The 68,549-nt window shown below is 30.4% G+C and overlaps 7 protein-coding genes, 1 long non-coding RNA gene and 1 other non-coding gene across 20 annotated transcripts; 3 read left to right on the forward strand and 6 right to left on the reverse strand.

The window, feature by feature from the left end:
- Positions 1-2,544: 2,544 nt before the first annotated feature.
- Positions 2,545-5,101, reverse strand: LOC107946753 (protein RGF1 INDUCIBLE TRANSCRIPTION FACTOR 1). Its single transcript, XM_016881203.2, has 4 exons — positions 4,760-5,101; positions 4,387-4,584; positions 3,473-3,688; positions 2,545-3,222 (listed from the first exon to the last, which is right to left on the reverse strand). The coding sequence occupies exons 1-4, from the start codon at positions 4,760-4,762 to the stop codon at positions 2,995-2,997; spliced, it is 645 nt and encodes a 214-aa protein (XP_016736692.1). The 5' UTR covers positions 4,763-5,101; the 3' UTR covers positions 2,545-2,994.
- Positions 5,102-11,854: 6,753 nt separating this feature from the next.
- LOC107946751 (probable ADP-ribosylation factor GTPase-activating protein AGD8) lies at positions 11,855-15,817 on the reverse strand. Of its 2 annotated transcripts, XM_041083366.1 has the most exons (8): positions 15,443-15,817; positions 15,210-15,328; positions 13,830-14,262; positions 13,580-13,686; positions 13,426-13,468; positions 12,838-12,963; positions 12,331-12,423; positions 11,855-12,237 (listed from the first exon to the last, which is right to left on the reverse strand). In XM_041083366.1, the coding sequence occupies exons 1-8, from the start codon at positions 15,512-15,514 to the stop codon at positions 12,211-12,213; spliced, it is 1,020 nt and encodes a 339-aa protein (XP_040939300.1). In that variant the 5' UTR covers positions 15,515-15,817; the 3' UTR covers positions 11,855-12,210. The 2 variants fall into 2 exon arrangements, with proteins under 2 accessions (XP_040939300.1, XP_016736691.1); XM_016881202.2 differs by having other exon boundaries at positions 13,426-13,686; positions 15,443-15,814.
- Positions 15,818-19,090: 3,273 nt separating this feature from the next.
- LOC107946752 (uncharacterized) lies at positions 19,091-19,885 on the forward strand. The gene is made up of 2 exons (XR_001696984.2): positions 19,091-19,299; positions 19,604-19,885. It is a non-coding gene; the product is annotated as an uncharacterized lncRNA (long non-coding RNA).
- Positions 19,886-27,644: 7,759 nt separating this feature from the next.
- On the forward strand, positions 27,645-30,361 carry LOC107946750 (transcription factor MYC2). Its single transcript, XM_016881201.2, has one exon. The coding sequence runs from the start codon at positions 27,923-27,925 to the stop codon at positions 29,861-29,863; it is 1,941 nt and encodes a 646-aa protein (XP_016736690.2). The 5' UTR covers positions 27,645-27,922; the 3' UTR covers positions 29,864-30,361.
- A 1,408-nt stretch (positions 30,362-31,769) lies between these two features.
- LOC107944217 (uncharacterized) lies at positions 31,770-32,111 on the reverse strand. The gene has a single exon (XM_016878043.1). The coding sequence runs from the start codon at positions 32,109-32,111 to the stop codon at positions 31,770-31,772; it is 342 nt and encodes a 113-aa protein (XP_016733532.1).
- Positions 32,112-32,572: 461 nt separating this feature from the next.
- TRNAM-CAU (transfer RNA methionine (anticodon CAU)) lies at positions 32,573-32,659 on the forward strand. Its single transcript is given in 2 exon segments — positions 32,573-32,610; positions 32,624-32,659. It is a non-coding gene; the product is annotated as a tRNA-Met (tRNA).
- A 7,907-nt stretch (positions 32,660-40,566) lies between these two features.
- Positions 40,567-41,549, reverse strand: LOC107946749 (abscisic acid receptor PYR1). Its single transcript, XM_016881200.2, has one exon. It carries the CDS (start codon positions 41,416-41,418, stop codon positions 40,786-40,788), a length of 633 nt encoding a protein of 210 aa, XP_016736689.1. The 5' UTR covers positions 41,419-41,549; the 3' UTR covers positions 40,567-40,785.
- Positions 41,550-44,537: 2,988 nt separating this feature from the next.
- LOC107946829 (mitochondrial carnitine/acylcarnitine carrier-like protein) lies at positions 44,538-47,577 on the reverse strand. 2 transcript variants are annotated; one of them, XM_041083368.1, is made up of 5 exons: positions 47,462-47,577; positions 47,281-47,375; positions 47,114-47,185; positions 45,479-45,870; positions 44,538-45,266 (listed from the first exon to the last, which is right to left on the reverse strand). In XM_041083368.1, exons 4-5 carry the CDS (start codon positions 45,868-45,870, stop codon positions 44,765-44,767), a joined length of 894 nt encoding a protein of 297 aa, XP_040939302.1. In that variant the 5' UTR covers positions 47,114-47,185; positions 47,281-47,375; positions 47,462-47,577; the 3' UTR covers positions 44,538-44,764. The 2 variants fall into 2 exon arrangements, with proteins under 2 accessions (XP_040939302.1, XP_040939301.1); XM_041083367.1 differs by having other exon boundaries at positions 47,281-47,577.
- Positions 47,578-50,057: 2,480 nt separating this feature from the next.
- Positions 50,058-56,988, reverse strand: LOC107946746 (uncharacterized). Of its 10 annotated transcripts, none has more exons than XM_041083373.1 (12): positions 56,840-56,980; positions 56,592-56,648; positions 55,891-55,968; positions 54,155-54,968; positions 53,793-54,047; positions 53,288-53,373; positions 52,706-53,130; positions 51,927-52,602; positions 51,582-51,812; positions 51,379-51,503; positions 51,004-51,284; positions 50,058-50,822 (listed from the first exon to the last, which is right to left on the reverse strand). In XM_041083373.1, the coding sequence occupies exons 4-12, from the start codon at positions 54,881-54,883 to the stop codon at positions 50,199-50,201; spliced, it is 3,432 nt and encodes a 1,143-aa protein (XP_040939307.1). In that variant the 5' UTR covers positions 54,884-54,968; positions 55,891-55,968; positions 56,592-56,648; positions 56,840-56,980; the 3' UTR covers positions 50,058-50,198. The 10 variants fall into 10 exon arrangements, with proteins under 10 accessions (XP_040939307.1, XP_016736682.2, XP_016736681.2 ...); XM_016881193.2 differs by having other exon boundaries at positions 50,058-50,834; XM_016881192.2 differs by lacking the exon at positions 56,592-56,648 and having other exon boundaries at positions 50,058-50,834; positions 56,840-56,988.
- Positions 56,989-68,549: the final 11,561 nt, after the last annotated feature.

Consider the following 68,549-nt stretch of genomic DNA (forward strand, 5'->3'; position numbering starts at 1 on the left):
ATTTTCTTTTTCCAATAAAAAAGTTTGGCAACTTATTAATTTATTATTTTTGAGGGATGGAGATGGGCATTTGATTTCATATCAAAAGCAGCAAATGAAACAACTCAAAAAAGAAGGTGGACTGACATCCCCGTTGCCCACTTTGTTATGATCTTTATTTCTCTTTTTCCTTAATGTGATATCCTACAAGTTCACCACACACATCCACTCAAATGCACACATAATATATAATTACTTTTTTACTAAAATACAGACATACCATATATAAATATTATTTACTATAATTTTAAAATTAAAATTTAAAGGTTGAAACCCTGACCTTAACCATCCTTAATTGCAATTTTCTTTAAAAAGTTTTAAAATTTTAAATTAAATCTTTTTTTTTTTTGAAATTCTTCGTAAGTCTTTAAAATTTTTAAAAATTTCGATTCAGCCAAAAACTTAACAACAGATTCCTACTAGTTATTTGAACTGTTTAAAGAGGCAAGGCAGAATTATTGAAGATCTGATTTGTTTCAAGGAATCACAGTGTTATTAAGACATGAATTATGAGGTTGGATTCTATGTAGAGAAGTCCCACTCCCACTGGAAACAGAACACATGTTTTGCAATGCATGTGATTTTAATCATGGGTTTATTATTTCACATGCTCTCAACCTACAGAATTCCTCATTGAAGTGGAGCAAACCGCAAATGAAGCAGCCATTCAACTGCTCACTATGCCCAATTGCCCCTCCAAATTGCACATTGCATCCTCTTTCCGTTATTATCTTGCCGGTGCTGCACCGTTGCAAAACTTTGGAAGCAGAGAGTTTACCAAATCAAATGCCTTTTTTTTTTAATTTACATTTCTTGAATATTCCACGTTATTCGCTTTGGAATGGATGATGTTTTATGTTTATAAAAGAATGGTGTTGCTAGGCTGGCAAGTAGTGAATTCACACGTGGAACATGATGTTTTGATACGTGGACAGTTCACCAACACTTGCTTAGCGCTTCTACCCCCAACGTGGCCACAAATATATTCTTTAATCATCCAACGTAAGCACGTTGAAAGAACAACTATTTTAACCTTATAAGACGACACATAAAAAACTCACGTGTTGCTTCAAATTAATTTGATTTTGTTGTATCCTATTTTAACCCAAATGCCAAATTTCTTTTATTTGACTCTTATCTTCAGTCTTGATTTTCCTTATTTATCCTTAACCCCATCTTACTTCTATTTGATAAAAACCAAGTAAAACAAAGGCCAATGCTAAGTAACATTTCTTTTTTTAATTTAACTTTGATTGTTAAATCTATAAAATTATCGTTTACTACACTTTTACCTTTTTTTTCTTTCAAAAAGATCCAAAACAAAGGGCGTTCTTTTTTTCTTTTTTTATATTTTACAATCATTTCTCTTATTTAATTACGATACTTTTGCGCCCAAAAAAAAAATGTAATTCAGAAACTTTTGGTTCCTTCGCAACAATTCCTAAAAAAGAAAAGAAAAAAGTATGTGAAAGGAAATGTTGTGAGAAACGTGGGTTAATTGATTTGGGGTTTTAGTTAACCGGTGGCATTATTTATTAAAAAGTGTTTTTAGATCAATTTTTAATTTAAAATAAATATTTTTCTCTCAAAAAATAATTTATTATTTTTATCTTAAAAATATTTTTTATCAAAAAAATATTTCTTAAAAATAACATCATGGAAAGTGAAAAATCAGTGAAGGGTGCATGTACCAAAGGCCAGGTGCATCGCATGCCAAAGTCACGTGTTAACGGGGTTTTTAGTTTTTATGTTTTAACCACGCAAATTTTATGACACATTTAAACCCTTTATTTAAAAAATTAAATAAATTTGAATCAAATGAAAACGTAAAATTATATATGTGTTAATATAATAATGCGAGAAACAAAAGTTAATCGTATAAAACATTTCTAAACTATATATCTCATTTTAAATTTAACTGTTTAAATATTTTATTTAAATAATTTAAAATAAAATTTTAAAAAATAAATATTATAAATCTCTTAGTTTGTACGAAAGTTTTATCTACCACTCTTTTGGTTTTTAGTTTTATTTTATTTTTATTTTTTACTTTTAAAAGGTAGATAACAATATCTTATTTATTTTAAATTTTATTATGTGTTATTTAATGATTAAATTAATAATTTAAATAAAATTAAAAACCCATTTAAAATAGACTAAAAAAAACATATCTCACGTTTTATTACAATGATTTAATACCTCCAGAGGCCATTATGAAAACAAGTCGTACTTAAGCAATTGCAAGATCCAAGGGCCAAAATGTAATCACAGTTTTAAGGGTCCCATGAGTGAAAAAGCTGTATTGGGGCAAAAGGGGCGGCTGACCTAAACCGCTGAACATTTGACGCGTGCGAAACACAAAATTTCAATCATACCCCCAAAGACACACGCACACCATAGAATTGGAGGGCCCTTCAAGTTTGGAAGCTGATCAGCGCCGTTGATTACCCAACCAACCAAAATCGAACAACCTTCTAAAAACGGAAAGCAATCAATCAAATCATATACAACAAAGCAACTAAAACCTTACTATGATTTCAATTCCATAACACCACCCCGAATATTAATATATGTAACATAAACATACCTCAGCACCACAGTAAGTGCCTTTCTTTTTGCACTACCCTTTCCCCGTATTTACACATCTGATTTCCCCATCAACCAACCTATTGTATAAGATCCCAAAACTCTAAACATTAAAATTAACGCTCTCAACCTAATTTTCAACTTGTAAAACACTAAAAGCAAAGCTCATTTGGGGCCCTTATTTTTGCCATCCTTCTCTGCTGCTACTGCTGATGTTTATATACACGATACTAGAGAGAGGTGGCGGCTCTAAACATTAGGGGGCATTGTGGCACCATGATTGTGTGTATCTGTGGGGCAAATACTATTAGGATAAATATATTTCAACTCCAGGACAAAAAGGATGAGCTCTATGGGTATGGTTATGTCTTAATATTGTATGATTAGTCCTCCCATTGGGGCTCTATGGGGAATCCCCTTTCTTCGTTTTGCAGTTCGATAATTAACCGAAGTTGGAGGGGGCGTTGAAGGACGAAAGCTCTGCAATTTGTTACTGAGCTTTCCATGGCCACTGCTGCTGTATGAATCTTCAGAGTCTGATGCCATGGCGGCCACATGTCTCTTCTTCTTCTGGAAATCCTTTGATGTACCCACAATCTGAATGTTAAAAAAGTAGAACAAATTAGAATTAACATTTCATATAGCTCAATGGGAATGGAGTTCGAGATTATAATGTATTTTAGAAAAGTCAACATGGTTTCACCAAACTAAATTAAAACAGATTTTGACCATTATGGTTTTGCTTGGAAAACTACAACCCTTACTTTATCATACAGTTTCTCAGCAACCAAACAATACCGTTGACCAAAAGAGGAAAACTTAATTAAAAAGGAAACAGCGGATTTACCTTGCAACCAAGAGAGCAGAAGCGGAAGGAGTCGACCAGGCTACGGTCACAGACCTCACAGGTGTTGGTGACACCTTTTCCAGGCCTTGGCTGAGGCCTCTCATTGATGAACACAACCTTAGCGCTGTTAATAACATAGGTTTGAACACCAGATATATCCAGGTATTTCTGTATCTCAGATACCCTTATCACATCATGGTATGAGGACCTCCTAATCTGTCATACAACCAAAAACAGAAAGCAGAGCAAATTAGATTAGCAAATCGAAATAACTGTACAACTTTTGCGGCGAATTACAAGTAACAGTCAAATCCAATGAGAATTTTGTGAGTTTAAGACTTTAAGTCCCATCAGCCAGATACTGCAAAATATGATCAGATTACACCCATTTTCACGAGAAAAGCATTTGGCTTTCTTGTTAGAAACTGAGGATCGGAAAACCACCATTGTTTTGAAGGACAAGTAGTGGTTTTTTTATTATGCAGAAAAAGGGCTTTTAAAAAACAGATAAGAGACCTTGAAAATTGAGTCATTGCCTGCTTGGATGGTGGGAAAATGTGAGGTGGCTAACTAGAGAAAGAAAAGTACGAACATCTGGACTAGACTGGGATGAAAGTTCAAATCTTTTTTAGTACATCACGAAAAACAGAGCAAGAACAAGTGAAACCTGGAGTAGAAATTCAAAGAAATGTGCTTAAGTCAAAATCGGAAACAAACTCGATTAAGAAAGGACAGAGAACAGAATCCCAGAATTGGAAATATGAATGCCGAAAAGGGGATTGAATAACGGGATTCCTCATATCCCCATAAGAGGAAATGAGACAAATTTCAAAAGAAAAAACCGATAAAAATAGAATTTTTTTTTTAAAGAAGAAGAGAAGGAAATGCGATTTTAAAGGGAAATAATATTGAACCTGAATATAACGATGATCCTTGTGATGAGCAAGGCAGAGAGAGCAGAGAGCGCCATTCATACAATCTAAGCAGTACATATTGCATTCACTCTTGTGAGAATCAGCATGAAGCTTGCATTGAACGAAGAAATGTTCTCCTAATAAAGGTTTCAACCATGGCGGCCACCTATTGTCTTCTTCATCAGGTCCACCAGCACCCTATCAAAACACCAAAAATAACATTAGAACCCATTTCATTAAAACACATTTCTAATCAATACCCAAAGTAAAGAAACCAAGAAAAAAAAAAGCTGAATTAAAAAAGTCCAAAAGTGAAAGAAACAGAAGAATGAGGAGCAAAAAAAAAGTAGTTTTTTTAGAGGACAGAAGATACCATGATTCTTCTGTTCTTAGGCTTAATTTCACGGACAGTGGATTCTTGATTTTCTATTGCCAGCTTGAAGTCTTGAACTCGAAAGGGTAATGCTCTGTTTTATGAGGCTGAGTGAGATTAGAGAGAGAGGGAGAGAGAGAAAGAAGTGAAGGCGGCGAGCAGAGACAGAAGAGGGAGAGAGAGAGATGAAAATAAAAATGAGAAATAAAGAAAAGAAGGGATAGTTCTTATTATGAATTATAGACAGAGCCGAAGCTAAACTCTCGAAGGTCGATGGGAGATGCGTTGGGTGCAAGGAACCCTTCTTTCCTTTTTATTTCCCTTTCATTTTCACATTCACATTTCTCTCTTTCTCTCTCTTTGGTCTTATCGTTATTTATTTTTCATAAATTATTCTTTCTTTTTATTTCTTTAAAGTATGTGATTATTTTAATGTGTCATTTTTATTGTGAGGTAATTAATTTGAATAATGCTGTGATGAACAAATTTGGTATAATTTTTTTATAGTAATTTAATATATAATAGGTTGAATTTTGCTTATTTTTATTTTCGGTGTTAGAAAGTTGCATAGGATTTTCAAACATGGATTTCGGGTCTTTACTACATTTCAAAAATATTATATAAATTAATAGAATTAAACTCTTAATTCCAACTTTTTGCTTATGTACAAAAATGATTATTTAAGTTGCTTTGTTTATATACTTTTTATTGATTATGTCACAAATTATTTGTGACGTTGGGTTTGTCTAATTTTCTTTTATTGATTATGTTAAGGCCATTTTTAAAAACAAAATTAAAGGGAAGAGTTACATAAAATAAATAGCAAAACGAAGACAAATTAATTTGGGGAAAAGCCTCAATGCATGAAGTTTAGGTAATATAGAATAGGGCCCTAATAATATGATGGAGTTTGGTTTTGGTCCGCCAAACCCTTGGTTACAAAACGTATATACATTTTCTAGAACTTGAGAATTATTATTGCATAATATTATCACCAAAAAGTTACACTTCACTCATGTTGTGCTGGGGAACAAAACCTAATTTCATTTTATAAATGAAATGATGCTTCAACTCATGCAAATAATGGGTTTTGGTGCATTATATTAGACATATTTATGAGTCGGGTTACATGTTTAAGACTAAAAGTCTAAAGATTTGTTCGAAATTTGAAAAAATTTGGACAAAAATATTAAACTCAAAAAATAAGTCAACTCTCTCGCTCGGCATCACACAAGGAATGACTTTTGTTAGTGCCGGTTATATTATCCAAATACAATTCCAATTGCAACTTAACTGCGTCTCGAAGGGAACGTAACTTCCCATATTTGATCAACATTTTTTTAACTAAGATACCTTGGACTACCAAAGCACATCTTTGAAGATTTTTAGCAATACTTTATTAAATTTAAAATATGGTGAAAACCGAAGGATAGAGAGAAGGTTGAGGAGGCAAGGTAACAAGGAGTAAGTGCTTAAAGGTTGCTTAAAGACTCCAAAAGATCCTCTTCGATATTTACAAGAGAGGTTCTCTTGCCTGCTAGTCTAACGTGGCAGGTCATTATATAGGAAGTTACCATCACAACATACTAGAGGGTGCGCATAGTGAGGCCCATGGCAACACGAGATTGTGATGCTTAGGTGGGGCCCAATGACCTATAAGGACATGTTCACACCTAAAAAGCGAGTGCCTGTTAAGGATGCTTATCAAGCAGGTGGCTATCCACAAAAGCAAGAAGTCCATGTTTTTTAGAAGGAAGCAGGTGGCATAGGTCTCTTGTCGAGAAATGGGTCGAATGGAGACAAAAGAATCGAGAGGATTAATTATCAAGACTTCATGGTGGAAGAGAATGGATAATTGGAATGTGATCGAGAGTGCTGATTGTGGGCATTTCTTATATAGCTTATTATGTTGACACGTGTCTAAATCCAAAAGAGGTATAATAAAAACTTTATCTAGTTAAATTTAAAGAGACTATTCATGTGAAGAACTTACTCTATCAACATAAGAACAAAACCTTTAATTATTAGGGTCCAAATCGACTACTCAAAAAAATAACACTTAGAATATTTTCTCGTAGAGAACCAATTCCACCTCATAATAAAATATATAAAAAAAAATCAACATGTTTGAGTTGAACCAACTTTTTATTGTGTTTTATGATTTTCAAAACCTACGTATGCAAGAAGAAGGTGTTCAATGTGATATATATAAATACTTTAAAATAATTGTTAATCATGTAAGGTTATATAGTACTTGGATAAATACCTAATTTTTTTTTTAAAGAAAATGGTTGCGGGGGTCCACAACAGAACACCCATGCTTATAGATAATCGAAAAGAGACAATGACCAGACAATTTCAACTTTGGTCTTAAATGCTACAAAGAAATTCATATATAAAATGTAAAATGGGGAAATTTGATTTGAAAAGATGATGCCACAAGTGAAAGATCAAGCCATCATTTCATATAGTAAAATAACACAAACGAGATTAAGATGGCACATATGCTTTAAGTTATCCAACAACAAATATTCTTAAAAAAAATTTACCCCACAAATCTATTTAATACACGAGTAAAACGATAAAATATTATATTAATTTTTTTTGTTAACATTAATTTCAAATTTGATATCGAAATATTCCTTATCCATTCCCCTTATTAAAGAAAATATGACTACAGTATAGTTATAAAAAAAAAGAAAAAGATTTTAGGCTTGAAAAGGTGGTGGTGCTATAAAGATGAAGTCACTAAGTAATAGCATGCAATAAGGAGACAGTAAAAGATGATTATTCAGAATCACCTAACTAAGCCTAGAAGAAGAAGATATTTGAGAATCAATGAGGATGATTATTACATATCCCTAATTCATATTCAGGTATACACACAAATCTTGTATGGGATTTTTCTGGGGAAAAGAGATTATTCTTTTTTTTTCTAAAGTCCCCCATATTTTTCTTTTATAAAATATTTTTTTACTTTGTTTTGTTTGCATTGCAGACTGTTGCAGTGAAATTTCTTTGAACACACCCATATATATACTATGATGCTTTTATTGTGAACCTGATGTGTCCATATCATGACATGAAATATAATTGAAGTAATTAAGTTTCTTTGCATTTCTTTAGGTTCAAGCTAGAAAGAAGCTTCTTTTTTCTTACTGGTGAAAAACTAGAGAAGAAAATTGTTTTTGTTTGTGTAGATAAGAAGTTTAACTCCTAAGCAAGTTCCTGTTTGAATTACATGGCAGAAACAAAAATCAACCTTTCTTTCCATATTAAACACATATATATATATATGTCATTATTTCAGACATCACATAATTATACAAAAAAATATATATTCTATGAAAGAAAAATAAATATTTTTGTCGTACATCCTCCACCTTACTTTTACTAAGAGACATCTCCGTTAGACCTCGTTAAGAGGCTATTTTGTTTAAACACAAAAGGTATATCCTTCAATCATTTTAACAACATAATTATTATTTATCGTTAACATATTTTGTATCACACAACCAACTTAACAAAGAACGGTTGAATGATAAGCTCACCAATCAAAAGAGGACAAGTGGCATGAAAAAGTCAACCTCATATACATCTCGTATCTCTTATCTAGGTTGCACTTCTAATTCCTCTCTAACTCGCTACAATTCTTCTACTAACTCCTCTTCCCTTCATGACCCTTTACTCTTCGAGTGAATCATTGTTTTCACATTCTTATAGATTTACCACTTAACTATATTTCTTTTTCGATAAATAAATTTTTTAGACAAAATTTAATTGTACATAATTTATTTTATTTTTGAGTAGTATTAATATCATGAAATTAAGTTTATAAAAAATGGAAAGGAGTATAATCCCTATACGAATTAGAATAATTGGGGATTGAACCTTCTTGCAAGCTTCATCTTGGCTCCAAAATCCCTGGACAAGTAATTGCATCTCCTAAGGAAACAACAAACTTAACACCATAAGAAAAAAAATGCTTAATAATTAATTAAGAGGCTGATCTACTCTTGATTGTTGAATCTTGAATTGCAACTTGTACATACCAAACTCAATTCTTTAGCATTCGCACCCACACAATAAAATGCCATAAATATTTTAAGTTTTTCTTTTAATAAATTTGTAACAGTTATACATCTTCTAGTTTCCAATTTTACCCAAAAATGATGACAAAGTAAACATCAATTATTGCTATATTATCTAAACAAAACAACTAGCTCTAAACACTTATCCTCTTTTTAAGTAGTACATCTTTGTGTTCAATGAAATAAGAAGGCAATAGGTGAATCAAACAAAATTAAGTAGCTTCTTCTCTTTTATCCATCAAACTTAAACATTTAAATTGTACTAAAATTTTAGTTTATTAAGTAGATATTTGGATGAGCAGTGCGATGTAGTGCGTTTAGCTTAATTTTTATCTCAAGTTATTATATCACTACAGTATTTAATTTCACCATCATTATTAATTTTACATTAACTACAAATAAATACTCTATATATATATGAAAAATAAAACGAATAGAAGATGTTTTATGGTAGAATTAATTGGGTTGATTTGATATAAAAGTCAATGGGCACACAAGGTTTGAACCCACCAAAAGATTGGTGCTGTTTGATGCTACGTCGTTTTTCACACCGTGTGGTTTGGGTGTGGGACGGCTTTCTATTATTGCAACTGCGACTGCCCCCTTTCCGTCTCATTTCTCAAGTCTTCCTAGGTTTAGCGTTCTGGCCGATGACTTCGTGCCATGTCATCAAGTCAAGATTTTGACTTTGACTATTCTTCCTCCTTTCTTTTTTTGCTGCGTACCTTTGCCGTCGTTTTATTTTGTTTGAGTTTTCTCAAATTTAAGGGCATTAATATCTTTTATTTTATTTTATTTTTTCTTTTGGCTCTATTTGTTTGGATATCTGATTTGCAATTTGTTGTTCTCTCCTAAGACATTCAATGTATATTATTCTTACAATATAATATTTCATAAATTTTTAAATTTTAATTTTTGTTTTATTATAAATTACAACTTCTTTTATCGTTAAATAAAAATTTAAAAAAATACATAGCATCATTTATATAAATGACTATACTTATTTAAGAGTTGAACTAATCGTTCAAGTTTAAAGTCTCTTTCAATATTTTAAAGGATTTAAAAAATAAACTTGAGCAAGGCTCATTTAAAATATGAGTCAAGTTTGTACTTCAACGTTCAAGGTCTTAGCCTAACCCGGCTTAATCCGTTTTTAATGTTATAATATTGTACTTTATTTTTATATATATTATGTAATTTATAGGACATAAATGTCAAATATATAATATTATAATATAAAATTAATATTAGTGGATTAAATAAGAAGATTTCTTAATTGAAATTATTGTTGAATTTCTAGAATGTTGACTTGGTAAATGATAAGAATTTTATAATAAAATTTGGTCAGTGAACAAAAATTCTAAAATTAATATGAAGGTAATTTTGTACGAACCATAAGTCTTAATAAAAACAAAGCTCCTTTATATAAATTTTATAATGTAAGGAAAAAAAATAAAGGATCTTTTAGGGTTGGAGGGGTGGGGCAAGTTGCAAAGAAGGTGGCATGATTTTCATTGCCACGAGGCAGCCCAACCAAGTTGTTTCCTTCTCTTTGTCATTTGCCATCTTTCATTATCACAACTACGTCAACTTCACTGTGTTTATACCAAAATTACATTAAATTCCATGCCCTTTGATAGCCCAAGCTTGGAAGTTTCTTAGCGGTTTCCCACTATATACATACACACCCACATATATATGTATATGTGAACTGAATATATGTGAAAGAGAGTGGAGCTTACTTGTGATGATCCAAGAAAATACTGAAAGCCTGAAAAAAAGTGATTGCTTTGCCTTTTACTTAATTATTGTACACTAAAGTTGATTCACTTTGAATTTTGATTAATATGAAATTCATCCACTCATTCACCCACCCACTCAACATTTATATATGATCCCTGAGACTAAATAATAATGTAGGGTAATGCATGCTTCTCCAATATCTCTCCCTTTTGGGTTGTCTTTATTCTTGATCCAGTCTCTTTACAAGTAATTTTAGAGATGTGTTTTTTTTTTTATACTGATATCATACATTTATGATCTTACTTCCGAAATACAGCTATATAATTGGACTGTGTCTATTAATGCAGGCAATTTCAGTTTCTTTTCGTAAAAGTTGCACTTAGCTTAGCTGATAAAGAATCCAAATGCTATTTCTCTTGCAAGTATTTGGATCTTGTCCTCAACAAGGAGTGGGAGAGTCAATAATTATAGAAATGGATAGATCATGATAAGAGAAAGAAAGAGACAAAAAAAAAAGAGTAAGAGTTGTTTATTTATATAATCACTAGTATAAAGAAATGAAGCTATTGGAAAGAATATGTGCCTAAAAGCAAACCTCATGGGGTTTTTTTTTTTCTTTTCAGAAAAAGGAGAAATAAACAACAAAAGAAATTGAAATTGAAATTAGAGGTGAAAGCTCATTGGACGGGAAGGAGAGGTAGAAGAACCTTACCAAACCCATTAAAAAGAGGATTATGGGAAAAAAAGTATTGGTCTGGTCTTCCAAGTTCCAACGAGTACGAAGGAAACTATTCCTTTAAAAAAAATTAGAGCTTTTTCGTGTACTTTTTAACTAGTATGTTGTTTTATTTATTTACTAATGAAAAAGCATAAGCATTATGTACAGCCAATGGAATGATGGTCGATCAATTGCTATGGCCTATATGCTTTGTTCCCATATCTTTTTTGGTGACTAGGGTTACCCTTACCCATCCTTTTTTGTTTACTTTAGATGGGTTTGCCGATATTTATTCTCATAGGAATCTGATAATGACAGCCAAAACCATATAGGAAAACCATCCATTTGATGTAGCTTTATATGCATTACTGAACTTTTAAAAGGTTTGATAGCTTTAGATCATTACTTTGAAAAAGAAGCTAGTACTTGGGGAGGGGCAGTGCAGTATCTGAAGAAACACGATGAGATAATCAAGAGATTTGTTTTGGAAACGTATGAAGTGGGTAGTGACTTGGTCATTAAGCAATTATTTGAATGAGAAAAGGAAAGAAAACTGCAAAATTTATTGACGTAAGGAATCTCAAGCTATTAACATAAAGAAAAGAACATGAATACACAGGTAATGAAATGCCATTTTGGCAAGCTTTGATTTTTGATTTTCATTGTTTCAGGTCCCCAGTACACACACACTATCCGCTCTGTGCTGTGGAGGTTTTTAACCATCTTATTTCTCACTGTCAACCAATTGTATGATAAACCCACTTTTGCTCTTCATTCACTACAAAAACTCGTATATATTCAGACCCAAAACACTACATTACAGCATTCTATCCTGCAGGTCCGACATAAAAGTGGATGCAAATGAGCTAAGTTTCTTTCCAGTCTCCCCTGCAATGTTCTTAAGGTTCGACATATCGTGTTGTGCCCTGCAAGTAAAATTTTATAAATTATAAATGAATAAATAATTCAACTTCATAAAATAAAGCAAAACAAAGGGAAAAGAACATTAGTCAGCAGACCTGGAAAGAGAATCGGTTGATGAGGTCACTAGCGGTGAGGTCATGATCTGCGTCTTTACCAAATAGATCAGCACTGGAGATGGCTGTTGATCCCTGCAAAAAAGAACAAGATGGCTGGTCATAATACAAACCACATTTCAAAGTAAATTTGTACTTGTTACAGCTCTCACAGCCACTGAACTGATAATTGGATTACCAACTACTTCCAGTCATGCCTATATATTTTAGTTGAAGATGATTAAACAAAGCATATTACAAGAATTAGTGTTTTCTTTTGCTTCCTTACCATAAATAAGTGATGCTACTACGGTTATATACTAAAATCGAAAACAAAAAATTATGATCACGGTTCTTCTAAGAATCTACTTTGTTTACAGCCGACTGTCAAACCATAAAACTAAGGGAAAGGATAAAATGCAATGGTACTAAATTTTGTGATAGAGTAATAGTGCCTTTTGAGCACTTAAAAAAGATATCTTTCGAGAAAGGAATAGCCGCTGCACATACTGAGAATTTCTGCAAAGTGACTTGAGCGTCATTGTCTGCTGCTCTTGTCTGATCACCAAAAAATTGGCCTGATGAAATAGATTTCGCATTCAAGAACTTTCTTCTAGCTTCATCTGTTTCCTGAACCTGGGATTAAAAAGAAGCAATAAGAAAAACAGCAAAAAAGCAGAAACAGTTTAGAAAAGAAAAAATAACTAAGATTGACCACTTCCAGGGGCAATTATAAAAGTAAAACATAATCACACAAAACTTCCTGCCCATCAAATTCTCCAACCTTGTATTTCATGGACATGTGCAATATAGGAGCATTTTCCTTTCAAATTCATGTTTTTTAATTTGATTTTCAAAGAAAATTTTAACTTCACTTTAGCTAAAACCATAACCAGAATAATATACTGAGTTCAATCCCTTGATGTCAAACATCCTCATTATGAAAGTGGCAAACGTCTCTAGCAGTACAAGTTTGTGATATGAAGAATCAAACAGAAGAGCCATATGTTCTAAAACCAAAAGGAGGCCTTCCATTAAACCATCAGCCACTTGTACAAAATATTAAGCTTTTGGTCATCCAGGAGATATATTACTTACTTGCACTTTTGGGGAATTTGAGATTGAATTCTTCTGAAACCCCCTGTCCATTCCAAAATCAGCAAAGAAGCTTGATGATTTTGGAGGAGCAATGTGGCTAACCACTTGTGGGCCACCAGAATTAAATTCAGAAGATTGACCATTTTCTACATACTCAAAACGCGATGGAAAAGATGAGGCAACGGGCACAGTGTTTTTAGTTGAGGAAGTAACAGGGGCAACTGGTTCTTCGGGCTTCTGGTCATAGAGGATTTCACTTGGCTGAAATTAAAATGGACTAGGTTATAAAGAGAAAAGGACCTTAAAGTAACTCCAAAATAAGTAACTGTTCTAATCAAGATATCCCTATGATCATTCTGCTCTAACTGAAATACTGAATAGCTCACAATAGTCTATGCGAATACCTTTGAAGTAAGCTTCCGGGCACCAAGCCCCCCAGTTTTCCCAGTCTTCTTTGCACCAAAAGGCTTCTTGACAGTGCTTGTAACAACCGTATGAGAAACCTTTTGTGTAGCAGAAACTTCCGGTTTTCCTAACCCTCTTAAAGAACTTTCTTTAGGAGCTTCATCAATCTTGCTATCAGAAAACCCATTGGATGCTTTCAATGACTGAGAAGCAACAGGGGACAATGGCATACCCACCTCTTCTTCCATGCTTTTAGTGACTTCTTTTGCTAGTAGTTGCCTGTATAATTCGGCAGCTCTTGAAGTATATTTGGCCTCAATTTTGCCACCATCAGTCCATCCATGCTGCTTAAAGAAAACTTGTGCACGGTTGTTTCCTCCATAGATCATCATTTTCAACTGTTCAGGAGACCATGAATCTAAATTTGTAGACCTGCAAAAATATAAGTACTTCTAAGAACACAGAGGCTCATAGCTGGGACATTGAATGATGGTATTAACACCATAAGATTCTCAAAGTCACAAGTCTTCGCTAATGAACATGTTTCACAGTAGACAAAATATCTGAAAGCTCTTGCTGTTTTGGCTAGTAAGTAGGACACTCTAGGAAAGGTGCTTTTTCAGCCAGTAAGGAGGAAATTATTGAGAAGGTTAAGTGATTATGTACCTCCAATTTTGGCTAAACATGAGCATCAACAACCTTAATACCCAGAAAATAGCTCAATAGGAAGTAATTTTCATGCTACATTGTTTACCCACAAAAACTTGCAGAGATGTTAAGTATGATAGCATATTAATCTCTACGAAAAGGGTTTCAACTATCAAACTATTAAAAGAAATTCAATCCTCTCTGAGTAGTTTCTGGAAATATATCAAAGAACAATTACTAACATAGTAGCAGCTTATCTCATATGCATGATAAATCAGACAATGAATTTATCAAATTCATTACAATAACACAAAAGATATTTCATATTACGATTCAGGTCCAATGCAAGCCACCTATAGAAATATGAACGGAAATTTCACAGAGACAAAAAATACAAAAAGGAACCAAATTTTCTCACAAGCATTCATTTCGAAATTCAATTTCCTGGAGAACCCCACCAGGCACCAATAGAACATAATCTGCTTAATCAAACCTTCCCCTATATTGAATTTATAAATGTCAACACCAGATAGTTCAGTTTCCTTACGAAAAGATTAATCAGAAGGGAAAATAAAGCCTTTTTCTACCCTCGTATAATTTAAGAAAATATATACAACTTCTTCACGCATGATTGGAATTTTGGATCACAAAATTAAAACACATCAATTAATTCAAAAAATATATATAAAAAAACAGAAGTCGTATTTATATATTCATATATATGCTAGTACCTGACAAAGCTGACATGGACACCGAGACTACGATGAACGGCAGAACAATCGATGCAAAGAAAGATCCCATACGTCACCGACGCCCACGTCGGGTTCTTTGCATTACAATCGAAACACATCTACAAAATTTAAAAAAGAAAAAGAAAAACCAGAGATCGAGTAACGGAATTTTCTAGAGCGGAATCAGATCTTTAAAAAAAAAGAGAAAGAAAGAAAGAAAAACAAAAACAAACCTTGTTGTCGGATTTTGTTTTCAGCTTTCTGAAAACAGCGTTCTTGTCACTCAAGTTATCAGAGGATGCCATTGGTGTGTTTATTTTCAATTATTATTTAGAATTTCAGAAAGAAATATTGGGGAGTTTTGGCTTGAAGAAGAGAAGATTTGTAGGGAAGAGGAGGATATGTAACACCTCTCCTCGCCTCTCTTCTCTTCTGCACAGGCAGGCTTACGAATTTGGCGACAAAAATGTATTAGCAAACAATATTTATTTATTTACAGAATGACGAATGTATCCCTTTTGGTACTTACAGAATGAAGAGATGGTGGCGGGAAAAGAGGTGGAGGAGCTTCCTCTTATTTCCTGCGTGGAGGTGGCCAAGTGGCGATTTTTTTACCAACCCCCCTAATTCGATGTTTATACCTCAACTAACTAACTACATATTTCGTCCACCTCATCTTTTTTTTTGTTATTCTTAGGACTTTCCTGAACCGTTTCATTTTTTAAGCTATTACTCAACCACTTTTTTTTTTTTTCTTATTAAGATTTTTAAGCATATTTATGTAAAATATTTATATAAAATAATGGATATATGGCTTATGAGAATCATGTATATGTATCTATATATTTTTCTAATTTTAAAAAATACATATATATAATTTGTTAAAATAATATTTGTTATCTTTAAAATAATCAAGGCTTACTCATTAGCCCATATTTAAAACTTAGTTGTAACCCCATATTTTGGATTGGGGTTCATTCAAACATTAAAGCTCGTATTAGTTAAATTCTTTTCCCGAATGGTAAAATATACTACTAGTCAATCACTTATTAGAAAGTTTTTTTTACTCACTCAATTAGAATCTGATTATTCAATTTTTCTTAGTTATTCATTGTTAAATAGCTAATAGAAAGATGATGTGGTAACTTTTAAAATTAGCATGACAATAAGTTTAGCCCTCAACATTTACACAATGTATCTTTAATTTTAATTTTTAAAATTTTAGCACTTAATGTTTACACATTACTTAATTTTATCTTTTTTTTACATGAAAATATATTTCAGTAAGCTATGTGTAATTTAGAAATAAAAATGAAAATATTTTTTTAAAAATTTGTTTATTATTAAACTAGACAATCCTCAATGATAATTAATTCCTTTTTTGACAAATAAGTTAGTCTTTCTCAATGATTATTAATTCTTTTTTTATTATCTTGAGCTAACCACCATTGATGAAGCAAATCAAAGTTTAAACCTTTTTAAGATATTAAACTTACATTTAGGTTAAATTAGTGAAGCAAGTTTTATTTTATTTTATTTTCAAGTAATTGAATTGGCTATTGTTGAGGGAGATTGACCTCTTAAGAGAAGTTTTTAAAGTGTCGTTTGTTAGGTAGTCAATACAACCCTCAACAATTGTAGGTATTGTCTCGAGACCCAGGTTTTGTCTCTCAACTTCGCAGAAAGCCCGACATTTCACGGAGTGGGAGTACCCCGATTGGTAGAGAGAGTATGTACCTGAAGGATGTCAAAACTATTTTTTTATTTTAGAAAAAATGGGGATCGACTTTTAAAACAAAATGTGGAGTCGCCACCAATCCTTTTGTTTAGGTGTGATTGGATCACCTAATAAAATATTTTATTCCATTTAAATCAATTTTGGCCCACGTAAATTTGAGAAAACGAGTTCTGGAGTCGGTTACGTATGAGGAAGGATTAGCACCCTCACTATGCTCAAAATTAGTACCAAATTGATTAAATATTGTCCTTATGTCTAAGATTTAAAAACATTTTGAAATATGATTCCTTTTAAAACATTTGAATGGCTCAAGTTGGTCGTCAAAATTCTCTTGTTTTAAAAGAATATAGCACTACATCCAGCACGATAGGATATGATCCTTTATACCTTCGAAACCACGATTAATTTTTTACTTCCAAAAGCTCATACGTCGAAAATTACAAAAGGATGCTCAATTATTTAGTCCAAAAAAAATCGAAACCCAGCACAGTAGGGCATGATTCCTCGAATTTCCAAACATTGAACATTGTCTTGTTTTGGAGTTTAAAAAACACGAGTGAAAATCTAAAGGAATATTTGATTATTTTGAACAAACGGGAAATTGAAACCCAGCACGATAGGGCACGATTTCCGAATTTCCAAACATCAAACATTGCCTTCGTTTTAAGGAATTTTCAAATAAATAATTGTAAAACTAGGTCAAAACGCATTAGGTTGCGTTGAAATAAAATGGAATAATTAACTTTAAAACAAAAAGTTGAAAATTACAAAGCAACACTTGTGAACAAAAGGCGAAATTATAAACACGAGACAATACACACGACTAATATATCCTTCTAAATGAATGAAAATATTATAGACATGAAAATAAAAGAGCAAATTTACAGACATAAAATAACAATAAGCTCACATCCAACATTAATAATCAAGATAGTGAAAACTAGGAAATACAGCTAATTAAAGAAACATATCAAAATAAAGCTATAGCAAGCTTTCAAACATATATAGATGAAATTAAGAAAGTAACATCAAGGACTAATTGACAAGATGAAATAATAACATATGAAACAATATGAAAAACCAAATAAAAATAAAAATCCCACATGGTGTATACAACAATATAAAAACTAGGAGTCAATACCAAATAATTAAAAAATTGTATGCAAAATTTACAAATAAATAACACATGTTAAAATTTAAAATAATTTGTATGGATAAAAATACTATATAAATAATTATTAAAATAAATGTTAAAAAAAATTGAATCAAATAATGTGCAAAATATTATAAAAGATAGTACATTTATTTGTGGTTGACACTATATATACAAATATGAAAGTAATTTAAATAATACATAAAATATGTAAGATTTTTTAAATAACAAAAATATATAATAAAATATGTGCTTAGGGAATGAAATACATACATATTAAATTAAAAAAAAACATATATATATATATGAATAAGTTTACGATAAATTATATGTATAAAATAACATAGAATTAATAATGTATGTAGAATAAAATTAACTTTATCATGAACTACATATATATAATAATATATAAGAACATCTATATGAAATATTACACAAAATGTAAAATAATATGATATAGAAACTTTATAATAGTGGTTTTAAAAAAACAAAATAATATCATCAAAGTAGCTCAAAATGTAAAAATAAGTAAATAAGAATTAAAAAATGAATGTTAAGTGGATCTTTAAAAACAATAACGAATTATACAAAATAAAAAAACTCAATTAAAATAAAATTAAAATGAAAGGGATAATTTATAAATAAAATAAACTTTTGAAATTAAAATAGGGACCAACGCGCAATGCGTGCGAATGCATAGGGACCAAAGTTGGAAATATTCTAGATCCCAAAACAATGCACTCAGGCGAGGACCAAATTGGATCTACGCACGGATTACAGAGATAAATTAAAAAATAAGAAGAAAATAAATAAAGCTCAATTGAACAACGACGCAGATGGGAAGGATTTATGGCACAAATATCCCCTTTAAACAAAAATGCGCAGATCCTCACGGGTAACCGGATCAAGTCGGGTCGGGTATAGTCAATACGACACTGTTTTGGAGCCACTGAAACAGGCTCAAAACGGCACCGTTTTTGGTCCTTTAAAATGACTAAAACTAGGCCACATTCGGCCAACCAACCCTAGCCCCTTTCTTCTCAACCAACAAACCCTAAATCCCTTCTCTCAAACACCGATCCACCACCACGAACGGCGACCAGAGTTTTCGGGCTTCGAAGAGATGGATTTTAGCCTTGTGATCCCCTTTCGGCTTTGATTTCAACGAAGCGAAAAGGAACCGATGGCCGATTCGCAAGGTAAGATCTCGCTTTTCCCTCTTTCTTTTGTTTTTAAATGCAATGATGAAAAAAAAATCGAATGAAGTAGATAAGAAAATTCAACAGAAAATTTAAGAAACTAAAAAATAGAAATCACCTTTTTCAGAATTGCTTTTGAAATCCTTTTTTGATATTTAGTATGCATAATCTTTTCAAGTACAAACGATGGCTTTTTATAGCTGGAAAAATAAGAATTAAAATTAAAAGAAATCTATTTTCTTTTCTTTTTTGCTATTTTTCCATTGTATTCTGTTATTGCTGCTTCTCGTGTATTCTGTTGCAGGAATAATCGTACGGAGGAAGTCGCCCTGGTGACGTGGAGGCCGTGCGTGGGAAACCACTCGTGGGAGTGGCTGGCTGCGGCGCTAGCTGGTTCCAGAAACCCTAGAGGTTTCTGGTGCTTTCAACCTATTGGGCTTGTTTGGGCCATTTGTAAATTGGGTTAGGGATGTAGGTTTATTAATGTTTGCATTTGGGCTGATATGATTTTGATATTTGAATTTATTGAAAGTTGTAAATGGACTATTTGGGCTATTTTAATCTTTGGACTTTATTTGCCTTTTTATTTTAATCTATTTGGTTTATTTATTTGGCTCATTTATTTTATTGTAAATAACTTAAATGGTCCCGGACAAATTGAGCTAATTACAAATGACATGTAGATAATTAATCGGCAAAGTCACGCGCGACGTGGATCGAACCACCAACCCATTAATTATCCCATTCGCATGCGACTTCATCAATTAATTATCTACGTGTCCTTTAGGTACGTACTCTCTCCACTAATCGAGGCTCTCCCACTCCGTGAACTCTCGTGCTCTCTACAGAGTTATGAGACAAAATTCGAGTTTTAGTACAATACCTATGATTGTCGGGAGCTACATCGACCACCCGACAAATGACACTTGAAAGACTTCTCCCGAAGGGATCAATCCTCCTCAATAGCTATTTTTCAAATTTTGAGTTGTTTCGTCTCTTCTTGTTCTTTTTTTAATTTGGGCTAATATATAAATATTAAGAGTAAAAATTGTTATTATGCAAAATTCAAAAGTTACCACGTCAACTTTCTTTTAGTTATTTAATAACTAGTGACAAAAAAAATCAAACAATTGAATGATCATTTTAGAATTTTATATAATTGATAAAAAAACTTCCTAAAAATTAAATAATTACCAATTTAATTTATTTTATATTTGATATTTTGACGACGTATAATTCATGCCTATTAAAATATTACCATTTAAAAAATATAATAATTACATTTAATTTAAATTTAAATTTATTAACGATGTATTTTGATATGATTCATCGAAGTTATACTTTTCAGCACATTAAACACATACCTTAAAATATATGTATTAAAACTAACCTTTGTTGAATAAAGTAGTAATAAGTTCGATAAACCTTAAATGGAGTAAACATAGTTAAGTTGAAGCCTTATAAGCATGGGCTAATTTTTATGAAAATTCTTAATTAACACATATTATAATTTGAGAGATAATGGTGATATCAAGTTTGAACATCGATTTTTAGGGTACAAATAAAAAGTTTAATCATTATTTTTTTATATAATTTAACACTATTTATATTTATTAAGTATTTAATTGAATTAGTATCACTCATCACTCGAATTTCAACTCAAATGAAAATTTATCAAATGTGAAATTTTTGTCTTTATACATTTTATATAAAATCTTAAAAATTATTCACATATAATAATAAAATTTAAATCTAAAACACTGTTATTTTTTAATAATTTAAGTTTACCATTACCATTTCAACTAAAAACTACTTTGTTTTCTATATTAAAGTAATAATTTTTGTTCACGATGTTTATAATCTAACCGATTTAATTCACCTAAAAGAATATTAGTCACTCAAATCCTCTGGAATAGGTAACCTCTAGGTCTGACTAACATGCATGTTCAATTAACTAAACGTCACAAATAGCCCAACAGTAAAGGTTGGGCCTGTAAATTAAACATGTTAATTGCTTACTAATTAAACACAAAATCTTGCTTTCTCAACCCTTTGATCTACTTAAAACTTTCATTAACGAATCAGTTATCATCAACCTTTTCCTTTTGATGCTCAACATGTGAACATAAGCAAAGAGAAAGGCATTAGAATTAATATGATTTTTCTTTAACTAAAAAGGTTCGCTACTGGCAAACGATTGCTATGGAAGTTCAAACCGTGTTTATAGTTGTTAAAATCGAATTAATCGATTGAATTAATCTAATTCGGTTAATCGATCGGTAGTCGTATTTAGTTTAATCGGAAGTCGGTTAATGATTTTTTGAAATTTTAATTATCAGTTAATTCGATTCAAAATCTGGTAATTAATCGAATTAACTGAAATAAATAATATATATTATATATAATATATTTTTATATTAGCAATGTTTTCTTAAACTATTATTTTTATATTAATCGAAATAAATAACATATTATATATAATATATTTTTTGAACTATTAAATAAAGAAAATAAACATTAGCAATGTATTTTTATATATTTAATATCTATTTTAACCAAAAGACAAAGCCATATAAATTTAAGTAAATTCAGTCGGTTAACCGATTGAATTAATCGAAATATTTCAATTTAATTAATGTATTTGAAAAAAAAATTAATTTGGTTAACAGTTAAAACTTTTTACATTTCAAAATAATTCAATTAATAATAATTTAATTTGGTTAATAATCAAACCCATCGTTTAAGTATATAAGAGAAAAGGGGAAGCTAAATTAAAGCTATGAAGATATTTTTTAAAATTAAAAAATATATTTGGTAAATATAAATGAAATTTTATTTTTAATTATAAAAGTATAAAAATATTTGATACTGCATTTTTTTTATAATAAAAGCATGAAATAAAAAGTTCTATATTTATTCAACTATGGTAAAAGATATTGATCTTAAAAATTATTGAGAAAAAGATATTTTTGCATTAATATGAATTTAAAACCTACGAATATATTAGTAAAATTCAAATTTTAAAATGTTATTTTTAGTTCTAAATTTTTTTTATGAAATTAAAATTTTTAACGTATTTTATTATTGTTATTTTTTTAAAAAAAGTTAACCACAATTTTCATTTTCTACAAAAATAAAAACGAAAGGCCTATAACGTAGCAGGCCTACGAGGCGACACGTTTTTCAAATGCAAGAAAATTATATTAAAAAATGACATGATGAGCGGGGCCCACTTGTCCAATCTGTCAATGTGCGTATGGTTGAAAGGTGCAGGGAAAATGAGCCAATGTTTGGTGATTTTCGATTGATGATTAAGCGAAAAGACGCTAACCCTTCAATCAATTGGTCCTATGAATATTTGTAATTAATTAATTAAGGGAAAATTTTTCATTTAGGTCCCTAAAATAAGAAAAAATTGATTTAATTTTTAAAAATTATAAAGATATAGATATTAAAATAGTAAAATTGTATTTTTATTATCCTAAAAATATATAATTTAATTTCGTTCCCTAAAAATATTTTCTGATTTGATCGACAAATGTTTTTTTTCCTATTATATTGGAATTTGGCAACAAACTATGCATTGACACCTTAGACCACCTTTAAAAATCCTCAAATATCATCGTAGATATTGTAATTTTTCATTTTGGTTCACTTCTAGAAACAGTAACGTAGCTTGTGATTGGGTAGCTAAACGATTTTTATATAAGATTTGTTCATCGAAATCCCTAACCAAATTACAAGCTCTCTTGTAAATTGCTCTTTCTTAATGAATGATAGCATGTTGAGAAAAAAGGGAAAAATTTTCATAAGGTCATACGTAGGTTTGTGTTTGGTCTTCATGCAATGAACTGGTAGTACTTTATAAAGCTAATGCCCGCTTAAGTTATCACTTTTTCCTATTATGGTTGGCGCGAGTTAGGTTATAAACTTTACCATATTGTCAATGGTTGAAAGCATACAGAATTGCTATTTATAGTAAATAGTAAACCCTAATCAACATTTTGTGATAAATAGATGGAGTCAGTTTGAAAATACAAGCCTTAGAACACTTTTTCTTATAATCATCTCTTTCGATCACCTTTTCATGTTGTAACTTTTCTTTTATTTCTCATATTTTGACATGAAATAATTTCCCCAAATTCTTAATTATTACCTATATCATTATGACTGATTCAATTTGAGGCAAATACGTAACGAATTCTATTGAGATGACCTTTTTTCACGTTATATTTGACTATCCATCACCTCATACATCAATCAAAATGAATTCTTAAGTAAATTCTTATATTTGCACCGAAAAAGGTCTTCATGTGATAATAGAATATTTCACATTGCAAATATGGCAACTCATTAAACTGTCAACAAGGAAAGAGATAAAATTGAAAAGGTGATGCTGTTGAGGAAAATCGCTTTACCTAAATAAGTGGAGAGTCGGAGAAATAAAGTAAGGTAAAAAAAGTTTAGAGGGCCAAGTATTAAGAGTGCTTAAGGTTGCTAAAAGACTAGAGGTTCAATCTCTCCTTTAACACGGTACAAGTTATTTATAGGGAAAGAAGTCTTGTGCTCAATGGGGCCATGTCATAAATAAATTCGGGACATGATAATCATGCAGTCGATCAAGTGACAAGGTTATAGTACATGGATTGTCCTCATGCATAGTATTGCTTTGACATTTCCTTGATCAAGGTAACACCTAGTGATTCACTGGTGGTCCCTTCTTTAAAGGTGATTGTGCACCCACTAAAAGTGGGTGGCCTAGAGGATGAGGTGTGTAAGTGGCTGGTCACCTAATGACCAACCGGGCAATAGAGGACTACCCTGGCAGTTAGGTGGAGAATATGCCAAGTGTTGTAAGTCAAGAGATAAGTAGAAGGCCGTCCATAGGTTCTCTCAGGTGTCTTCTCACGGTGCCACATGTCATGCTAGGTGGGGGTATAATTACATGGTCTAATTTTGTCTCTAATCCTTGTACCCTTTCAACTTTTAAAATTTAGTTTCCTAAACTTTTAATTTTAAGAAGTTAATCACTTTACTTTTTTATCCAAAATTTAAAGTCTAATTAATAACTGAATTCTATTAAATTTGAATATGTGCTATTAATTAAATTTTAAATTAAAATTAAAATTTAACCAAAGCACGAAGATGAAAGACCATATGCAAATTTAAACCAAATTATATTCACTGTAGATATTTTATTTTTCCTATGTTTCTTTCCTTCTCTTTGTCAATAGTGAAAAAGAGGAAGTAGATGACGCAGAGCAGGGTCCTACTGGTTGTTGTCTACATCAACTACTAACTATATGTAGTTACAAATTAAGATGGGATGCCCATTTTAAAGATATTTTATTATTAATATATTTTTATAGAGATTCAATTATTTTATTACTAATATTTAAGCATCAATCATTATGATCTATTTAAGTAGTTATAAATTATGGACATTCGGATCTAAATCTTCTCGTATTGATAATAATTTCCATGCAAATTAAATTAAAATTCAAACGATATGTTAAGTATAATTTTTATTATTTAAATTTTGCTCACATTTTCAAACAACTTTACGAATAAAGAAAGGGGGCAAATAAAAAGTTTGGATTGGACAAGTCGGGGATTGGAGCTCTAGTTGAGTAATTTGTCCAGCTACATAATGTTTCATAAGAGTGATGTTTCTTTTCTTCCACTTCCCTTTTGGTACTCCTATTCCTATACATTTTTCATTTCTATTTTTTTCCTATAAAAATGCTATGATTGATTTTATTTTTTTTACCTCAATCAAAGAGGTAATTCATTCCGTAATGAGAAGAAATATCTCAGTTCTCAATACAAAACACCTAACCCTATCACGTGACAAGGAATTTAGGGATGATAAAAAAATGCGAAATTAATGGGTTTCGAGTTAATTTAATTCATAAATTCAATTTTTTAATAGATTTAAATTGGATCTGATTAACTTGAGATGGTTTTAGAAAATGATTGGATCAGATTTAAAATGAATTATTTGTATATATAAAAAGAATGAAAAGCATAAAGCTTTAAATATTTATAATTTTTTTTTGTCAATTCTAACTCCATTATTTTTTAGCAACTAAATTGGATTAAAGATGATGTTATAGGATGAGAATGAAGAAGATGTTTTGACTTTCGAAGGATGGAGTTATTGCATTGATCTTGTAATCATGGCAACATACTAAAGAGTGATTATAGATTAATTGGGAAAATTATGGAATTAACCACGCACTTCTAGTTATATAAATAGTGTTGAGAATTATGAATAAAACATAAAAAATAATCTGTCCCTTCTCTTTTCTTGTCTATGTCTCCCATTCTCTTATAAAAATATTGGTTAAATTTAATGTGGTAATCTACGTTAAACCTAAATTTGATAATTCATGTAAATTTAATGTTGACATGTCTCTATTTGTCCCATATGAAATGTCAATAAATAATTAAAAAATAAAATAAAATTCAAAAAAAATTATTAAAAGTTCATAAAAATTCAAAAAATATTAATATGAAGTATACGTAGATTCTCATACATATTATTATGTTTAAAAATTTAATATTTTAGTCAATATTTTAATTAGGAAACATCAATTTGATTCTTTTTTAAAAAATTAATGGGTCAAATTTGACTCTTTTTAAAATATTAAATCCAAATCTGACTAAAAAAATAATAAAAGTTAAATTGATAAATTAGATATAAATATTAAGGACTAAAATTGGCATTATGCCAAAATAAAAAGATCATAACCTGAAGTCAAAGTATCGGGGGCGAGTGAGTGGTGGCGATTAAATGGAAAAGTGCGGCTGATATTTATGGAAGCAGCCAAAAGATGAAGAAATCGTCAGGTGTGAAGACGTAGTAGGATATTTGATCGCATCACACACTGTTAGAATTTTCACGATGACGTTGCAACGTTAATGTGCAGCATCGGCTGCGCTCACCCATTTATGTTCACGATGAGGTTGCAATGTTAAAAGCATGATCGGGTTCACAAAGATATAATAAAATATTTTAAAAATTACTAAAAATAAAATATATATGATTATTTTTTAAGATTGTTTGTAAAATATAAAATATAGTATATTGAATATTAACTTTTATATTATATTAAATTATTTATTATAATAAACAAGATTAATTTAATGATTTTTTAAAATATTTTTATATAAAATTTATAAAATGCGTACGCAAATTTTTTTTAAGAGATTATAATATTTAAAATCTCAATTTTAACTTAAAACTCTGTTTTGTTTTTACATAATTTTTTCACAATATTTTTACATATTATTTTTCACTTATATCAAAAGTTTCATAATCTATTTAAAGTTAAATCTTTGATTAAATAATTGTTAGACACTAACCAACCAAATATTATAAAAAAAAGTATATAATTATACATAAAAAATTACACACATAAAAAAATTTAAAACACTACGATGTCCAAAACTTCAACTTAATTAGTTTCATTTATTTTTTTTGCATATATAAAATATTTACATATTTTTTTCCACGCACAATAAGTTTATTTTTACTCACAATTTACTTAAAATAATTTGTTTTAATTTGTACACTGTGTATATAATGTTGTCATTAGTTTCAAATCATATGTTTTATTTTTTATTGGATGTTGTTTTAAACGCATATTCGTGTTTCAAATATGTGGTGCCCATATTCGTACACTTGTGATAGAATTACTAGTATAGATAATGTATGAGTTGTTTCACAAGTTAACTCGATATTAAATTTTTTTATAATTAATTTTTCAATATTGAAATATTCTTTCATCAACATGATATCTTTTTGACGTGCTATAGAAAAATAATAATACCACAATAAATAATTTGAGCACATTTATTGTTATTAATATTATATATTTACTTATTTAATTTTATTTTACTCATAATTTTATTTTTTTTAATTTCATACATATTGCACATGTTTATTATTCTTAATTTCGAACAATACATTTTTTTTACTTATTATATGGTATTTTTAAATACATACGTATGTGATAAAATTTTTAATATTAAATGTGTGAATAGATCGTTTTACTTGTCTATATTACTTGTTTATATGTGTTGAGGAAATTTACTAAATTTCATTTAAATTTGTGAATTTTTGTAAATTTTAAAGATTTTTAAGTTTTTGTAGATGATGGTGCCATAGTAATATTATAGCATGACACGTGGTAGCAAAAGATTGGTTGAATGTTTCAACCGTTTTTTTTAACATTTAAAGGACTGAACTGAAAAAGTTTGATAATATTAGGGACGGAAAGTGAGAAAAAAACTTAGGACCAAAAGCTAAATATTTCAGAAAGTAAAGTTTGTATCGAGGGTTTTGAAAATGAGACCTGGGAGGGTAGAATCGGCTCTCAATCGAACCTGCCCTTCGTGGAAACCCCCTATTTCCCCTCCAAAAAAAAAAAATCAGTTTGGCCCCAAAATGAAATCGCAACCCAAACGCAACCTCAAATAAAATAAAATTTTATTTTATTTTATCCCCTATTCCCCTTTCCCTCCATCCCTCCATTCTTCATCTTCTTCCCAGCCACAAAAATCTGCTTCCTTTGGTTAAAAAGGAAAAGAATTTCACAATCCGGTTAAATTTTAGGATATGACTGACTATCGATTTGCGTCGACGATGAATCTTTGGACGGACGATAACGCATCGGTTATGGAAGCTTTTATGAGTTCTGATCTTTCTGCTTTATGGCAGCCTCCGCCGCAATCCTCTGCATCCACTTCCACACCAGCTGTTGTTGCTTCTTCTGCTGCTGCTGCTGCCAGTGGTGCTCCCGACCTTTTGAAGTCCTCTGTGGCTCCCCAATCTCACCCCTCCGTCGCTCTTTTCAATCAAGAAACTCTCCAGCAGCGGCTCCAAGCTCTTATCGAAGGCGCCCACGAGTGTTGGACTTACGCTATTTTCTGGCAGTCCTCCTACGATTACTCTGGCTCCGCTGTACTTGGATGGGGCGATGGGTATTACAAGGGCGAAGAAGATAAGGGGAAAAGGAAGTTGAAAACTTCGTCTGTAGTTGCGGAGCAAGAGCATCGTAAAAAAGTGCTTAGAGAGCTTAACTCTTTGATTTCCGGTTCCACAGCCCCCACCGATGATGCTGTCGACGAAGAAGTCACCGATACCGAGTGGTTCTTTTTAGTTTCGATGACGCAGTCTTTCGTCAACGGCGGCGGGCTGCCGGGACAGGCTCTTTTCAATTCTACTCCGGTTTGGGTTGTTGGGTCGGAGCGATTAGCTAGTTCGACGTGCGAGCGAGTGAGGCAAGGGCAGGTTTTTGGTTTGCAAACCATGGTCTGCATACCGTCTGCAAACGGGGTGGTTGAACTGGGCTCAACAGAACTTATCACGCAAAGCTCAGGTCTGATGAATAAGGTTCGGGTTTTATTTAATTTCAATAACAGTATTGAAGCTGGTTATTTGTCTATGTGTAATAATATTGCTGATGAAGGCGAAAATGATCCATCTTCGCTTTGGATCAGTGATCCAAATAGCGGGGTCGAATATAAAGAAAGCCATAACAATAATCAAAACCAGCAGATTGAAAAGTCAATTCAGTTCCATGACAATCCGAGTTCCAGTAGTTTAACCGAGAATCCCAGCTCCATTCAACAGCAGCACAGTCAGAACTTTGGCTTGAATTTCTCCGATTATGGTTTTGATAGGAGTAACAGTGTGAGGAATGGGAATTCTTCTCACCTGTTCAAACCAGAATCCGAGGAGACACTGAATTTTGGTGAGAGTAAGAGGAGTGGGAATGTGGTGGAGGAGAATAAGAAGAAGACATCCCCCACTTCCAGAGGGAGTCATGAAGATGGGATGCTTTCCTTTTCTTCTGCTGTATTCTTGCCTTCTTCTGGTATGATGAAATCCAGTGGAGGTGCTGGAGATTCAGATAACTCTGATATTGAAGCTTCCGTCGTTAAAGAAGCTGAATGTGTCAAACCTTTGGAGCCTGAAAAGAAGCCTAGGAAACGAGGGAGAAAGCCGGCTAATGGTAGAGAAGAGCCTCTGAATCACGTCGAAGCCGAGCGTCAAAGAAGGGAGAAGCTTAACCAGAGGTTTTACGCCTTGCGTGCCGTGGTACCTAACGTGTCCAAGATGGATAAAGCATCACTCCTCGGTGATGCTATTTCGTATATTAACGAGCTTAGCACAAAGGTACAAAATGCAGATTTAGAGAAACAAGAGTTGCAGAAACAATTAGAAGCAATGAAGAAAGAGCTGGCAAAGAAAGATTCATGCCCACAAAACCCCAAGACATCGAACCACCTTGGGAATAGACTGATAGAATTGGAAACCGAAGTGAAGGTTATCGGGTGGGACGCAATGATTCGAATCCAATGCAAGAGAAAGAACCATCCGGCAGCAAGGTTAATGGCTGCTTTAAAGGAATTAAATCTTGATGTGCAGCACGCTAGTGTGACGGTAGTGAATGACTTGATGATCCAACAAGCCACCGTAAAGATGGGGAACCCATTTTACACACAGGAGCAGCTCAGGCTAGCTCTAATATCCAAAATCGGAAGTGAGATATAGAGCATGAAGCAGAGCTTGACATGTCACAGAGGATTGAGCAGAGCTATAATAAGCAATGGGGATAGAAATTGATCGGAGATAAAAAGGACTGCAGTTTGATTGATAAAAATGGCTGCAGGGCTCCGGGACATTTTAAGGTTCCTGGTAGCACACAACACAACCCAACCCAACCCAACCCAACCCTACCCTAGCTCTGTAAAACACTGTTTCAGTTTGTTCATCGTACTGTTAGAATATTTAATCGGAGGATCTTAACTGGTTTGTAGGTTGGTTTAGTTGTCAACTGAAATAGCCCCCTTTTTTTGTGTGTATTAAATCTTGGTATGTGTATAGGTTGTTATAAATTGGAACCTGAATGAAGATCTGGGTTTGTTAATATGTTGTCCAGCTTATATATTTACGTGCTGGGACATGAAGTATGCATGGTACACCTTTTCACTGAGATGTATTGGACAATAACATATTAATGTTTGGAGCTCTTTGTCTTGTTTCTTTGTATCTCTGTTCCTACAATCACATGCATTATTTTTATTTTTATTTAATTGCAGATTTAGGAACCTTTTTGTATTTTAATTGTTTTCGACCATCTAATAGCAATGCTTCGTCATACCAAAAATGCTGGGCCACAAAATAATTCATCACATGCCAAATATGCACCGACATTTCGTGATACTATCCCCTCTGAAACTGCGTACCCAGATTTTTATTTATGGTTCACTTTCACTAATTATAAACATAATTTTTTTGTTCATCAATCATTTTTATAACAAAAGAATGAAATCGCCTCGAATAAAATTTACCTTCTTTTGTTTGTTTGTGCTTCGATTAGATTGCAGCTCTGAACATGTGGCTATGGGCTGTAGGCACGTCCTTTTTCAACATATTGGCAAGTTATGTTTGCTGGTGGCATTATAAACCAAATTCTAATTTCGATCCGTCTCCAATAATTATCAACTCAATCATGGTACTGGAATTTTAATGACATTGTTATAGTAAAACAAGGGTCGGAACGTTTGACACATGGTTGGATGACAAGTAAATTAACCACGAATACACGAGCAAATTTTGAAACGGAATTTTGAACTCGCATCAGGCTATTAAGTCCAAACGTTGATAGTTGACATAAATTGATGAGTTATTTCCATTCAAGGCATAAATTGTTGGATCATGCCATATCTGAAATCTTAATGGTATTCTTCAAAACCCCTTTTTCTTATTTCAACGTTAGCTGTTAAATGAATGTAGGCATAAAGTAGGGGCGGCGATTCGAGTACTATAATCATTGAATGTTTGAAAGATAAAGCAATGGAGAATCACATATCTGTTCCAGGAAGTCGAGAATTTTCTTTCTTTTTTTTTTTTTTGACACCATAGCTGGCAAGGAAAATGCTATCACTGTGCAGATTTGATGAATCATGGGACTAGTAAAAAACTATCAAGTTTCTGTCTCATTCTACTCCTTTCAAAACACAGAAAACCTAATGGAATATCTTGAAGAGAGAAGGGTTTTTTTCTTATGACACAACGGTCCCTTCTATTCGGATTTGGAATACAATACAAAGATTTCAACGTTGGATATGATTCGATTCACGCATTTCCATGAAAAATATTAAATATTCTTTGGTTATTATGATACTTTCATAGGGTTTTCGATCAGCTTTATTTTGCCAACAATCACGTTTTTATATTTATATATATAATTCACTAAATTCGATAATAAATAAAAAGCATTATGAAATTGACATGAAAAAATGAAAAACCTGGAACCAAATTAGAGCATAAAGAAAGAAAGCAAGAAATGAATAGGGATTAATCAAAACAAAAAAACTATACGAAAGAAAGAAAGGGTTTAAATTTAATTAATTAATTTTACAGAGGCATGCATGGGATATTGTATAAATATCTGTCAAGCTACACTCATCTCTTTTCTCATCTTTTCATCGCTTAAATCCTCGAAGCTCCAATCCCTTCTCATCCCACAGCTCCTCACCAGCCTTGGTTGGGCGTCAGCTTCATAACCTTTAGATTCATAGATGGTATGAATGGTATTTAAGCGGCGATGACCCTCCTTTATCTTCCTTGGGTCACCAGTCACCGGCATTGCCTCACTTCTGATTTGCTCATAATGCCCGGACCATGTTCTACTTACACAACAAAATGTCACTTTCTTTTGTTTACCAAATGGGTCCTTCTCATTGATCGAGTCGTTTTCTTCCAGAACCTGAAAAGTCAAGCAGTTGAAACTCATAGCTTTTTATTCCTCCAAATGTTTAATATTTAGAGAAGGAAGCGGATGAGAAAAGCAATGGAGGGTATTGAAGAAAGATGTTTTTACATTCAGGCTTTAATATAGCTTTAGAGGTGATGATCAGAAAAAAGAAAGAAAGAGATAGCAGGTTGGAATTTACAGATAAGTTTCTAATTTGGTAATTTATACAGCTTTGGGTATTAATTTAAAACCAACAAATTGTTCTTTTTTTTCTTTTCTATATTTGGATACAGCTACGAACAACTAATGATAAAGGCAATTAAGATACTCAGATAAATTCCGTAATTTAATGTTTTATAATAAACTCATATAAGCTATCATTTCATCACCTTTCCTGTTCTAATTGTGAATTTGACTGTCGTATTATTCATTAAAGTCGAAGAAAGCTTTAATAAAGTTTCATACTTTAATACGTAAATTAGCAGATAAGGAACACCACGGGGGTGGTGGCGCAGTTGGCTAGCGCGTAGGTCTCATAGCTTATTTGAGTGATCCTGAGGTCGAGAGTTCGAGCCTCTCTCACCCCAGTTTTTCCTTTTTAATTTTTGTTATATACCCATAGGGATGGCAACGGCCAACGGGCTCGCTTTCACTCATTTGATTTTTCATGCCTTCCATTCCGATTTCCACCCGAATTTGCATTTTATCTAAAATTTTTGCACTTGAATTTCGTCTTATAAAAGAAAATTTTCGATTCATGCTTGATTCGCCTTAAATATTATATAATTTTATATTTAATATAAGTTTAGCCCTTAATGTTTATCTCTTCTATCAAATTGACCATGTTTTAACTAAATTTGGCTTTAAACGTTTTAAAAAGAGTCAATTGTGACAATCAATCTTTCGAAAACAATCAATTTGTTTTTTTTTTAAACAAAACCCTTTGTTAAACATGGTTGTATGACAACCCACGTGTATTTCATGCTATTCTTTTTGGTTGTATGATAATCCACGTGTATTTTATGCTATTCTTTTTAACTATATACATACATATATATATATTGAATAGTTGAATTGAGAAGTATATTGTGGTACACTAAATTAAAGTAAGGACTAAATCGTAAAGATGTAAAAAGTTTTGAGGTTTAAGTACAATTATTCAAAATTTAAGGGGTTGAAGCATGAATATGAGAAAATTGAAGGACCAAAAGTGAAAATAACCCAATTTCTTATAACATGAAATTGGTGTGCAAGGACCAAATTGATTAAGTGGAGAATATGAAGGACTAATAATTTTACCAAATTGAGTGATGATTCAATGAAGGAATTGTAGAGAATGTTGAAGGGTAAAATAGTCATAGTTATTTTTCAATTAAGATAATTATCATGAAACATCATGATAATTATGAATATTGGTGTTAGATTTTGATTGGTTAAAATTATTTTATTATTATTTTAATACAATATGTTTTATTATTTAATTAATGGTTAAGAAAATAAAAAAGAAAGGATGATGAAAATTTCTCCATCTTTCTTTCAGCTCACGTCCACCATTCTTGAAGAAAAGAAAGTCTTACTTTTTTTTACGTTTTGATCTTTTCCATCAAAATTCACCATTTTCACCTAAAAATCAAAGAATTTTCATAACCACCAAGAGATAAAATAATAAGGAGACTATGGAGAGTAAGAATATCAATTTAGATTCAATAAAAGAAAAGTTGGAAGAGAGATAAAATCAAGCTAAAGCTTGATTCGAAGAGAATAAGGTATGAATGTTAAGGTCTCATATTGTTTTCAAGTTTAATCTTGTTAGAAAAGAATAGAAAAGATGTTAAAGTGAAAATTACCCATGAAAAGTTTTATGTTTTGATATAATGTTGAAGAAAGAGATTGAAAAAGTGAATTAAGTGATGAGGAAAAAGGAAGAGCAAGTGATTTGTGTTTCGAAGAGGTAAAGTACCTATGGATTCTCTTGTTATTTAAGGATTAAAATGTAGACTTTGTGAGGTTTTGTGGTAAATTAGTAAAATAAAGTGCGAAACAATTTAATATGTGAATAAGGAAAATACGATAAAAGTTTAATGAAGATGAAATATGCATAAAGTATTGTAAAATGTAAAATTGTGGAAATATATGAAATTTATATGATGACAAGGAGTAAATCGTCAAACTTGAGAAATATGCGGATGAAATAATAGAAGTGAAATACATAGAAATTGATATGTGAAACAATATATTGAGATAAATTATGTGATTAAAGTGTGACAAGAAAGAAAATTGATTTAATATGATTAGTTAGTGAATATTGAACCTTTATGACAAAAAAAAGAGACTAAATTAAGAAGTTATGAAAATTTACAAGAAAATATTTGATAAGTGAAGTAGGTAGTAGAGAATGTAAAAGAAAATCATGATTTTTGTAATTCAAATTACAATTGTTCTTTAAGTTGTGGAAAGATAATAATTAAATTGAAAAAATATAAAATTGTAGTTAAATTGTGAAATATTATATGAATAAATAGAATGTGTAAGAAAGTGTGATGAAATGGTATATGTATGAAAAGTGATAGTAAGATTGAATTACAAAGAATAGTGAATGATAAAAATAATTATTAAATTATTTTTATTATGTGAATTATTTTGGTGAAATGAAAGAACTATGAAAAAGAAAAAAGGACTCAATTGTGAAATATGAAAAAGTTGAATGTGGAAAGCTATGGTAAATTTTATTAGTGAATATGGAATTTTATAAGATAATGAATTATATTTTGAGTGTCAAAGAAAGTCGGCAGTTTTGTTTACTGAGTTGTTACAATAAGGGCTAAATTGAAATAAATTCAAAATATACAAATTCTATTTTGAAATGTGAAAATGAAGTGATTTCCATCTCAATTGCCTAAAGTAGACAAGATGAGAACTATTAGGATATAGATGGCATGCCATTAAAGAAACACCTAGCGTGCACTTTATTCTAATTACACATTTCGGTGTTGTCCTATTGTGACATAGCACTTCGGTGCTACTTTGTTCTGTTTCCATGTATTCTATACTTTCTATTAAGCCTATGTTGGACCAATGTTGCATAATAAAAGGTAATGATAAAATAAAAAAATTATGGTAAGCAAGTTCTAATGAAAATTTTTTGTTACACAGTGAGATGACAAGTGAAGGATTTTGATAACAGTTTCGTTAAACTGTGAAGTGATAATGTAATGAATTAGACTGGTAAAAGTTTTGTTCCTATCAATCCATGAAAAGATAAAAATAGTGAATTATGGTAATAATGAATCCTATAAATACGGAATGATATGTTAATTTTTAAAATATACTCCATCGATTCTTAAGATATATTCAGGGATTATTATAGTGGTAAAAAATGAGATTTGAATTCTTGGGTACTTATTAAGCTTTCATGAGCTTAACGTGTGTTTTAAAGGCATAGGTGGAAGATTGAATAGAAGCTCTAGATTCATGTTGGGATTTCGACGCATCTCATCTTATCTTATCACCAAGGCTTAAAGAGGGTTCAAATTTGATACTTTGGTTATAGAATATGACATGTATATAAGTTATTTCAAGTGTTTTGATATAATTTGAGTTTTATAGTGATTAATTGATGTGAGATCGTCAAAGTTGCTCTGGCAACAAATGTAACATCCTGATGCTTTTATTTGATACCTAAGTCGGTATAAGGGTGTTACAGGTTATCACGTCAGCATTGTTAAAAAAAACTTATGTTTTAGTCAATATTTTCATTAAAAAAAAGTAATTTGACTATTTTTAAAAGGCTGAGGTCAAATTTTGCTAAAATGAATAAAATTGAAAAAAATTACAAACATTGTAGGCTAAATTTATCATTATACCTATTATATATTTTTATACCATTGATAAGTATTTTGAAATCTTATGAAAGTTCAAAAAAAAAAGTTGATAAAAAGTTTTAAAAAACTAGTTAAAATGTTGTGTTTATATATATATATAATGGTAATGAAATTAAAAGAAGGATATTTTGTTGAAAAAATTTAGGTAGGAGGGTGCGGTTTAAATCTAAACCCATCATTGATGAAATTAAATGAAAATCCACCTGTCTAGTCCCTCAATTCTATCTTTAAAACAATTTCATCTACTGGTGGTTGGAATTATCTGTGATCCAGACATTATTTGGTCCGAACAATCCATTCATCCTCCTTAATCTATTTATACTAACTACTAATATTATACGAACCAATTTTTTAAATTATATCAAAAATTATAATATAAATATTGATTCTCAAATTTAAGTATAAGGTGGGGATTCTAATCTAAATAGAAGGTAAAAAGGTTGTGTATTTTGATAATATTAAAGAATGCATTTCCAGTTCTTAAAAATTTATTTATATTTTAATTAGAATAGTATATATAAATTAGTAAATGATATTATAAAAATAAAAATATTAATTATGTTGAAAATTAAAATATAAATAAATATTGAAAGAAAAAAAAAACAGGGTATTTGAATTATTAAGAAATGTATGAGTATGATATAATATTATTATCAATATAAAAAAAATATAAATTCGAGTATACTTAAATACATTATCCTCACATTTTATAAATTGAGGACATTTTTTTTAAATAAGGTATCGATTATGTATTGAGAATAGCTAAGAATATAAAAGAAGTTAAAAATCAACCGGCCTATCTATGGTTTTCTAACAGAAAATTAAATGCATCCATACCTCTCTCTATTCCCAATAGATGATGGCGATGTCCACGTCATAATTGCTTCTCTTTAATTTTACCCCTAAAAAGGTAAAATATTTATTTTTTAAAAATTACAATGTAAATTAATTAAATTAAAATATAAATACATTCTTTTATAATTATAAGGAATTATAATTCATTAGAAAGGTTTTATTAATATAATGTAATTACATCGTAATTTTATATGTTATGTTTGGTAATAAAAATTGTAATTACACAATTATATAATTTATAATTTTAAAAAATATTAATTATTATAAAACCTATTAGTGTGATAAAAATAATTTCTAAACAAGTAATAAAAACTAAATTCAACTCATCATATGCATTACTAACAAAAGTAGTTAATAATACGATTACTAATAAAAATTAAAAGAAAAATAAACATCATATGCAATTTTATCTAATTGTCCCAACACATATTTGTTGGGTTTGCCTTCTTTAATATTTATCATATACTCCTTATTATCATTTGTTGGCCCTTAATTGAGTTCATCATCAAGATTATCAAGATCTCTTCAAAGTATGGATCATCTTAATTCCACTTATAATTGAAGTTATGAAACATGTAACAAACTAGTTTGATCTAACCTTTAGTATAGATTATCTAACCATATGATAGTCGATCACCACGTTAGTATATATGTTCCAAAAATGTCATCCTTATATAATTACAAGCAATTATCATATAACTTTTCAAACATTGTCTAAACAAAATTTGAAGTAATTTAAAAAAAAAATTAATTTCAAAAGTAACTAAAGACAATTATCATTATATGAACCGTTTTTGTCAATTGTACATAATTTTGATTGGTATAATAATAAATTTAGTCATTAATATTTATATATTTTATCAAATTGGTTTTTATTCTAAAAAATTAACAAATTAAACTTTAACATTTACACCATCACAAAAATATTGTGAGCTAAATTTATTAAATCAAGATCAAATTGATATAATATGTTGACTTTGAGAACTAAATTTATTATTATACTAATTAAAATTATATACAATTAATGGAACATATTAATATGGTGATCAACTATCCTTTAATTATTTATCTTCAAAATTAATAAAAATTAAATTACTTCAAATTTTTTATAAAAAAAATAATTTATTCAAAATCGAGAGAAATTGAAGCTGTTTTACCGATAAAAAGGAAAGGAAGTAAAACAGCCAATCATTGAACTTCTAGGCTCCGAAGATGGTGTTGTACGTATGCATAAACTAATAAATATGACATTAATTAACAAACCGACCTTAAAGTAGTCACCCCTACGCTCACCCAGACTCAATAATCAAAGACAAAAAACCATTGAAGTAGATGTAAGGAACATGCCTCAGTTCACTCATCACATCCAGATATTAAAGGACGGCTTTGAATATTAGAAAATGGCTAAAATTTGTCATAAGTCCCTATACTTTTAATAAATTTAAAATTTAGTTATTATATTTTTATTTCCCTAAATTTAGTTCCTTTATGTTTCAGATTTCAAAACTCCAATCGTTGACATGCTTAAATATATTTTTGTAAATTTGTTAGACATTTTGAATTAAAAAAAAAACCTCACTTGGTAGCCTTATAATTAAAAAAAGTATTGTAATAAACTTAAATTTAACAAAAAATATTTAACAATGTTAATAATTGAACTTGTATTTTTAAATCTGAAAAGTATAGGGACTAAATTCCTTGAAGTAAAAGTAAAAGGACTAAATTATAAAAATAAAAAGAGAACAGAGACTTAAAGCAAAATTAAACCTTAGAAAAATATTTTAAATAGTTAAGGAAAATAAAAACAAAACCAGTTGAGGGCAGACATTGCTTCGTTATTGGAGCAGATTAGGTAAAATTTAGGTGCCGGCAATTGAATACACTAACACAAAGCTGATTTCAGTTCAACTCAAATCTCATTACTGATCGTTGGAGTCAACCCCTTCCCTTCCTTCCGTTTCTTATCTTGATTTTAAAAAAAAAACCTTTTTAATGAAAATACCTAATTTTTTTATTTACAAAAAATAACTTAAATTTTCATATAAATGACCTAAAATAAACGGTGAAAATAAGTGGTGCTAATTTATTTGGCATCACTACCTTGCCACGTCAGCCAATGATCGACCCAATTGTCTAAAGAAATTTTTTTTTGTGCCAATGTATTTGACGTCACCAATATAAATACTCCCTCCAATACTTGTATTTTGTGGGGAGAAAATAAATTTTTGGGTGGTGCCAATTTATTGGGCGTGTGGAGGGGGTATTTATACTGGTGATACCAAATACATTGGCACCACTAAAAATTGATTTTTTAAACAATTAGGTCAATTATAAGCTGACATGGCAGGGTGACAACGCCAAATAGATTGGTACTACCCATTTTCACTGTTCATTTTAGATCATTGATGTACTTAATTGAAAAGGTAAGTTATTTTTGTAAATAAAAAAATTAGGTCATTTTTATAAAAAAAAAACCAAATCTCTTTCCATCAATAAAAAAAATAGCCTTAATTTGGTGGATTAAAAAATTAACTATGTGTCAATTGAGTTGTAATTTAATTGGCATTCATATTGTTGCAAGAGTAAGAGAATGTGAATTATCTAGATTGTAGGAGAATGTGAATTGCATAAAATATATTTATCTTTGTATCTAAGGGTGAAAAAAGATTATAAATAATTTCATAAAATATATTCACATAATTTGTTACTGATAAATCCCAACCAAAATAACTGAAAATTGAAATTCAGCAACAACATAGAGGCCACGACAGTTTTGGTTAAATAGTCATAGCACAAATACAAAATATAATGAACAAATGCACAAGCATGTAAAAAGGCATCATAAACTAAACTATGATGGCAACAGAAACCCCACCCATGACAATGAAACATCATTGATATGTAGTTAATGGATTGTGTATGATTCTGATCCGACGGTTAACAATACATCATTTAAAGAAATAATGTAGGGTCAAAGGCAACCTTTTTATTATATAGTTTAAAATAGAATATGTGGCTGTACTAAGTGCGAAGTTACAACCAACCGTCCCTTCCTTTTTCTCTATTTTTCAACCTTCTAAAAAAGTACACCTTACTTTACCTACCCTCCCTAACTGTTCTATTACAACAACATATTATTATCTTACTTTTTCCCAACCTTCTTCTTTGGTCTGTTCAGTTTTTTGGGTGATATACATACAACGGAATATATGCATTTGAGGAGGAAATCTAAACCCTAAAGCACATATTCGGATAGTGGATTTGGGTGGAGGGAGGTGACGTATATAACAAGACAGCTCTTGTCTTAATTCATAAAATAAAGGGAGATTCTTAGCCAACCATTGCTTATTTAATCCCCACTTTACTGCTAACATTCAATACTTATAATTCAAAAGTGAAAACAATACTTGAAAGTCAGAATTGCTATGACTGGTCCTAACTAGTACTAAAATTAAATATATTGGTGAAATTAGTGGAAAATGTCGTTTTTTTTTAAAACAAAATTAATAATGTAGGCAGTCTTTTACATTGTTTAAGGAAATATAAGACGTACTGTAAAAAGCATTTTTTAAAAATTATTTTATATCAAATGTTTGGTTTGTTGGTTAAATGTTTAGATGTTAACAATGCTAAAAGAGAAAAAAAAATTACTAAAAATGTAAAAAACTGCTTAAATCACTAACTTTTTTCACAAATTTGACTAAATATATTCATTATATATGAAATAAGACAAGTCATTGTTGTAAAATAAAAAACTATAATATATATATAAACTCACTCAAAACGCCTTTACAATGGATCATATTGATCCAAATTCAGAAAGGAGATGCATTAAAATTGGAGAAATCAAACAAAAGAAAAGACAACTTATTATGAACTTAAATTACTCACAAAAACTCACCGAAAAAGGAAAAGAGATAAATTTTCATTTTAATATGTACATATATTTTCCCTCGTGTGTTTTTTTTTAACGTCAACTATGAATTATTACCGTCATTATCATCATCACGCGCTAACCCTTCGGTAACAGACGCTAGCTTTTGCAAGTTCAACTTCACAACGGTGTTGGCGAACAGCCGCGTGTCTTCCTCCGTATTACCTTCCGGAACATCGACAACGTAAGATTCCAAAACGACGGTCCAGATCCTCCCGTTACGATTGAAACCGTGTACAGTCGTCACAGACCGGTAATTCCTCAATCGGTGCTCCCCTCCAATGATACTAAACCCGGTGACCCGTCGTTCGTCGTCTAAAATATCCAGTCTCTCGGTGCTGGTATCAGCAGGTAAGCCGGAGATCACGTTGACCTTACGCGTGCACCCCACCACCATTTGCGAACCTTGTTCAACGGCACAGCTTCGGATGAAATGTTTGTAAGCTTGGGGTTTGTCAAAACGGCGGACGATGGACCAGACAAGGTCGTGTGGGGCGCTGATACGTTTGGCTAGTAAGGAAGAGCATTTTCCGGGACCAACTGAGTAGTTGTGCAACTGGGTTATGGAAGGGATTAAGTCGTGGAACTCGTCGTGGGATATGCCGGGGGGAAGGGTGAGGTGGTGAGTGGTGGTTTGGGAGAAGGAAGAGAAAGGAGCGGGTTTTGAGACTGCCATTGAAAAGGGAAGACGAAGATAAGGCGTGGGGTTTATTAGGGGGTTATAAGGGAATCCATGATAGGGAAAGATGGAGGGAGTTAAAATGAGGGGTGGCAGTGAAAGCGCCAAGCAGGCAGGTGAAGAGGGGGGGGGGGTTCATGTTGGTTGCTTCATACATCAACTTTGGGCAACACTAGAGTTCAAAATCATGTCGGTCATTATATTATCAACACCAACACATCTTAAAATTACGCATTCATTTTTATTTAATATGTTGTTTTATATATGAATTTTTAATTAATTTAATTTTTTAATTTATGATATATCATAAATTTATATTTATATATTATATATATAAATAATTATATTTATCTAATAAAAATAAATTGATACATATTTTTCTTTACGTGTACAATTGAATTAAAATAAAACTTTTATATATATATTTAATCAAAATTAAAATTATATATATAATTATGTCAAATTAAAGCTTATGGACTAAATTATCAATAGTGGTTGGGTGCAACAATAAGAAATCTTGTACTCCTAGAGAAAGGATGCATGTTCAAACCTTAGATACGACATTGTTGGGAGGATAATTCTGAACCTTGAACATAAATAAAAAAACAGACATAAAATATATCAAAAAAATTTATGTATCAATTAAATATTAAATTAAAGTTTATATATAATTTAAAATTTTACTACTATTTTTGAAATATAAATACAAAGTTTACATTTACCCCTCAAAAGATTAAAATTTACTAATTTTTTTAGTGATGAATTTTTCAAGGTTTGATACCTTCCATTATCCATTTTATTGATCCTGCAATCACATTTTCAATGCGATGGAAGAACTTTCATTAACATGGCAGTGTATTTGGCAGCACACGAACGAAATATTTTTAATATCACTCTACTTTAAAATGTTGGACAGAGTTTAAAGCTTGGGAGACTGCAGTAGCATTACGGGCTAGTAAGTTTAGTTAATTTTTTTATTCAAATATGTTTAAATTAATTTAATTCTCGTAAAATGAGAATTTTGTTAAAATTAACTAGAGTAATTCAAAGACAAAAAAAAAAAGTTCAAATGAATATAATAGTCACATAAAAACAAAACATTTAATATATTCTTTTAACTCAAATAATAGAATACAATGAATTATTGTAAATAAGGAGAGGTTCTCTATTTCTAGTTGAGCTCCCCAAATCCAACGATGCAACTAACTTTACATAGACGAATAAGATAAAAATATATCTACAATTAAAGGATTTATATGATTCTCAAGATTACAAAATCAAATATTATTAGATTATATATTTTCTAATATTATTTTTCCTAATAGATTACAAGGTAGCCTTAATTTGCCTCTTCATTGAACCATCAAAATTTGAAGTAGAATCGGACTAATTTAAGAAAGTCAGATGAGCCTCGTTTAATAGATTAACCTCTATGATAATTATTCTTTCCATAAATTATATAAATAATTATCACAATTGCATTTAAATCAAAATATAAATGTAACTATTTTAATACTTAATTTTATTGTTAGAGTTATTTTTAATTTTACTGACACCTCATAAAAAAGAAATTAAATTATAGTAAATATTTTAAATGAAAAAAAAAAGTATATTTCTGGTTAAAAAATGTATTTAAAAGATATTGAAGTGATTGTGATTTAGAGGGGGTGAAATTGATGGTCTCAAATGGAAGAATACAAAACTTAGAAGAGCGAGCATTTGTTTGTTTTTGGCAGAGCAATAGAGAGGGAGTAAGTTTTATGGTAAAAGTTACTTTCCATTGACATCAAAGCATCCAATCAGTCTTTCCTCCCATGACTAGTTGTTTCCCCTTTCAACATTGCCCAATGCCCATTCCCTTTTCTAGTGACTGTCGTTTGAGAAGGTAAAAAGGAGCATGTGAGATGAGATTTTGATGCATGCCGGTGAGACATTGATGTTGATTTTTTCCATTACTCACTTAAATTATTTGTTTTTTTTTTTTTTGGTGAAGGAATTTAAGCTTTGTATTATTGGTTTCACACCACGTTTGTCAAAAAAATTATAATAATAAATAAGAAAAACCCTTTTGTTGGTTGGAATTAACTATTGTGCCAATTGTTGAGTAATTTGTTTTTATTTTTATATTTTTTTTGAAGAAAGAAATTTGTTTTTTTAGGTTAAACTGAGCTGATTTTTTAATTAATAATAATAATAATAACAATAATAATAATAAAGATAGTTTCATTAATAGAAATAATAAAACAATAGTTAATATATATTACACATGGTACAGATTGCAATTAAAACATTACAAACTCCATTGTCTTAGAGAGGAGAAAGATGAAAGGAATTTACTTATAATACTAAAAAGTTAAAGAAATTAAGTAGAGAAGCATCACTTTAATCAATCATCAATAATTGTTTCTAATTCTGTCATTATCAAATAATTCTAATAATAAACTTCAGTCAATCAATTTTAGTATTTTTCATCAAAATTAATTTTAGTATAATTAACTTTTGAACTGGATCAAAATATTTTTCTTTATAGAAAAGAGAAACCCAACATTTGATCCATTGGCTAAAAGTGTTCACCTCATCCTCAAGGTTGCAGGATTAGTCTGTAAGCTTTGCCTGTGCGATAGTTTAAGTTGGAACTAGCTGTCCAGTTGCCACCCCAGTAGCCATCACCCACCTCCCCTCTACCTTTCTCCTCTACCTTGTTTCTTTTCATCCCTTTCTTTTTGTTCCTTTTACTTCCCTCTATTCGTCATCGAGGTCTGCTCGGTCAACCAGTTGCCAACAGCCCTTCGTCGCTCTCTTCTCGTTTTCTGAATCTAGTCATTTTTTCATTTCAAAGGAGTTTTATTCAGAATAATAAATCCCCTCGAGCCGGTGTAGTCTGACTTCCAATCAAACATTCGTATCTCTTAATATGCAACTTTTCGGTTTTTATTTCCAAAAGTACCGGAGCTTTTGTGCTCCTTTCCTTTAAAATTTACTTATCAATGAATTTCTTTGTTGAAAAAGAAAAACTGCTCTTCTTTCCTTCTAAAAACTGAATTTTCATTTGAGATGCTTAAACTTTGCTTTTGATCCTGTTTGCATTCAACATGATTATCTATCTGCAAAATCTCTTGATGAAAAACAGAAATATGGGCGTTTGATGAAACAAAAATATTTTTCTTCCGTACATACAATCAAATGGAAGTTACAGCAATCTTGAAGAATGGAGATCCTGTCGTCGGCTGTCATTATATTGCCAAAACTTCATTCGAACATCACGATTAATCCACACATAAAATGGCTTCAATAAAAACAACAGTAAACTTTTAATCGGAATCAGAGTGCAACAGCAATTGATTTAGCCCAAAGCAGACCTTGCCACTTCGAATGCCAAGAAACATGCTGCGTTCGCGGGCATGCTTCGTGCCATGGCAGGGCCGAACCCTTTGAATAGGCCTTTCACCCCTTCTGAGGCTAATATCCTATTAAATGCATTCATGGAGCCAGTGTACTTGGGGTTTCTGTAGTCATCCACCTGGACCACACTCTTGATGACATCAACTGGGTAAACAAAGATCCAGAATGAAGCTCCGGCCAAGCCTCCTGCCACGATCAAAGACCCTCTTCCTAATTTACTAGTGTCTGGTCCTTCAGCCATGTACTGCTTCAGTGCTTCATACACACCAAACATAGCAGCATTTCCTGGAACCTCGCGAGCTAAGGTGGGAACCAATCCCTTGAAGAGCCCCCTTACGCCACCCTCTGATCTGAGAACATGCCTAGCTACATCCATTGGCCCTCCATACTTCACTGCCACACTAGCTGAGCCAGAATGTGCCAATGCACTCTGGGCCTGTAATCTGCTTTCACCATAAGATCCAAGAAGTAAATATTATGTCCAAAGAATTTATGAGTTGATAGTTATCCCATTCAAATGACAAGGTGAGAAAATTATTTTAAAAACTCGTCAGCACTTGATACATCCACGTTGTGCACAATGGTTGGTCGACAAAATTGGTACTGTAAACTATAATTTGGTAGGAAAAGGAATATGAAAAGCCATGATGCCAACCTGCATTTGATCAACTCGGTGGGGCAAGCTAGGAATGAAACAGCAACTCCAGCCCCAGCCCCTGCTACTATCTGTTGGTTAACTGTGAGGGAGGCACCAGACTCTGATCTCAACAATGCCTCCATTTGCCCTCTCACCATAAAGAGGACGGCATTAAGGCCTGCAACAGTAGCCAGTGGAGCCCCCATACCCTTATACAATCCCCTTGGACCTTCAGCGGCTAACGTCTGCCTGACAGCATCCATAGCACCAGCATATTTCGGTGGCTGCCCAGGGAGTGGAGCAGACTGGCTTTGAAGCTTAACCTTGATGGTATCAAAAGGGTGCCCAACTATCAACTGCGATGCTCCTCCAACAGTTCCAGAAATTAGGTCCTCAGCTACATCTCCCATCTGCAGAAGTTGAGTGTGTAGTAAAACAATTAATTTACTCAAGCAGCATTGGATACATTAAATGGAAAGCTATTCCTCCCTGAGAATGAATTCATATCTCTGATATCAATCTTATATCTGTACAGGTGAAAATGCATTAATGCATGGTCTTTACTCACAACCCTTTTCACTATAACTGCAGCAATCGCTTATAATACAACAACATATATGCTTTGGTTCTCATTGGCAGATATAATAAAGCCAAAGCACAAATCGGTATGCATGTTTATGGTAATAAAATCAGGTTACTCTACCACAAGGGTCCAAAGGAGGTAGATCGAAACATCAGTAGTTCATTAACTTTTTTAAGTGAAATGGAGATAAGGAGAAAAGAACAATTAGCAGCTAGTCAACAGCTTAGGCTAGGAAATTAACCCATAACTGATATTTAGTGGGCATTCTCTTTCTTAAAAATGCAATTAGCCTTGAAACTTTATGCATAAATCACTTTGGCTTCAGAAAGTGAGCAAAGAACTGATTTGAGCTAAAGATATGACAATAGTTGATAGTATAGGAAACATTAAACATGGTGTAAATTTATAAAATAGCCACAACCAGTTGTTTTAAATTTATAAATGGTGTAAGCTTCTAATATTGTGGTTCAATAATTCGATTGCAAGAACAGTTCAACATAGAAGACAGTATTGAACAAAGATATTAACATTATAAAATAATAAGAAAAGGTAAAGAACCTCAAGCATAGGGTTAAAAAACTGAAGAACTAAAAACCACAAACAAAGCATTGAAACTAAAGCTCTAAACTGCAAAATGATAATTTAAGAAGGAAAAAAAAACATTTACACAATATCACATTTAGGAAGCAATAAGAAAAGGAAAGGAGAGTTAGGCAAGATATCAGTTACATCGGAAAGAAAATAGAATCAAATATAGGTCCTCAGAGCACATCCTTTAAAAAAAAAAGGTACACTAAACAATCACAGGGTTCTAGGACAAGCCCAAAGTTCAATCTTTTACGCCATTTTAGACCTGGGTTTTATATAAAAACATAAGATCACGCACTTCAATTGAAGTAACCAACCCCAAAATATTGGAACTCGAAAGCGAACATGACAGATAGATGATGATTTACAGACACAATTGAGTTGAACAAGTGTAGGGAAAATAAATTGAATACTAAAACAGGGTCCCATGAGAAATCCAAATGACTGATACATTTACATTCGACATGAAAAAGGAATCTTACCTTGAAAACACAACACAATGGAAAAGAACCAAATTCTGGAGAGAGTTCAAGTCCCAAACCAAGTGATCAAATCTGATGAAAAAATAATAAGAAACTCATTAATCAGATCCAAGAACATTTCTGTAAGGTTGACAAATGATCCAAAAAACAGAAACAGAGGAAAATACCATCATAAAGTGACAGAGCATTCCCTAAAAAGTTGGTCTTCTTTTTGGGTTTAATTTGAATGGAGTTTGGAGAGGTGAGAGATTGATGAGAGAATCTAGGAATAAAAGGAAAACGTGAAACGGATCATTGGGTGATATTAAATCGAGATCCAGAAGAGAGTGGTTGGGGTTGGGGACTTACAGAGAAGGGTGAAGCAAATCTGGTTAGCTCCTAAAACACACTGAACTAAGACTACAAAATGATATTGCTGGTTTTGGCCTTGGATGACCAACTGCCTATATGTGTTTACTTTTTTTGTGTTGGAAAGCGACTCAATAACCGGTTATTTGTAGTGATTGGCCTTTTCCCTTTTTTTTTTTTTTTTTTCTTTTTCTGTTTTATATCATGCCGAAATATTAATCATACGGGATCAAGTTCAAATTAGAACTCTTAGCCTAATAGTAGATTTAAATATATAAATAATTTTAAAAAATAGTATTTTAATATTACAATTGATTTAAACATATAACAAACATATTCAAAAGAAAAAAGTATTCCAAATATTAAGATAGAATAACTGTCATTTGACTCGGTTAATCATTTTTTATTCCGTTTTTATAGAAATACTCACTGCTTTACAAGCTATCATTTGACATAATTTTAAACAAAGTAACCAAAGTTTTTTTCCTCCCCTTTATTTTGGCCGAAACTTACTGTAACATTATCTAACTATTTTTGTTTTATTTTTACAATTATAACAAGTTAGAAATCATCTCTTAATCATTTTCATCAAAAAACATACATATTTCATTTAATTTTATAAGCTTCCAAGTTCCATCAATATCCTTTAATAGTAACTTTTAATATACTTGATAAAATAAAAAAAAAATATTACTACATATATGTATAACAAGTTTCAAATATTCAAAATCTATGAAAAGTTTGAACAAAAACAAACCTTATACTTCAAATTTAAAGGAAAATTAATTAAAAAAAGTTATTTTTCTTCTTTTCTTGCTAAGCACCAATATGAAGAAGAAAGCTGATAAAAGTCTTCCATCTTTTCTTTTCTTTTTATATATATATATTATTATATTACTTATAAAATATTATTATGTTAAGTAAAATATTAAATAAATATTAAATTATTATTTAACAAAAATATCATTCAAAATTCATCATGAGTAATTTAATTTCTTCAATAATATTTTCTTTTTGTTTTTATCAACAATAATTTTTTAATATTATTTTTAATCCTATAAAAATATTGGAGTGACCTACTTACATTTTTAGGAGGGCCATAATGTAAATTTACAAAGGACTAAATTGAAAAATTTTAAACTTTGGGGGGCCATGGCCCCCCTGGGCCTCAACGTGGCTCTGCCACTGCATGTAATCATGTTCGAGTTATATGGTTCCCCTTCAACAATGTTGTCTTCAAAATTCGAACTTAAATTTTTTCCTTAAGAGTATAGTATGTATTGCCATTACATCCAATCACTTTGTACATGAATCAATATTATCGTATTTACATAACTTTTTATAATTTGTGAATCGACTACTCAATTACTTAGAATAATTATTATTACTTTCAAATTTTATATTTTGAAACAAAGGTAAATATCAAATCTATACAAAATTCAATATGTAATTTAATATATAAATTTTAATTTTGATTTAGTTATAGACATTTAAATAAATGAATACATGCATTTAGTTTTATATTAAATAAATATAATTATTTGTGTATGTAACATTTCAACGAAAAATTATATTAATCCGATAATACTATCAATGATTTATGAAAATTGAATCAAATCAAATATTACTCTTATAATTTTTTTTACTTTCAAATTTTATTTCTAATTCATTTTTTTTAAAATATAACACCTTATCTAACTCTAATAATTTTTAGACTTTCTGCACTAATTTGTGATATTCAAATATACTTTTAAATTTTTTATATTAAAAAATATAATTACACCCAATCTAACTTTAATAATTTTGTTTTTTTTTTACAATTATTCTAAGATATTCAGATCATAGTAGTCGGTATCGTTTGTTACTGATACATGCTATTCTAGTTCTAAATCAATACCAAATTGTCTAAATTTCATTTTAGTCTAAGTTTCGACTATTTCAACAAATATTGATTTGTATTAATATGTATTGGCTAGCACTGGTTGGTACAAAATTTTAATATTTTAAATCAACTTCTGTTCTTTTATTTTTATTTTTATCTTTAACCATTTTAATTTTTCAATTAAATTGTTGAATTCAATTAATAATTTTGAAATTTATATTTACATATAAACGTATTTATTTGGATATATTTACATGTATATATAATGTTCTTTTTTTAAAAATAAAAGTTAAATTATAAATATCTATGCGTAAAAATGAATATATATTTCATTAAAAAACAAAGAAATTATTGTAAATATATAAGTAAAAAATATTTGAAAATATCAATAAATTTACAATTATACACATATGGAGACAAAATTGATAATATATCAATATAATATTTGACTACTTTGATTCAATCATAAGTAATAAAAAGAATATTTAAAAAATAAGAAATAATATACTGTATTAATTTACAAATTAACCGGATGCCTAGCCCGAACGCAATTGTGAAATCAAATTTTAGGTGAAGCAAAATGATAGGCATCTCATTTTAACCTAGGCTATTAGTTGAAGTACTACCATCTCTTAATTGTTGAGACCGCACCACATCGGGGTAGTTAAGCTTAGGATATTGGATGGAAAACATAAGTAAAGATTGCTAAATTCATAATTTAATTGAGTGTAACTATTTATTAATATAAGTGGTGAGAAAGTCTTCTGTGTATGTTTTTCATATTATATAGAAAGTTTGGAAACTATCATAAAACTGTCCTGAGAGCTCTATTTACAAACACCCATAACTGTATACCTAAGATTCTGAAGAGCCACCAAAAAGCGACAGTGTAGTGTTCACCTCTTGGCACTTGGGTAACTTCATGTCTGAAGCAAGTTTTAATGTGGTGCCGCTGCCGCTACCACCTGCCTTAGGATAAGGCAATGCAAGGGAAAGAGCAAGTGAAGGATTAGTGTCGGAGATCTCGTCTCGTGAATCCCCATTGCTCATCACCATAAAAGATGGGGGCATATTTCCGTGAGCTGAAAGACTCCTTCCAACCCCCAGGGCAAGCTCAAGATTTGAAACTCTTGACTTTACCTGTTTCCCACTGTCATTTGAAAGAACTTGCTGCTGCAACAAGTGCTTCCAGCTATACTTATTACCTACTGAATCCGATTCCGGAGGAACTATCGACATATCATACACTTCATTGCCGTAGATGCTAGGGCCTCTGCCATTTACAGGAAGGGAACATCTATCATTCATTATATCTTTTATCCTATTCCTATCTACATCCATTCCACCAAAACAACTCTTTAATCTCTTGCCGTCATTAGTATCATCAGCCTCCACATGATCTGCAAAATATTCTTGTTTTTCTTGAATAGAACAGTTGAGATCAATTTCAGGTCTTTTTCTTGACTCTCTTTCTTCTCTCTGCATGAAACACTATATCAGTCATTAAAACAAATATTAATCGGTATGGTAGGAACCAAAACAGCAAAAGTAAGATGCCCCAACAATCTTTCATCAATGAGATCATTATAACACTCTCTGACCATTTCCCCCTTTTAATTGGACACTATCAGCAAAACAACTAGAGCGTAAAAAATTTTACCTGAGATGAGTCGATTACGCCCACTTGCTGACTACCTATTTGTACATCCAGGGCATTCATCTTCTGTTCCGAAGAAGATTCTTTGGTTTCACAAACTTCAGCATTTTTTCCAGAAGCGACTGTCATTGAGTCCGGGAAAGCATTGGAGTTCAATGCAGATAAACTTTCACTTGACTTTCCAGGGGTGAACAATTTCTCGCAAGACATGGCTGAAATTTGTTCTGAGCACTGAAACATCTTTCCTCTAAATACACCCCATAAAAACAGCATGTTATTCCAACCTGCAATGTTCAAACTTTGTAAGTCCACCAATGAAAAAGCAAATTTCATTTTGTTTATATGGATGCATGTGAAATGTAACTATCAAACTCTTACACTGAGATTTTTCTGGAAGTAGGTTCGAGGGGAATATTAAAAGCTCAAACCCGCCAAAGTTCCCTTTGAGGCTAAAATCATACTTAATCATCCTGTCCAACAAGTTCTTATAGCTTCTTTCGTAACTGCACAAGAAGCATGTAAAATAACCTGAGTTATCTGAAAGAAAATTAGCTCTTCTACACAGAAACATTTCCACAAACCTGTCAAGTTCTTTTGCAAAAAAGTAGAGCGCAATATTATCTTCAGTGGCATGGCTTTTCATGAATTGAGTGGGCCACATGCTCAATCGAGGTGCTTCCTCCAACGACAGTTTTAGAGGCAGTTTCTGCACTACTCCAAGAACTTTATGTGAGGCATAAGTTGACAAGTGTGCTTGCAGTCCATCACAAGTAAATGGAAGTCCACCACTCCTTTGAATTTCAAACTTGCCTCTGCAGAACATGTCAGAAGGTATGCATAAGACACCGAATAGATGAGCAGTTAAGAAGGTAGGAGTCATTGACAAATTTCAAAATGAACAATAAGAAAGGCAATAAAAGCCATACTGCCATATAGAATCAAGCTGTGGAACAACAGAAATCCAAGAAGGCACATGTACTCCAGAAGCAAAAATAGTTGAATCTCTCGGGCAAGGCCGTTCAGACTGCACAGCAGCACTGGAATGCTTTTTACTGATAGCAGGTACTACTGGAGAGTACTCAACACAGTGCTTCACATTAAGAACTCTCTTTTTCTCTTCAGTCAGAAAACTTTTTTGTGCATAAGTACTAGATGTTTTTAAGGAATTATCTGATGTTTCATGACCTTTCACATCCACTAAATCATTACACAAGGAACTGGAAGGGCATGCCAAACCATTTTTGACAGAAGCAATTCTTTTATCAGCCCCCGCAAGTGCATCGCTGTTGGATAATTTCAATTTCTTTTCTGTCTTAATTGGAGACTGTCCTTTTGGATGCTGTCCTTTTGGATGCCTTGATCTCTTCAAATCCTCAACGCGAGAAGAGTTGGGAAGTAATTTAGTGTCGTGATTACTATTATTCACATTATAGCTCATATTCTTCAATGACATAGATTTAGACACCGTTTGAATCCTCCTCTCACTCTCATTAGCAGTAGTTCCTTTAGCCAAGCCTTCATTGCCACAACTGCCTTCCTTCAGCAGTTGGACATCTTCTTTTAAGCTCCTATTAGAGAATGATTTGGACTTGGAAAGTAATCCTACATCACCAGCATAAAAAATAATTCAGTTAGTAAATGTGCTAGGTTGACATTATAATTAATAAAGCACAGCTTCTGCCATTAAGGTGTATGTGAAATATACCCTTTGACACCTGATGTTGTGATGGCAATTTAAGTGATTTACTCCTTAATTCAGTAGGTGAGCACACAGTTCCCGGAGTAGTGCTAGACGAGTGGCCTCCAGATTGATGCATCGAAACTTTGCTGCTGCAACTCGATGTCGTAGGTGATTTCAAATCTGCTCCAAAAGCCTTATTTCTAACTGCTTGTAAACTGCCAGAAGGTCTCTTTGAAGTAAACGAAGGAGTTGAACTAACTTTATGTGCTTCACTTTCCTCGACCTCCAAAGGTTTGGTTTCTGATTCTGAAGCATGTGTTTTGTTAAAAATCTTAACTCCTCCCTCCATTTTGTCTTGTTTTCGCCTCTCAGTTTCTTTACTGAGCACACATTCCTCACACATCCAATCACCTTTGGGAACACTGTCCATCTTCACACGCATACAATAACTGGTTCATGGAAATGGAATATGTCAACATTTAAGTGTCCCGTGATAAAAGGAAGAAACTATAAATACACAAACACCATACATTTCAACCAATAAAAAATATGAAGAAAAGGCAAGCATGCATGCATGCATGAGAGAGGCAGAAATGCAAGACCTACATGTGTTCTGCTCCATCACTGCAGTTGCTACAAACAGCAAGCAACTCCTCTCGACCTATGTCACCGCATATATCACAAACTTTGACCTGATTATCAGATACAACAATTAATAACAAAACGCCAACTCTTTTGAACAGAAAAAATAAAGCAAGAAAGAAAATGAAGTTCATCATTTGCACGGATCTTGTGCCTGTAAAGATAATTGGAAGCCAAGAAAAGAGAACCAACATTTAGAAGGTACCACCGTTATAATTAATGGACAGTAAGAAACTTAATTTTCCTCACGCAACTATTCTTAAAATGAGATATATGTATCCAAGTGGCAACATTAAAATATATTCTATCTCATGCTTTGTCAAGCCAAAAGAAACCTGTTGTCAATATACAAAGCTTTTTCATCATCTTTTCAGACCATCTAGAAGATTTAATAGTAGATTTAGTCATGCAAAGGTCTATTGTAAGCATGCATAACATAAGACTTTAACTGGAATAGCATTTTACGTACTTCATACTCAATGCTGTCTGGTGCATCACTACAAGCAGCAGGCTGTGATCCAATATTAGTTTCCTCCATATTAATTTCCTTAGCCACTGTAGTGGACTTTAGTTCAGCTGTTTGCTCTCTTTCATTTGTTCTATTATCAACTTCCATAGATTCAGCATAGTTATGTCCATCACCGATCTGACTGCCAACCCGTATGGAACCTGTTCTGGCAAAAGATGATTGGACTTGTTCCTCAGAACACTCGGAATGTTCTCTCTGGAAATGAAGATTTAATTTTCAGTTTCTAGTTCCAAGCAGATGATAAAAATATAAAGAAACATTAATAAATTTCACCACATAAAAAGTAGGAATTTCAAGAATACCTTTGCTGAGCTGGCACCAGCACATGAATCTCGTAAAGATGAAATTTCTGACATATCTGACTTGTTTGAACAATACAGAATCTCCTGGGAAGATTCAATGGACGATCTGTTTGATCTCCTTGGATGATTATCATCTACATCACCACAAGGACTACCAACTAGAAAACAAGCAGGTTGACCGTTAACTTCCTTTTCAGTCCCAGGGAAACTATCAACTGAAGCTGAGTTGTAAGATGCATTTTTCTTGTCTGCATCACTAGTATGGTCAGCAGCCTTTGTTTTTGCATAGTCTGATACACACACAAAGGAAATATTATCTCCAAGGCATTCCGACTCTTGTTTCTCAAACTTATTGGGGACAAATTTATTATGAAAGATTGGTGCTTTCAGTGGCCCAATATTATTTGCACAAGCCGAAGGCAGGTTTGTTTTTGTACTCATCTTGATGCTCTCATAAGTGTTACAATCCCTCAACGTTTCTTCACTCTCTACAACATCAGAGAAGGATTCGCGACTCAAGCATACACTGAGAGGATGACTTGACTCACTACTTGTACGCTGTCTATCATTGCATGCTCTATTCATCTGAGGAGATGACAAATCAGCATCGTTAAAAGAGTAATGGTTACTATCCTTTTTTTGACAGGCTTTGCCTAGAAACTCATTTGTCTTTGTTGCTGTCGATGCCATTTGTTTGGACACACGGTGAAAATGAAGAAACACACACATTGCATGTTCCAGGTTCTTCTTTTAAACCTAGTTCCCTGCTTGACAATTGGGTGCCGCCAAAACCATTTTCAGCATTAAATGATCCCTGATAGGCGATAGTGTATCACAACCAAGACAGAAAAAAAAATGTAATAAGAAAATAGAACGGGGAAAAACCTGACATTTATGAAGCACAACAGAACGAGCATTATATTAACAAGAATCACACAAACCAAAGTAATATCAAAGTCGCACAGGAATTACAATATAGGCAAAACTAATGAGGTTTTTTACTTTTTCAACGTGTTCTTTTCTATGGTATATATATAAAAAAATGATATCTCATCATGGGTTAACAAATTTAGTACAAATGGAAACCACATATCATATGTTTCTGCATTGTCAGTATTTTAAATATTAATGCAAGGGGAAGATAAATGTCATGATAAAATCGATTGCAAACTCTATTTAGAATATAGAATACAGATAGTTCATTGCTTTTCAATAGTGCCCATGCATCGGAATAAAGATCCGGAAGAAGAAACTTCAAATCCATATAACTCTCCCTTCTTAGCAAAGGGAAAATAAATACCATGATAAAACCTATGGCAACACCTTTCAGAAAATGGAATAGATTCTTCATTAATTTTCAAAGAACCCATGCATCACAAATGAAGCTCAAGAAAGATGACACCAAATCTACTAAATTCATAAATGTTATCAAAGTATCACTATTGCTATGTTCCTTCTTAGGACACAATCCTAATGACAGAGACCGCAAAACAATGTAATGTCTCCATGTTATTTGCTTGATTCTATTTCTACTACTCTACCAAATAAACATTCAACTTAAAACCAGACAACTAAAAACTGCAGGCAGAGCCAAACTTTATCAGAAAACCTTTGAAACGAGCATTAAAGATAAGCAATGCATTTAATCTGCATGGAGAATTTTGTTCACTGAATCATAGTAGTGAGAAAACTAAAAGAAATCAATAAACATGCTGCACAACTAAGAATTTTCTTACCATATTCAACGCAGCAAAGCAGTCGGCTTCATCAGGAAGCCCTTCTGAACACAAACTTCCTATCACCACTGATGAGACCTGTACGGATATCAAAAAATAAAATAACACGAAGATCTATTCACTAAGTAAAATTACAATGCTAAAGCTACAAAGTTAACACATTACACGAAGACACAGCAAATACAATATACTTTGACAAGCATTGAATTGATTAATGAGAATGCACGAGGTAAGAACAGAAGAGAAACAAAAAACATAGGGCAAAAAATATCTCTTGATCACTTTAATTTAGTGTATTAAAAAAAGCCAATCTTTTAGGTTTCAATAAAACCAATGCAACACGAACTAAACCACCAAACACTTCTAATATATATCTTTACATCATAAACTGAATATTTCATATTTGAAGAAGAAATATGGTTGCTTGATCTTTGCCACCAATTTTTACACTCCACTAGAGACAATAATAAATAAAAGTGAACCTCCACCCCCCCCAAAAAAAAAAATCAGCAATACTAAATTGTCAACAAGCATTTATAACAAATCAAAGAAAAGCAACACATCGGCGGAAAAAATCCCAAACCCAATAATCCCAACCTAAAAAGCCCTAAAATTATCAATAATTAGCCTTGATCACTAATTCTACTATCCAAGAACAATGAATCAACAAACAAAAGAACAAGTAAAAAGGAATTCCATGCCTTAGGCTTTAAAATCTCAGTTTCACTTCCACCATAGAGTTCCTTCACGTCCTTAAACTTGGGTTTCCCAATATCACAAATAAAAAATCAAGAAAACCAAAATAACAAGTACAAGACTCAGCCAGATGAAACAACCTTAAGTCATCAAAAAAAAAAACGAATACAAGTACATGAAAATTTGGAGATAAATGAAAGTAATTTTGCAACAGCCCAGATGATCAAATCGAAAAAATTAACTCCAAAAAGACCTCTTTTTCTCTACTTTGCCTTCCTTTTATAGATATCCTCCCCTTTTTGCAACGTTTTCTCTGCTCTCTTCTTCAGTCTCTATGAAGGAGAAAAAAAAAAGATAGTACATAATACAACTTCATTTTACCTTATTAGCTTACCTTTTAAATAAGGAGAAGGTTAGATTTTTTTTAATAATTTTTTTTATTTGGTGCTAATGTCGGTGTATTACTAGGCCCTACTTCCTCTTAGGTTTTTAACGCCGTTGATCTCATCTAATCAGAATTTTCTAGAATTAACGCTTACGGATTATGCCACGTGTCGACCATTTTTACGAATTTATCCACGTAGAGAGCAAAGAGTGGTGAATGGACATAACAGTGCCCGCATTTGATCGTAGCTGAGTTAACGGGAAAGTCCGGGACGTCACGCGTGGGGCCGATGGGACGCTAACGTGCACCGAGTGCGTTGGTTTACTGTAAGGGGGGGAGGGGGCAGATATTATTTTACAAGGAAGCAACGAAAAAGTGACACGTGCCTCTAGTTATGCTCCGTAAATGATACACCAAACGCCCAACTTGACTTCCCTTTTCCTGGAAGACCCCAACTTGACCTCTTTTATTTCTAAAATGTCATTACATTTACGTTTAATATTAAAACTTTTATACCTTACATGGTTTTTTCATCAGATAAAATCATTCATTAGCTATATTTTTGCATATTATCATCAGATAAAAACTGTAGTTATATTCAAAAATTATAAATTTATTATTAATAGTATATAAATTGTTATCAAAAGTTCGATTAAGTTCATCTCCTTATTAATCGAGTCCTAATTTATATAAAATTTTTAAGTATCTATTCTTTTTATAAAATAACAAATAATATTTTACCTATACTATTATAAATTTATATATATATATACTTAACATCATCTTTGGACGAGTGTTTATCTTTAATATTATGCGTTTATTTTTTTTGTCTCGCGCTATAATATCTGATCTTATCGTCACCATTATTTATACACTAATCATCAATAAACATATTAACCATCCAAAAGAATCTAAATCATAAAATTTTAATATTCAACTATTTTAATAAATACCACGTTCCATTTTTTATAAGTTATTAATGGCATTGTAGTTGTGCTATATTCTAATATATATTATATTAACACATAAAAACATGATATTTTTCCTATCTTGTTTTGCCTTAAAAAACATCTTTTATGATTTTTTATATATATATGAAAATAAGTATTAAATTATAGTATTATTACTTTTTTTAAAGTTTTAAAAATTGAATAGAAAGATCAGGAATGGGCTATTATTGGTATTTAAAAAATATTAAAGAGAGAGAGATTCCGAAAAGGACGGGAATGAATTGTCTTGCGTGAGAGAGTAACGGTGGGACACTGGGATTATTAATATTACATATGAGATTATGTCACCCGGCGAAGCCAAGAAACTTTTGTAAAAGGGTTATTAGGGTAATAATGGTAGTCAAACTAAAATATTTTAAATTATATTTACTAAACAAAAATAGGACCTAAAATTGCAATTTATCTTTTTATCTAAGGACCTAAGTTTTATCTACCTCTTTGGATTTGGTTTATACGTCGAATATTGAGATTAAGAAATATTATCATAATAATATCAATTATTATTTAAAATAAAATCATATAAATTAATGTTTTCCAATTAAATTATTATCTCATTAACCCTTAACACTAATTTAATGAAAAATTTTATGATAGGAATTTCTATGTATATTTTCTTATTAACTAGAATTGTGGGTTAAAATTGATGCTTAAATTTAAAAAATTAAGAAAAATACATATATTGAGATTAAGAAATTTATGGAACATCTTAAGATGAAGTTAATTCAAAAGCATGCATTCATGATTCATGCAAATGGTAAAACATGACTTGATTAGTAGGTTTGCTCTCTTCAATACGTGGCTTGTTTCGTAGCACTTGTTTGCCACGCTACTAAATAAATTTAGTATATTTTTATATTATTTTACTAGTTCATAACTTTTATGTTATAATGCATGCTGTCATATATTTTCCATTTTATATTGTTTTTTTTAATTACAGATACAAAAATAATATGATTGACGTGTGGGAATTTTGAGGTGAAGATTTTGATGAATCTTTACACGACGATGCAATTTTCAAGAAGATAAGAGGTCTCTAATGGCCACTTATAAATATTAACATACATATGAATCCCACTATAGGGGTCAAATAAGAAAATTTTAGTTTCAAGAGTTAATTATGTCATTAGGCCTATTAAAGCAATGTAAAAAAAAAACACAGGTAAATTCAAACACTTAATAGAACATATCCTTAAATGTAATCAAAATATACAACTTTTTTAAAAATCGTGTGATCTAAATTCTTATTAGATATAAAAAATAAGTGACAAGATAAGATGAAGGGCCAAAGGCCCGAGTATAGGCTGTACAAATAGAATCTGTATAGAAGTTTACTTTCTCTATTTGATGTTTATTAGAATTAAGTATTTTAATCGTATTGCATTATTTCTATTTGACTTTGATTAGAATAATATTTTAAACCTATAAATAGACGTAATCATCTCTTTTCTCAAAAGGATTCCCACATAAAATTTAGTGTATTTTATTTTCTCTTTTATCTTTGCGATACACTGCTATTATCTTCGTCCTATTTTCACAAACTTATCCTATAATTTTGTAACGTCCTCTAACTCCATATCGTCGCCAGAACAGGGTTACGAGATATTACCAGTCAATACAGTACAATACAAACATTAATTAAATATAAACGTTCAGACTCATCATAATTTTAAGATATCGTCCTTTTAATGGGCCCTCGCGGTCTAATATGAATAGTAAAATCAATTTGGGACTAATTTAGAATTATTACGAATTTTTCTTTCAAATTTCAAATTCATACTATATACCATTGCCAACCATAATTTACTTATTTTATCAATACTTTCACAACCTAAATGACTCTTATAAGACATCCTAGGTACATGCCATTACCAATACTCAACATACTTTACCTCATTGAATTTGAGATCGGCTTGGGATGCTGATTCAACGGTCTAACCTTAACCTGCGCACGGAAACAAACCGTTCGCTGAGTATACACTCAGTGGTATTTCTATAATCTAAACACTTAAACAATTATAAAACATATTAATTTTTATATATTGAACTATTCAAACTCAATGAGTATTCAAACATTCACTTTCCAACCAATGTTTTGGTTTACTTTAAATTCAAAATCATTTATTGTTTTTCAATAGCAATTAATCAATCAGTAATATTCATTAACAATCAGTCAATCAGAACAATTTTTTTTTTAATAACAGTCAATTATTCGGTAACAATCAATTATCCAGTATCAATCAATTGATCGGTTATCCAGTAACAATCATTCAGTAAAAATCAGATATATAGTAACAATTAAATTATTCAATAACAGTCGATCTTTCCAGTTCCTTTATTTACCCCTATTAATATGACTTGTACCTAGACGGATACATGGATCCAACCAACACACCAGTACGGCACATAGTACCTCATTGGCCGAAGCCGGAACAGTAACAGTAATAGTAGCAGTGCGGTACACAGAGTACCTCATCGGAACAAATCTGGAACAATAACAGTAACAGTACGATACACAGAGTACCTCATCGGAATGAATCTGAAACAGTAACAGTAACGGTAACAATAACAATATCCGACACACAAAGTGCCGAATCGGTAACAGTAACGGTAACAGTAACAATAGTTAGCACATAAGTGCCTGATTAGTAAGCCGGCAAAAACCCGTACTCTTCCATATCCTATGACATGCCAACTATATCCGACTAGCCCGACTAGTTAATAGGGTATTTAATTCACTTTTCAGTTTTCAATTGATTCATATTTTAATTAATTAACTATATATTTTCAATTCAATATAATTCCATTCACTTTTCACTAATAAATATTCAATTTCACAATAATTACATTTTTCTATGAATTTCATCACACTTCCAACTACATATATTTTTCAATATAACAAATATTTATTATTCAATTTCCACATCAATATTCATTTCAATTCGAACATTCACATATATTCATAAATCAATTCAATATAATCAATATTCAATCCAATTCAAATAACCATCTCAAAACAAATCCAACAATTTAAGTATTAAGTTCGGATTATAGAAATACAAACCGTAATTTTTGAGCTAACTCCCGTTGTCTTTGTCATTTCCTTGCTTAGCCGAGATTTCCTGAGACAACGTTAGCTACGGAAATTAAAACAATTAAATATTAATACACTAACATTCAATTTTCACATTAAATATTTCAAATTCTATCCAACTTTTGCCTTAATTCCAATTTAGTCTTAACTAAATTCATCCATTTTTCTTCCTCAATTTATACCTTATTTCTATTCAAATTCTAACTAAACTTAAACTTTAACAACAAATTTTCAGCATAAAAATCATAATTTCGAATTTCTTTCAATTTAGTCTCTATTATACAAAATTTATAATTTATTCTACAATTTATTCTATCTCCCACTTCTAGTTAGAAATTCTATTAATTCAATCCCCAATTCACACCTTTACTCACTAAAATTTAATGTCTAAAAATCTAATATCTTCTAAAATTTCAGCACATACTTAATAACATTTTGTTCTAATTTCATATAAACTCAAAAATTATAAGAAAATGACTTAATTTAACTTATCAATTTGAAATTAAACCTTGAAATCCTTAAATTTCTTCTTTTCTTTTTTCTTTCTGCTTCGTCCCCTATTCTGTTTCTATTTCCTTTCTTTTGTTTCTTTAATTTATATATATATAGATAATATAATATAATATAATATAGTTAAAATACAAAATATCTTTATTATATAATAATATAATAATACATTAAACATAATAATATAATAATATATTAAAAATTTTAGATTTTTTTACGATAAACCTCCTCAATTTATATTTTTTGTATAATTACCCTTTTAGTCCTTTTTATTTTTTAATTTATAATTCAACTTTTACCCCTTATTCAAGTTAGTCTTTTTTTTAATTACTCTTAATTAAGTTAAATTCACTCAATTAAACTCTAATTAACCTCTCGACTAACTTCAAAAATATTTTTAATAATTATTTACTAATCTATTTTTCAGAAACGGAGACCCAAAAATACACTTTTTTGATAACCTTAAAATTGGGTCGTTTTGCAAATTTTGTATGTATTTTCTTTTGTTATATTAGAAATATATTATTTATTAATATTTTACCTCGATTAATTCAGTAAATTATTACCCAAACCATTCCTTTTAAAAACAAAATTGTTTCCCTTTTTTATTGTAAATTAAAGCTAATTTTGTAATAAAAAATACGACTAATTCTGTAGTATACAACTAAATTAAATATATTTATAATTTTGATTGAATTATATTACTATTTAGAAAAACAGTTAATACATTGAATTTTAAAAACTGCGTTAAAAGATATTGTTATAAAATTTACTAATTTTACCTCAATTAATTCCATTTCATTATTCCTGTTAAAAACGTTTGACAAAAATTGAATGTAATTACTACCGTACCTTTTATAAACGATTTTGCTTTACAACTAATTTAGCAATAAATCATAATGACATAATTGTGACAGACTAGCCCATAATTTTCTCAAATGACATGATTTATCAACAATAGTAATTTACGTCAAACATTTGTGTTAATATGGAAATTTAATTATGCTAATTTTAATTTTACCATATTTACTCTCTTTTCGTTTTGTTTTGCATCGTATATGTTCCCCGTGCTTCTGATTGCAACCTTAATTTTACAAATACCTTCAACGATTGCTCAGATGTGATTGACCTCGAGGGGAGACAGTATGGCAAGATTAGGCACTGAGTCAGTGACCTCATCAATGGTTTCATTTTTTGGGTTTTCTCAACGTTGTTGACCCCTGTGTGTCTTGTGCTTCGGAGCATCTAGTACCAACTTTATGAAAACGTTTTGTGAGATATACTTCAAATCAACCACCGTTTTTGTATTTCTTTGATTTCTTAAACCCACCGAGTTTAATGTACCATCCACAATTGAAACCTGTTGGTATGAAACTTAGAGGATGTATCAGCAGAAGTTTTAAAGAAGCGAAAATTAAATTATAAAGATAATAATTTTTATTATCTTAATAGTTTATATCTTTATATTTTTAAAAGATTAAATTAATTTTTATTATTTTTAAGAAGATCAAAATGTATTTTTATTAATTCAAATTTTAAAAATTTGTAAAGTTGGAAAATAACATCAAATTATCAATGAATAGCGGCTAATTATAAAAAATAAAAATAAAAAAGACATACACGAAGTCTTATTTTTAATTTAAATAGAATTTGACCACTCCACTAGCTATTATATTATTATAAATTTCATTTCCATAACCAAAGTTTGATTATACTAATAGAAACTCATATTATAATTGCATATGATGTAAACCAAATTAGCAATTAAAAATTATAGAATATTTCTTATGTACTTTCATTTTATTTTATAAACAGTAATTTCTTTAAATAAATATTAAATTATATTACCATTTATATTTTAATTATTTCTTAAAATCAATCTTTTTAAATTAATTTACATTTCAATTAAATTTCAACCATCTGATTTAGCCAATTATATATTTAGTATTTGATAGAAAAACATAAAATACTATAAAAAAATTAAACATTAGTTTTTTTTTCTTAAATGTATACATAGTAAGCTTTGCAAGAAATGTTATTAATGATATTGCTATGCTGGCATGATTAAAGACTTTTGGAGCTTAACTGTTCAAGTTATGCAGAATGATTTCATGTTATTAACGTCCATACTATGCTGGTAATATCTGATAAAATTCCTACCAAAAAATATATTTAAAATAAATTTATAAAAAACAAAATAAAAATCTAAATTGTTTTCAAATTTATTTCAAAATAAAATTTGTGTATACATTTTTAAAGCTTTTTAAAAATTTTAAAACGCTAAAAAATAAAGCATTTCTAAGTACAATATAAAAAATTATCAAAACTTTTATGTATTTTTTAAATTTTATAATTTTGAAATACTATTTAAAAATAATTTTTTAAATTTAAAATATTGTTTATAATTTTTCCTAATAAAAAGGTTTTAAAAAGTAGAATAAAAAATTTATCAAAATTTGAATAAATTATGCAAGTTTAAAGAATTTTTCGAGGACACTATTAAATATTTATAATTTATTTAAATAATAATTTTTTCTATATTATTGACATATAAATTTAATAACTATTTTATTCTGAATTATGAATCTCAAATTTAGAATTTAGAATTCCGAATTTGAATCTTAAATCCTAAATTTAGGGTTTAAAATCGATACTAAAATTTGAGGTTTAAAAGTTAGGGTTAAGATTGAAAAAAAAAATTGGAATGATGAAAAGTGAATGGGATAACCAAAAACATTTATATATATATATATATGTGGAGAGATAAGTATGAAAGGAAAAACATAGGGAGATTCAAATTCAATTTACAAAGATTAGAAGAGAGTGATTGATAGGTAGGTATAGGCTACCCAAAACAATAGCCATAAATTTATGGTTTTGGCGGTAGAAAAAGGCAGTGAGGTACATGTGATTTAATTGACGCATTAAATCCATTTCTCACCATACATATCTATTTACTTTTATTTTCTTTATTCATTATATATTTTCTTTTTTCCTACTATCCATTTACTTGAATTCGCCAAAATTATATCTATAAATGATATCCATCATACTAAATTTACATCTTCATATTTTTATTTTTATTAATTTAATTATTATTTTTATCTAAATTAAGCCTTTAGTTATTAAAAAAAAAGAGAGAATAATTTTTATTTTTATAATGAGGATACTGATTAAAATATTAATTTTTTAGATTTTATATAATAATTTGTGTGTTTTAATTTTTTATAAATTTTTAATTTTAAATATTATATAATTATATAATTATTTATTGATGTGATATATTAGAGAATTTATGTCACGTCAACATGAAATACTTGTGGTCTGTCATGTAAGTTATCACACTAATATCATTAAAATATTAATATTTTAATAAATATTTTTCATTTAAAAAATTGATTTGACCAGTTTTTAAAAGATTAACAATTAAATTTAACTCAAAAAAATAAAGACCAAATTAGACCTATCCAAGAACTGAGTAAATTCAATTTAAGTAATAAAAATATTTTTAAATTTAAATTTAATTATAGAAGTATATAAAATATCAATTAAAATATATTTTTTAGTATTTGTTATTTTTGAATAATAAAATAAACTTTTTAGGTAGGGTGAGTCAGCCCGAAAATGAACATGGGCTTTAAAAAGTTGAAAATAAGCTTTAGCCCAATCGACTCATGAACACTTCAAAATTAAATTGGTAAAAAATATAAATGTTGAAAGATAATTTTATTATTATGCCTAAATAATAAGTAAATGTGTAATAAAAATAGTAAAATGAATGGAGACGGTACGTATGTGATAAATTTTGGTGTAGTTAGTGAGGAGCAGCAAAGAAATCCCTTTATTAAAAGTTGGATCAATCAAGTCGTTAATTATTGGAAGTAACTTGGTAAAACTGAAAATGGTGTTACCCGTAAGCATACGGAATTTTGACATGACATAGGGCAAATGTAGCATGACATCGACGATGATGTCTAGGACATGATAAAATATTTATTTATAACATAATTAGTTTATTTGGAGCAATTTATGAATTATTTATGTATATTAATTAAATTATATTATATTGAATTATCAAAAAATAGTACAAATTTTGTAACATTTTATAAATAGTATCATTAAAGAAATGAAAATAATATAAATATTTTATTTTTATAATGATGATAGTTTAAATTATAATTCATATAGATTAAGATAAAAAATCTTAATATTTAAATTAAATTTGAATGGTTTGATATTACTTCTAATTATGATTTACTCTTATAAAAAGAGTGAAAATATAATTCAAAGATATTATATAAATTAAGCTATTAAACAAAGAAGAAAATTTAACTTCTTTAAAAGAAAAAATACATAATTGGTAACTAAATTAATAAATTGTAATTTCAATAATATATTTAATATATTTTTCATCTATCTACTAAAGAAAGGAATGTTATATATAAAATTCAATTTTCAATAATTAAAAAAATGAATGTACCAATGAATGAGTAAAATTTAAAGTTTTGGGACTCGAACTATGTCCTATATTGGATATTAAAAATTGTATATAATGACTTAATATTAAGAATAAATTAAAATTGATCTGAGTATGCACATATTTATATTTTTCGTAACCTATGACTAAACTAATTATAGTAAAGATTTTTGACATGTATAATTTTTGTTATGTAAATGAGTATTCAATGTTTATATATTTTCATATGAAAATTAAATTGAAATAATATTCATTTTAAATTTTAGTCAATAAAGACACGTAAGATATGTTGCGTAGGGATTATTTTCTTTTATTGTGTCCTTAAAATGTTATAGTATATATATCGAATTTTATTTAAAAAAGTACATGTAATGATTATTAATTTATTTATAAAAACTAATATGTCATGTTGTCTATTTTTTATTTACTTTGATTTACTTATTACTTTAGCGAATAAATAAAAATATGATTGGTTCTAATTAATAAAATTGAACCCAAAAAAAGAAAAAAGTGAAACATAGATGACAGTTGACCTAAAGATGATTCCATTAATTACAAAGAAAGAACCTAATCATATTAATAGAATGGAATTTCGGCCAAACCTTTTTTTTTTAGAACATTTTTTTTCACAATTTTTATTTTTATTTTTATAAATTAAAATTAATTATATCAATATATTATTAAGGGTTAATATTTGGTGTACTTGTAATGTACTTTTCTTAAGTTAAAGAAACAAAATTATGTCACGTGTCTCATTTCTTTTATACATTAAATTTTTTATTTTGAAATCTAAAAATTCAACTAATTTTACTATTAAATCAAAATAATTATTTTTTTAAAAATGATATGTCAACTTTTATAATAAATTAATAATTATCAAGTATACAAATTTGTTTTTAATTGAAATATACATCATATTAAATAATCATCGTTTTATTATATCCTAGTCATCATCATCAATGTCACATTAGTATTTTGGATGATTTTAATTAATAGCATTATCAATTTCCCTAACTTGCTTTCATTTAAAAAATATATATATAAAGACTCAATTTGTATTTTTTAATAGAAAAACTTATTTGCTTATTTATTGATATTAGAGGGATTAGTCAGGTAATTTTCATATAAAAGGGTAGTAAAGTAAGGTAATGTTAGGTAATTTCCTATGTTTTTTTCAGCTCTTTTTGTGATTACAAGAATTGATTAGTTTTGCTTAATGTTAAGTAAAACCCAATAAAATATGTAACTTTACAGCTCATGTTCACATAGAGAGCTTTTTTACTTAATATAGGTTAAAGGAGTTGTTATATTAACTACTATAAGGAAGTGTAATGGGTTACAATTTTAATCTCATAATCTTCTAAGGCCAGGGCGGTATCGAGGAGGGACGGGTAAGGGTCTCAATCCCTTTAAAATAATTTTTTTTTTATTTATGCCTTTTAAAAATTTAAAATAGTAAAAATAAAATTGTACTTTGTTGTCATAAAATGATATAAATTTGATTTAGTCCTTTAAAAATTATAAAAATATAAGTTATTTAAATGGTAAAATTATATTTTTATTATCGTAAAAGTTACAATTTAATTTCAGACCCCTCTGGAAAAATTTTCTATCTTCTTCCCTACTTCTGATTACATTCTCATGCTATATATATATATATTTTAAATTGTCCACACATTTTATTTTATTGAAAATAATTACATTAGAAGGATTAAACACTGTTGGAAGTCGTTTACTCCATGAGCACTGGATCTCTAGAAGTAATTATCAATTAATATTAAAAAAAGAAGAAGAAGTAGTAGTAGGTAATATATTCTTAGGAGGCAAGTAATTAATTAGAAAAATAGAAAAGCAAAAGGGTAAAGTGTATATGAAGGATGTTTGTGATGCGGATTGGATTTGGATTTGGATTTTAGTCACATTGCAGTGTTTCTTGCCAATGAAGTTTGGGTATTACAAAATGGTTAACCAGAATTAAAAGAAAACAAATAAAGTTATATTTCATTTTCAGATGTGATTTTCATTTTCCACAATTTATATTATTTTTTAACATGCTTATTTCTCACGCACAACCATTTTAAAGTCTTTTTATTTTTATTTTTTTGGCCATCGTAAAAAAAAGTCTTTGTTGATGCTCTAATTTTCACAACGCAAAACTTACAAAGAAAATAAATATTAGGTTTTGTTGGGAAATTTTCATTATATTATATAAGTACAAATATAAATTCGACATGGAATTGAATTTAGGGTTGTTTAAATGATAGGTTCGGTTATTGGTCGAATTAAATTAGTATTAATTGAAATTTATAATTTTTTAACTGTTAATCGAATTAAATTTTTTTCAAAGAAATTAATCGAACTGAAATATTTCGGTTAATTAAGTTGGTTAATTGATTTAATCGAAACTTATATGTTTTTATCTTTTGGTTATAATAAATATAAAACATATCAAAAAATATATATTGATAATGTAAATTTGTCTTGCAATTAACC

This window comes from Gossypium hirsutum, chromosome A12 (genome assembly GCF_007990345.1).
Source record: "Gossypium hirsutum isolate 1008001.06 chromosome A12, Gossypium_hirsutum_v2.1, whole genome shotgun sequence".
Lineage (NCBI taxonomy): Eukaryota > Viridiplantae > Streptophyta > Magnoliopsida > Malvales > Malvaceae > Gossypium > Gossypium hirsutum.

Excerpts from the sequence above, each read along its gene's own strand:
- LOC107946751 (XM_016881202.2), bottom strand. The coding sequence starts at position 15,514 with ATGGCATCCTCTGATAACTTGAGTGACAAGAACGCTGTTTTCAGAAAG. Across the intron at positions 13,687-13,829 it reads CCCGGAAGCTTACTTCAAAG|CCAAGTGAAATCCTCTATGA; the intron begins GTATTCGCATAG and ends TTTTAATTTCAG. Across the intron at positions 12,424-12,837 it reads TCACTTTGCAGAAATTCTCA|GGATCAACAGCCATCTCCAG; the intron begins GTATGTGCAGCG and ends TCTTTTTTGCAG.
- LOC107944217 (XM_016878043.1), bottom strand. The coding sequence starts at position 32,111 with ATGAGTTTCAACTGCTTGACTTTTCAGGTTCTGGAAGAAAACGACTCG.
- LOC107946750 (XM_016881201.2), top strand. The coding sequence starts at position 27,923 with ATGACTGACTATCGATTTGCGTCGACGATGAATCTTTGGACGGACGAT.
- LOC107946829 (XM_041083368.1), bottom strand. The coding sequence starts at position 45,870 with ATGGGAGATGTAGCTGAGGACCTAATTTCTGGAACTGTTGGAGGAGCA. Across the intron at positions 45,267-45,478 it reads ACCGAGTTGATCAAATGCAG|ATTACAGGCCCAGAGTGCAT; the intron begins GTTGGCATCATG and ends TGGTGAAAGCAG.
- LOC107946749 (XM_016881200.2), bottom strand. The coding sequence starts at position 41,418 with ATGGCAGTCTCAAAACCCGCTCCTTTCTCTTCCTTCTCCCAAACCACC.
- LOC107946746 (XM_016881192.2), bottom strand. The coding sequence starts at position 54,883 with ATGTGTGTGTTTCTTCATTTTCACCGTGTGTCCAAACAAATGGCATCG. Across the intron at positions 51,813-51,926 it reads CAGCTTGATTCTATATGGCA|AGGCAAGTTTGAAATTCAAA; the intron begins GTATGGCTTTTA and ends CATGTTCTGCAG. Across the intron at positions 51,504-51,581 it reads TTTGCAAAAGAACTTGACAG|TTACGAAAGAAGCTATAAGA; the intron begins GTTTGTGGAAAT and ends CTTCTTGTGCAG.
- LOC107946753 (XM_016881203.2), bottom strand. Across the intron at positions 3,689-4,386 it reads AGGATCATCGTTATATTCAG|ATTAGGAGGTCCTCATACCA; the intron begins GTTCAATATTAT and ends GTTGTATGACAG. Across the intron at positions 3,223-3,472 it reads TCTGCTCTCTTGGTTGCAAG|ATTGTGGGTACATCAAAGGA; the intron begins GTAAATCCGCTG and ends TTTAACATTCAG.